Raw genomic sequence first — 72,089 nt, 5'->3', positions numbered from 1 at the left:
TCTGATCATATTCTATGTCCAAATTCAACTTCTTCAAAGTCCAAAAACAGCACACAGCAGCAACGAGAGGGTTCCCAGGAAAATCTGATTTCGTTTGTCTGTGCTTCACCTTTTATATCCAACAAATTACACCCCTGAACTTTAATGAAGTGCATTGAGGCTATCATTGAGCAAATCTTCCCTTTTTATTTATAAAAAAACATAATATTATTTTCTCATGTAACTTTTACAATACAATTGTTGTCCTTACATCCATCAATGTACAACACGTTTTAGCCTACATCAATGCATTCATACCCTGTTACACACAATTTAAAAATGTCCTTTGAAAGAAAATTGCTGTTCTGCTTGTGACGATTTGTATATCAGCCTACACTTCTGTGCTTAAAGTTAGTATACTAGCTTGGGGGGGGGGAGGGGGGGGAGGGGGGGCGGGGGCGGGGGGGGGCAGCAGTTACATTGGGGCCAGAGGTTCTGTTAGAGGGGCCAGTTACATTAAACATTTTTGTTGTCATATAGTTTTCTTCACTGCAGTGCAGGCAAAAACAGCTAAAGACAGAGGCACCCCCAGAAATGTTTTATAGGAGTGGCCAGATGGGGCCACTGAAATCCTGGGGTGGCTTTCCAAAATCACAAGCCATAACTGAATTTCAGGTATTGTATTATGCTGTTGTAGTATATAGGTTAGTTGAAAACAGCAGCCGACTGGGGAAGGGTGACAGGATATGAGTGTGGAGATACGTGGATTTATATGCCGGAATGTTTTATATACAGTACACAGTCATCTTTTGTGCAGGATACAGAGAGAATAGAGTATAGAGACGTGTTTAAACAATTGGAAAGCTTGAGAAGGTAAAGAAGTGAGTGGAGAAAAGAGAAGCAGAAAAGTGCAACACCCTCCCATTACCATTATCTCTAATTCACTCTCCGAGTCTCATCTGTGTTGTATGGACTTTGTCAGAGTCTGGGATCAGTTCACTCAGCCATGTCTCCGTAAAGCACAAAACGGAAGATGAATGAAAGTCTCTGTTTTTCCACACCAGTAGCTGAAGTTCATCCAGTTTGTTGCTCAGTGAACGCACGTTGGAGAGAAATATCCCCGGTAACGCTGTGCGTGCCCCACGCCGACGGAGTCGCACCAGAGCACCGGCTCGTTTGCCTCTCCTACGACGCTTCGCTGCTAGGACAAAGCCGAGGGTGGCTTTGACTATAATTCCCACTAATTCTGCCGCTGGAAGCAGAAAAGTGGGAAATAAATCCACAGGAGTTGTAGTCCTGATGTTTAGAAGTACTTCTCTTGTTAGAGAACCCCGGAAATCTTGGCAGAACACTGAATTAACAGACAAAACAAGACAAAAAAGAGCGCACCTAACGACCGAGGCAGCCATCATCGGCGCCATCTTGGATCTCGATCTCGATCTCTAGAGCTGAGGACAAAGCCGAATTGAGTGAAGTACTGTTGTCTGCTACCTATGACAAGGTATGTGAGGCCCAGAAAACGGATGACAGTCTGACTAAGTGCTTTAAAGCAGTGGTTTCCCCAGAGGAGGCTAAGGCCAAGAGAAATGCCTACTACTCAGAGAACGGGGTGCTCATGCGAAAATGGACAGCGCATGAGGCGGATGGTGATTGGGGAGTCGTTTCCCAGATTGTGGTGCCCACTTCGTTTCGGCAGCAGGTGCTGTGGCCCATGACCAGGCTTGGTCTGGCCACCTTGGCATAACTAAAACGTACAACCGCATTCTCTAGCACTTCTTTTGGCCAGGGCTAAAGTCGGATGTTGTGCAGTTTTGTAAGACATGTCATGTGTGTCAGGTAATGGGTAAAGCAAACCAGGTCATTCCTCGCGCTCCTCTGTGTCCGGTTCCAGTGATGGGGGAACCGTTTGAGCGGGTGATCATTGACTGCGTAGGTCCGTTACCCAAAACCAGATCAGGAAACCAGTTTCTCCTAACGATTATGTGTTGCGCTACTCGTTAACCAGAAGCAATACCGTTGCGCACCATCACCGCTAAGGCAGTGACAAAGGCACTTGTAAAGTTCTTTACCATGTTTGGCCTTCCAAGAGTCCTTCAGTCGGACCAGGGTAGTAACTTTATGTCCAAACTCTTTAGACACGTCTTGCGGAATCTGTCTATCGAACATCAGGTCTCCAGTCCGTACCACCCGGAAAGCCAAGGGGCGCTGGAACGGTGGCACCAGACGCTAAAGGTCTTGCAGGGACACCCAGGCTGACTGGGACGAGGGGGTGCCGTTCGTGTTGTTTGCCGTAAGAGAAATCGTGCAGGAGTCACTGGGTTTCAGCCCTGCTGACTTAGTTTTTGGTCACACCCCGCGGGGTCCGTTACAAGTAATGAAGGAGAATATCCTTTCAGCGGACACACCTACCGGTGTTCCAAAGAACGTGTTTGAGTATGTTCACCACATGCGTAACCGGCTTCATGACGCGTGTGCCATAGCACAGGGGTGTTGAGAAAGGAGGTAGCTTACCTCCTGGAGAACGGCAAAGCCAAAACCAGCAGCAGCGCCTGGAGTTCGCCGTGTATCCTCGTACCTAAACCCGACGGTACTTCTAGGTTTTGTACGGACTACTGGCATGTGAATTCTGTAACTGTGCCTGACTCTTTTCCTATGCCAAGGATCGATGACTGTGTGGACACCATTGGGTCTGCGGCCTTTGTGAGTAAGCTAGATCTGTTAACCCTCACGCTCTCCTCATTGTCTATGCAGCCTGAACTTATCCTTCGCGCTGTCTCCGGGTCATTGTGACCCACAGCGTTGTCTATTACGCCACCTTCGCGCTGTCTCGGGGGTCGTTGTGACCCACAGCGTTGCATATTATGCCACCTTCGCGCTGTCACGGGGGTCATTGTGACCCACAGCGTTGCATATTACGCCACCTTCGCGCTGTCTCGGGGGTCGTTGTGACCCACAGCGTTGTATATTACGCCCCCCCCCCCTTCGCGCTGTCTCGGGGGTCGTTGTGACCCACAGCGTTGCATATTATGCCACCTTCGCGCTGTCTCGGGGGTCATTGTGACCCACAGCGTTGCATATTACGCCACCTTCGCGCTGTCTCGGGGGTCGTTGTGACCCACAGCGTTGTATATTACGCCCCCCCCCCTTCGCGCTGTCTCGGGGGTCGTTGTGACCCACAGCGTTGCATATTATGCCACCTTCGCGCTGTCTCGGGGGTCATTGTGACCCACAGCGTTGCATATTACGCCACCTTCGCGCTGTCTCGGGGGTCGTTGTGACCCACAGCGTTGTATATTACGCCCCCCCCCCCCCCCTTCGCGCTGTCTCGGGGGTCGTTGTGACCCACAGCGTTGCATATTATGCCACCTTCGCGCTGTCTCGGGGGTCATTGTGACCCACAGCGTTGCATATTACGCCACCTTCGCGCTGTCTCGGGGGTCGTTGTGACCCACAGCGTTGTATATTACGCCACCTTCGCGCTGTCTCGGGGGTCATTGTGACCCACAGCGTTGCATATTACGCCACCTTCGCGCTGTCTCGGGGGTCGTTGTGACCCACAGCGTTGTATATTACGCCCCCCCCCCCCCCCCTTCGCGCTGTCTCGGGGGTCGTTGTGACCCACAGCGTTGCATATTATGCCACCTTCGCGCTGTCTCGGGGGTCATTGTGACCCACAGCGTTGCATATTACGCCACCTTCGCGCTGTCTCGGGGGTCGTTGTGACCCACAGCGTTGTATATTACGCCCCCCCCCCCCCCCCCTTCACGCTGTCTCGGGGGTCGTTGTGACCCACAGCGTTGCATATTATGCCACCTTCGCGCTGTCTCGGGGGTCATTGTGACCCACAGCGTTGCATATTACGCCACCTTCGCGCTGTCTCGGGGGTCGTTGTGACCCACAGCGTTGTATATTACGCCCCCCCCCCCCCCCCCCTTCGCGCTGTCTCGGGGGGTCGTTGTGACCCACAGCGTTGTATATTACGCAGAAGACCGCTGTGGGTCACAAGGAACCGGAGACAGTGCGGGGTCTCGTAATAGACAACACAGACGTTGCCGTGTCTAACAAAAAGGCAGAGACAGCGCAATAAACAAGTATCTCTCTGGTGGTCTAGTGGCAAGACTGTGGGGCTTTCAGCTCCGTGGCCTGGGTTCGCTTCACAGTCAGGGCAAATATGATTTCATTTTTATTTAGACGGATAATGTTTCACTTCACTATTTTTGTATTACAAAAGGTTGTCAGCACGAGGGTGGCGTAAAAGACTAGGTATGGTGAGTCACAGCGCAGACTAGGATACAGCGCGAGAGTGTACTAATAGGCTAGGCAGACAAGGCTAGAAATAAAAGGGTTCACTTTATTTTTATTTTTTTTTATTATGAAAAAGTTGTCACAACGTCAGTTTGCTTCACCACGACCCCGAAACGGCACGAGAGTGGCGTCATAGACTAGGAAGACAACGCGAGGAATAAAATCAAATGTTTCACTTTATTTTTGTATCATGAAAAGTTGTCACACCACGCATGACACCGTGCTTCACAACGACCCGCAGACAGCACTAGGGATAGAACCTCCAGCCCGCCGTCCTGATACATCATCTATACATCCCATGCATGTGTTGGTAGTAGCGTTAGCAGCGCTGTGGCTTGAGCAAAGCCCTCTTCTGCACTCGACTGAGTTGTTCAGTCTTCTGCACACACTCCCGCGGGTCGTCCAGGGTCAACGGGAACCTCTCCTTGGCCGAAGCCCAGCTCGGTGGGGCATGTGGGGCAGTATACATGCGAACAGGATTTGCAGACAGGCCTCTTACACCCGCGACAAACGGTGAACGTTTTACGGTCCTTCTTCACCGGGCAGACTTGACATCTCTTCCTCTTACTGGCAGGGACCGGCGACGTCGGTCCTGCCGATGAGGAGGCGGCGGTGGCGGCTGCTGCCGCTGCCGCTGCGCCATCCTCTCCGGGTCGCCGTTGAGGAGGCGGATCGCGACAGCTGGCCATCCGTAGATCTTTCACAACCGCGGCAGCAGCTCCAGTGCGGGGCAGACATCGTCTTCTTTCGATCAGCGGAGTCACGAGGGCCCTTCCGAGTTGCTCGAGGAAAAACCTTCTCTTGTTGCGCTTACGCGGCATCCAGTTGGGGTTGACCTCTCTCCATATCACAAAGGCGTTGTAGGAGGAGACGTCAACGATGTTGCTGAAGATGACGAGGGGCCAGCGGGCCGTCTTCCTTTTACAGCTGTAGGCCGTGATGACCTTATCCAGATTGTCGACTCCGCCTTTGTTCAAATTATAATCCAGGACGATGGTCGGTTTGCCGTCGTTTCTGTCACTGATTTCAGCGTCTGTGTGGCGTGTGCTCATGAGTAAAACGTTCTTATTTTTCTTCGCGAGGTAGGAAACCAGAGTGGTGGTTGGAGTGAAGGCGAACTGCGACGACAGCACCCGTCGCGTCTTCGTCGTCAGCAGCTCGGACGGCAGCTCGGCCCTGTTCTTTCGCACGGTGCCAACCACGGTCATGTTTCTCGTCGCCATGAGCTCTCGTCCGAGTTCGTAAGAGGTGAAGAAATTGTCACACGTCACATTGCGATCCTTCAGGCCCTCTGTCACGTCGAGCACGACGCGCATCCCCTGGTTCCTCTCCGGGACTCCGTCCATCTGCTTCCCGGTGTAGACTTGCATCTTCCAAGCGTAGCTTGATTTTGCATCGCACGCCACCCACGACTTGATGCCGTATTTCGCCGGTTTGCTTGGCATGTACTGCTTGAAAGGACACCGTCCTCTGAACGCGAGCAGTTGTTCGTCCACGGTCAATTCGGGCCCTGGGTCGTAGAGGCGTGGTAATCTCTCTACCCACATATCCCAGACCTCTCTTATCGCCGCCAACTTGTCCGTCGCGCGTCTCGCCGCTCGTGTCCCACGGTCGTCAAATCGTATCAACGTCGAATAGGTGTAGAAGAGTTTCAGCTGCATGGTAGCGCGGAAAATCACTCTGCCGCTTTGCGCGTCCCATAGACTGGCGGCCGCTTCGCCTCGGGACTTGTACACCCCTGCCAGGATTAGCAGCCCTATGTAGGCACGTAGGTCAGTGGCGTCCATGGCTTTCCACTCCTCTCCGCGTTTCAGATAACCTTCCCGATTTGTCACGTCCAAGATTACTCTTTCGATTTGTGGCGTGACAAAGAGTAAAAATGCGGAGACGATGTCGTGAGCGTGGGAAACGGCGTAAGCTGTGGGTCCTCTGGGGGTCCTCTCCGTACTGTCACGTTGCGACAGCAGCCTCGGATTCCTCCGATACGCAATCGAACGCCATTCAATTTGGCCGTTTTTCGACAAGAAAGTATCTCTGTCGATTTGAGGGGCTTGGTCGGCGGCGACGGCACCGTCGTCGTCGTGGTTGACTGCGTCATACTCTTGCCCGTCTTCCTCTTCCTCTTCTGACACATGCTCCGCGTACTCTTGCCCGTCTTCTTCTTCCTCCTCCTCTCTGCACACTCTTCCCCGTCATCTTCTGACACATCCTCGGCCTCCTCTTCAGACTCACTTTGCTCGATGTTGGCAAACATCTGCTGTAGAACTTGCAGCGCACTGAAATCCCGAGCCATAGCTGCGTTACCCTAGACAGAAGCTGTCCTGACCCCCACGGAATGTGTGTTAGTAGCACTTGTCTACAGCTTACGTGATTGCATGGACAAATTATTCTAAGGACGCCTCCCTAATTCGACCGCCAAAGAGCGATCAAGAATTGTCGAATCGTAAAAGGCGGCGCGCGCGCGCACGGTTGGACAAAAAGAAAAAAAAACAAAATTACAAAATAAAATTGAAATAAAATAATATAAAATAAAATACACAAATAAAGTGGACGAGACGAGGTCGGAGAGAGGCGTCGATTTCATCTGTCTCCCTTCGTTCCGACCTTATCAATTTAATCTAGGTCGACGTGGCCAGTCTGATTCCAAAGGGGGGCCGCAGCCGCACGGCCGCTCGGCAGACGGGTCCGACCGCGGTTACCATTTGTCTCCAGCCCTTCCGACCTTATCAATTTAATCTAGGTCGACGTGGCCAGTCTGATTCCAAAGGGGGGGCCGCAGACGCACGGCCGCTCGGCAGACGGGTCCGACCGCGGTTTCTCTGAAGCCAGACGTCACGTGGCCCGTCTGCTTGCAACTTGGCAGAAGGGTCCGACGGCGGTTTTCTCTGGTTCTCTGGTTGGACAAAAAAAAAATTAAAAAAATTTAAAAAAAAGTGGTGAGAGAGGTCCGGCCGCGGTTTTCTCTGGTTGGACCAAAAACAAAAAAATAAAAATAAAAAATAAAAACTAAGTGGTGAGAGAGGTCCGGCCGCGGTTTTCTCTGACGCCAGACGTCACGTCGCCCCGTCTGCTCGCCGAGGCCGTCCTACCTGCAAACTTGGCAGAAGGGTCCGACCGCGGTTTTCTCTGACGCCAGGCCAATTCTCCCGCCGAGAGGGATCGCCAATCGTCGAATCGTAAAGGCGTCATTAGACTCAGGGGAGATGTTGGAGGCGTGGATCAAACCTCGTCAAGTTGAGAGAGCCCAATGACGCCTACCTAATTCGACCGCCGTAATTGACAACGCAGACACTGCGGTGGGTCACAACGACCCGCGGACAGCTCCACCTAGTGTTAACTAGTGATATAACCTGATATATAAACTTCTGGGGCGGGCGGCGGGTTCACAATTGACAACGCAGACACGACGGTGGGTCACAATGACCCGAAGGTAGCTCCACCTAGTGTTAACTAGTGATATAACGTGATATACACACTTTGACAACGCAGACACTGCGGTGGGTCACAATGACCTGAGGGCAGCGCGAGTGTGCCTCCTAGTTTTAACTGTTGATATTATGTGATATACCCCTCCCCTACGTATCTATGTTTTTATATTAGGAAGAGTCGCACCGAGACGGCGGTGGCAGGGTTAATACAAAAATAATAATTATTTTATTTTATTTTTATAAGGTAAAGGTATCGCTACACGACGGTGGGTCACAATGACCCGAAGGTAGCACAAGGGGTAAGAATGGGCATCGCAACACAACGGTGGGTCACAATGACCCGAAGGTAGCACAAGGGGTAGGAATAGGCATCGCAACACGACGGTGGGTCACAATGACCCGAAGGTAGCACAAGGGGTAGGAATGGGCATCGCAACACGACGGTGGGTCACAATGACCCGAAGGTAGCACAAGGGGTAGGAATGGGCATCGCAACACGACGGTGGGTCACAATGACCCGAAGGTAGCACAAGGGGTAAGAATGGGCATCGCAACACGACGGTGGGTCACAATGACCCGAAGGTAGCACAAGGGGTAGGAATAGGCATCGCAACACGACGGTGGGTCACAATGACCCGAAGGTAGCACAAGGGGTAGGAATAGGCATCGCAACACGACGGTGGGTCACAATGACCCGAAGGTAGCTCCACCTAGTGTTAACTAGTGATATAACGTGATATACACACTTTGACAACGCAGACACTGCGGTGGGTCACAATGACCCGAAGGTAGCTCCACCTAGTGTTAACTAGTGATATAACGTGATATACACACTTTGACAACGCAGACACTGCGGTGGGTCACAATGACCCGAAGGTAGCACAAGGGGTAGGAATAGGCATCGCAACACGACGGTGGGTCACAATGACCCGAAGGTAGCACAAGGGGTAGGAATGTGCATCGCAACACGACGGTGGGTCACAATGACCCGAAGGTAGCACAAGGGGTAGGAATAGGTATCGCAACACGACGGTGGGTCACAATGACCCGAAGGTAGCACAAGGGGTAAGAATGGGCATCGCAACACGACGGTGGGTCACAATGACCCGAAGGTAGCACAAGGGGTAGGAATAGGCATCGCAACACGACGGTGGGTCACAATGACCCGAAGGTAGCACAAGGGGTAGGAATGGGTATCGCAACACGACGGTGGGTCACAATGACCCGAAGGTAGCACAAGGGGTAAGAATGGGCATCGCAACACGACGGTGGGTCACAATGACCCGAAGGTAGCTCCACCTAGTGTTAACTAGTGATATAACGTGATATACACACTTTGACAACGCAGACACTGCGGTGGGTCACAATGACCCGAAGGTAGCACAAGGGGTAGGAATAGGCATCGCAACACGACGGTGGGTCACAATGACCCGAAGGTAGCACAAGGGTTAAAGGGGTACTGGCAGGTCCCTCTTACATCTCGTGCCTCGGAGATATCGGCCTTTGTGACGCCTGACAGTTTTGCACAGTATACTGTCATGCCATTTGGAATGTGCAATGCGCCAGCTACTTTCCAAAGGCTCGTTAATATTGTATTCGCAGGAGTGGAGAACTGTACCGCGTACTTGGATGACGTAGTCATCCATTTGCCTACTTGGCATGACCACCTATCCACCTTGAGAACGGTGTTACAGCGGTTGGAGGAGGCATCTCTAACCCTCAACCTCGCTAAATGTGAGTTTGGCAAGGCAACTGTAATGTACCTTGGTAAACAGGTGGGACGGGGTCAGGTATGTCCCTTAGCTAGTAAGGTGGAGGCGATGCTTGTGTTCCCTGCTCCCACCACTCGCAGAGAGTTGCGTAGGTTCCTGGGTATGGTTGGGTACTATCGCACGTTTGCTAAGAACTTTTCCACCGTTGTGGCGCCACTCACGTCTCTGCTAAGCCCGAAAGTACCTTTTGTATGGTCCCCCGAGTGTAACGCTTCCTTTGAGGCAGCCAAAGCACTGCTCTGTAGTGCACCTGTTTTAGATGCCCCCGACTTCAGTAAACCCTTCAAGCTGGAGGTGCCCTATGGCAGGAGGACGTCGAGGGGGTAAATAGGCCTATCAGCTTCTTCTCCCGGAAGTTTAACCCCTGTCAGTCGAGGTATTCCACAATAGAGCAGGAAACCCTAGCTTTGTTGTGGGCACTACAACATTTCGAGGTTTACGTGGGTTGCAGCTCTCAGCCAGTACAGGTCTTTACTGACCACAACCCACTCATCTTCTTAAATAGGATGTACAATCAGAACCGCCGGCTTATGCGGTGGGCTCTGGTGGCACAGGAGTACAACCTAGATATACAGCACCTCAATGGATCTGCGAACGTGGTTGCGGATGCTTTGTCCCGAGCGTAACCCTGGGGTTCGTGATTCTCTTTTATTGAAGACTATTGTGTATGGTTATTGCGAATCGCAAACCGTGGTGGTTTTCTCGTTTTGTGGTGGGCGTGTTACGTCCCCCAGGTTACTATTACTGTTTGTTCTGCTTGTTGCTGTTTTGTGTTTTGTATGGGGGAGTCAGATGGCTGAGTGGTGAGGGAGTCGGGCTAGTAATCTGAAGGTTGCCAGTTCGATTTCCCGCCGTGCCAAAATTACGTTGTGTCCTTGGGCAAGGCACTTCACCCTACTTGCTTTGGGGGGAATGTCCCTGTACTTACTGTAAGTCGCTCTGGATAAGAGCGTCTGCTAAATGACTAAATGTAAATGTATGTCACCAAGCAGGAAGCATTCGGGTCGGAGAGGACGCCTTGATTCCAGCCAGTGTCTCCGATCTGGTGCTCGTCAAGCCCCACCCTCTCATCAGCGCGCTTCCAGCTGAGGCTGGTTTGGGACGATATAAAAGCCGTCCAATGTTCAGTTCGCGCTCTCTCTCATTTGGTGGGTCGAACATTTGTCAGTCTTGTTTTGGTGTCTAACTGTTTCTCTTTTTACTCCCGTAGGACAAACACTGTTAGACGCGTTAGGCGAGGTCTGGGCCGATCACCCTCTGTGTTTTGGACAGGGCGCCTTGATCGTGTGCCAGCTTAGGGCGGGTAGGCGGCAAGAGCGTCTTCTTTTCTGTTCTTTGATTGCTGTCGGTCCCCACCCTCCGGGGTGGCGTACGTAACACCTTACTTAAGTAGAAATGTTGGGTATGTCATCGTTAAAAAAAACACACACAAAAAAAACTATCCAGAAAAAACGCCATCCGGATAGATTGAATTTGATTGTGGTTGGATGAGAAGTATAAACATATACCATTCCGACACCCTATTTGTTTATAAGTGGTCCATCACCTGCACATTACACAAAATCACGTCAAACTCCAGCAAGGAAATAGTAGACTTATGTAGCCTACGAAGATGTCCGTGGCAGAGAATCAAGAGAACTCGAGCAAAATGTCCGAACCAAGCACCAGCGAGGAGGTTGGTAGCTAGGAAGATTAGCCAACCCTTCTACATCCCTGGCCGTACCTGGAAGAATTTTTCGACATGTTTGGATGCAAAAACAACTCCTTTCGAATGCGCTGCAAGCTCTGCGCACCCAGGTAGGCTACCACGAGCTAATGGCTTTCACAAACTCGTCGTCTAATTTGAATAAAGGCTATTGATAACATGCCTCTGAAGTTTGACTTCATGCAGCATTACAATACTTATAGGCAACTAGTCATCATATCTTCCGCTCCATGAAACACATGTTAATGCTTAATAGTAGGCTACACATATATGGTTCTTTAATGTATTTGCATTGTACTAAAATGCGTTCATTTTCAATGGGCATAAACTGGTGCAGCCCACATTTTTCAACATTAACATTTCAATATAACAAGTCATTATGGCCTTTGGAAAATGTTTTTTTGGGGGAGGTGGGATCGTGCATTATAGACCCCTGTGCCTAAGCTTTTGTCCTTAATGGCATTTTTTCCCCTTACTACTTTTACTTTTATACTTTAAGTAGTTTTGAAACCAGTACTTTTATACTTTTACTTGACTAAAAAGCTTGAATTGATACTTCAACTTCTACATAAGTATTTATAAACCCTAGTATCTATACTTCTGCTTGAGTAATGAATGTGAATACTTTTGACACCTCTGGTAGTAGGGCAGAATAGAGGAACTGGGCACAAGTTACTGGTTTGGTCCCTGGTTAGTCCCCAAAAACGTGGCAGAAACAGCAGAAAATATTAGATAGCATTGCATCAAGGCCCAATTGGAGCAGAAGATATTTACAATTGTAGTAGGCCAATAGATCTGTTTTAAAGGTTCAGGCAGGGGTGTAATTAGTTGGATATAAAAGGTGTAGCACAGACAAAGGAAATCATATTTTCCTGGGAACCCTCTCATTGCTGCTCCGTGCTGTTTTTGGACTTTGAAGAAGTTGAATTTGGACATAGAATATGATCAGAACTTTGAAAAAAGTATCCACAACAGTGCCTCTGTCAGTTGTGTTTCTATGTAAACTGCAAAGGTAGCCCACATGACCTCAACTTGCTCACGATGATTGCCTCAATGCACTTCATTAAAACGTACAACAGAGCTGAAAGCGGTAATTTAAGTGGGGGTAGGGGGAGGGTTGGGGAGTGTTTCTTGCACGGGTGCAGGGCTGGACTGACAATCTGGCATACCGGGCATTTGCCCGGTGGGCCGACGCATTTTTGGGCCAAATCGCCGATATACTTTTTTTTCATTTTTCAGGCCGGCCCATAAAGAACTGACAGCGGCCCATTGGTAAAAATTGTTTTGGTCGGGCCGGCCCATAGAGAACTGACAGCGGCCCATTGGTTAATTTTCTTTATTGACACTGGCCTGACCAAATCAAATCCAGGAACCCCCTTCCCCTGAATCATAATATCGCCTCCCGCAGGCCACACGAGCTGTTGGCTAATGCGTATGCTGGTTTAGCATCGTTGAAGTTTAGCATCGCTAAAATTGAGAAACAACCACCAAAGCGCAAGGGAGGCTCAGAAAATTTAAGGGAGAAAAAGATAAAAAATCTACAGGTGAATGCCACAAAATGTGCACAAATCCAAACATGTTTGGGGGGGCTTTTAGCTGCTTCAACATCAGCATTACCTGTAGAGGAAGGAGGAGAGGTGGCTGTCTCAGAGAGGCCGAAACATAGGCTATTGACAGGGAAGAAGCGAGTGAGGAAAAGATGGAAGAAAGAGTAGTTGACGACGTGGTAAGGAGTAGGCAAATGAACAGGGACTCATGAAGGGAGGGAGGCTGTGTGTGTGTTTCTGTATTGTATTTAGCAGACACTTTTGTCCAAAGCCACAAAATATGAATCTTACATTAATTTAAATTAACAGTAACAGTTTTAAAAGTTGCTAAGCCAATATTAAGCAAAATAGTAATAATCACAATACAATATCAAATATCAATATGTAGATATTTTTTTATACCATATACAAATTATAACTCTAAGAATTAATTAATTATTTAAGTGTAAGATCGACAGATAAGTCTTGAGACCCTCCTTGAAGGTTCAAAAACTATCACATGAACGCAGAACACTAGGCAAATCATATTATAGAATGCACCCATATTTTAAGGACTGTCTGCAGGGAATGTGTCTGACCAGTCACGGTGGGTGTGGGCCACCTGCGCCAAAAATGCCAGGGCTGATTTTTTGTCCCAGTCCAGCCCTGCCCTGTGTCTCCACTAATAAGCTAATACCAATCACCTGTGTAAGAGACTGAGTGGCGCATGTCTGTTTGGTTGCCACGGTGATGGTGCAGCTATGATTGCTAACAGTGCGTTCACACTGCAGCGACGCGATGCGAGCGACAATATGTTTTCCATTCATTTTCTATGGAGCCAGGCGAATCGCTTGCGTGGTGCATTGTGAGTAGCGACGCGACCGAGTTGAGATTTTCTCAACTTTATGTAAATGAAGAGCGATTTTCGCTAGCGATGGCCAATCGGAGTGTTTTCTTGTTTCTCGTAACATAGCAACCATGGTAAACATTTCTAGCTTTCTAGGTTTCAAGGTGGAGGAGAAACTAATAGTTTGTGTGGCTGCTTACCCAGTCCTGTACGATACATAGCTGTATTCGTACAGATGTTAATTTTTTTAAACGATGCATGGCGCAAGGTTGCCGAAGTTGTTGGTGCTTGTACTTTCAAATTCAGTCTAGTCACATTACGTAACTTCGTTCTGTGGTAACTAGCTAGCTAGCCCGGCTGGAACTCCCTACTGTATCGTATCGACAGATTAGCAGAGACTTCGAGTAATATAATAAAACGTTTTTTACACATGTCAACGTGTATGTCTATTAAACAGTTTTGTATTTTGTATACAAGTTGTATTTTGATCGATGTTGCGAGTACGTAAACCCAAGTCTGCACACTTGGCCATGACAACTACAACAGTGACTTTAGAGAACTACATTCTACATTAATCTGTTTGAACTACCCCGAGCGTGGTGAACTGTGGGAAGGCGAGCGATGGCAAGCGATTCGCGTCGCTGCAGTGTGAACGCACTGTAACGCGCTGAGGGCAGAGCGAATAACAGAAATGTAGCTAGAATCCACACCTCAAACAAGTTAACCTAGACGCAAAACTATACGTCCAATCCAAAAAATAAGGATATTTTCCGAGACCCAAGACTTTGCCGAAACCAGAGATATCCTTTATATGTGCGGTCAGAAATACGACTCTACCGGCAGTTTCAAAATATTGTTCTTTTTGCTTTCTCTGACGATTTTGTCACCAGATTTGCATTGGTCTCTATGGGGCGAGAGTTGGACTTTGTCTCGCTTTCGTGGGGCTCTGAACAAATGTGTACGTCTCTTGGATTCCACAGACAACTGTCTACGACCAGCACAAAATTAGCCATCTATTGATCCAAAAAGGAAGCATGAAGAGTGAAAATTGTGGCAATGTTGGCAAACTAGATATACTTTTTGAAACTGATTTCAAAGCTCCCCTCCACTCAAAGCGTTTCAGTCAGCACTCTAGGCTCTCACATACACACCCATGTAAATCTCAGAAACGGTTTGAAAAACTCATGAAACATAATCAGTGATATATAAGGGTTGAATATATATCAAAAAGCTGAATTAAAAAAAATAGTTTAGGGTTTTGTCAACATTTTAAAGTTTAAATGGTGGCTGTAGCTGAAGGATTGAGGAAGAAGAAGGATTTGAAAGTTAAAGAAGATTGAGAGGATTTGAAAAAAAACTCCATTGGAAAACCATGTTAAAAATATTATGAATATTGATTTATATTAATTCAAGCATAAGAGGTACAAAGCTGAAAAGATATAGCAGTCATAGCCTGAAACTGCTGAATTTTTTGATAGCTGAACGGTTTTAATAGCTGAAGATTTGAAGGCGCTGAAAGGTGTCGCGGAAGAAATAGAATAATAACTAGAAAGTGCATTTCCTGCAGAAAATGCGTTGGAATGCTGAAATATGAATTATTTGTTTTTAAATTGCAGAAAATACAGAACTGAGAAAATACCGCAAGCTGAAATGAATGTCAAATATGTGTGAGTCACACAAAAGAGGCAGTGTGGAAACTGAACTGCATCATCTAACAACGCTAAGAGCTGAAATACAATGCGGGAGAATCTGAAAGCTGAACTGTTAAACAGAAGAAGAAGTAGGCCTAGGCTAGCTAGTCATAAAAAGAATATTATAGTCTTAACAGCTGAAATTATAGTTGGGATAGTAATAGCAGTAGCAGATGTGTGCATTGAGTGCGTTTACTCGGCTTTCAATGTGTTGATTGAATAAAACATACAGCAGTAGGGCCGATATAGGAAGACACGGCGACACTTTGTTGCTGAAGGATGATGGTGGAAGTTTTGTCCGTGGAGCTTACAACGATTAATAAAAAGAATCATGTAGACGCGCTTATTGAGTAATCGCATAACTAATTACACATGTAAACGGAGTAGTCGTATGGCATAAACCGACAATTGCTAGTAATCGGGTTTCTCATGGTCAAGTAAACACACTCAGTGGCGTAGTAGAATAAAACAGTTCCATTAGCAATAGTAGTAAAAGAGATATTAGCAGCACCTGCAGAGTCACCTCTTGTAAATTGTATCAGGTTGAAATACTATCAAACTCTGTTTTGTGACTCCACTAATCAGCTAATACCAATCACCTGTGTGAGAGACTGAGTGGTGCGTGTCTGTCGTTGGCACGGTGATGGTGCACCTATGATTGCTAACACGCTGAGGGCAAAGAATAACAGAAATGTAGCTAGAATCCACACCTCAAACAAGTTAACCTAGACGCAAAACTATACGTCCAATCCAAAAAATAAGGATATTTTCCGAGACCCAAGACTCTGCCGAAACCAGAGATGTCCTTTATATTCCTGTGCGGTCAGAAATACGACTCTACCTGCAGTTTCAAAATCTTGTTCTTTTTGCTTTCTCTGACGATTTTGTCACCAGATTTGCATTGGTCTCTATGGGGCGAGAGTTGGACTTTGTCTCGCTTTCGTGGGGCTCTGAACAAATGTGAACGTCTGTTGGATTCAACAGACAACTGTCTACGACCAGCACAAAATTAGCTATCTATTGATCCAAAAATGAAGCATGAAGAGCGAAAATTGTGGCAATGCTGGCAAACTAGAAATATTTTTTCAACGACATCCGAAGCTGCCCTCCACTCTAAGCATTTCAGTCTGCACTCTAGGGTTTCACGTACACACATGTAAATCTCAGAAACGGTTTGAAAAAGTCATGAAACATAATCAGATATTGAAAAAAGTTGAATATATATCAAAAAGCTGAATTATTTAAAAATAGTTTAGGGTTTTGTCAACATTTTAACCCTCGTGCTGCCTTCGGGTCACATGACCCAAAGGTTCATAACGAACCATCGTTGTGTTTACCCAATTTTACCCAATACAAAAACAAATTAAAATAATTTTCTTTTAACCTTTGCAATGTGGGGGGTCTGAGACAGCCTAGCTGTTAAAAGAAAATGCTTCACTTTGTCTTTGTATGCGGTAAATTTGTAGCAATACGACGGTGGGTCACAATGACTGATGGGTCAGAATGACCCGAAGATAACACAAGGGTTAAAGTTTAAATGGTGGCTCTGAAAGATTGAGGAAGAAGAAGGATTTGGAAGTTGAAGAAGTTTAACCCTCGTGCTGCCTTCGGGTCACATGACCCAAAGGTTCATAACGAACCATCGTTGTGTTTACCCAATTTTACCCAATACAAAAACAAATAAAAATAATTTTCTTTTAACCTTTGCAATGTGGGGGGTCTGAGACAGCCCAACGGTTAAAAGAAAATGCTTCACTTTGTCTTTGTATGCGGTAAATCTGTCGCAATACGACGGTGGGTCACAATGACTGATGGGTCAGAATGACCCGAAGATAACACAAGGGTTAAAGAAGTTTGAGAGGATTTGAATGAAAACTCCATTGGAAACCCATGTTAAAAATATTATGAATATTGATTTATATTAATTCAAACATAAGAGGTACAAAGCTGAAAAGATATAGCAGTCATAGCCTGAAACGGCTGAAGAAGATTAATATGAAGAAGTTGAATAAAGAGTCAAAGAGCAATACTTTGAATGCTGAAGCAGCATTCCAACAATAATAATATTAATATGAAGAAGTTGAATAAAGATTCAAAGAACAATACTTTGAATGCTGAAGCAGCGTTCCAACAACAAGCCGTTAGCCCATCTTCGACTTACTAAAGTGACGATATTACGGGCTTATTTTGCGTTTGTCAACACGGGTTGCAAAATAGAAAAACCAATGGCCACAAGGTACACGGACCCCAATGCTCTGTTACAGATGAGAATACACACGTGATGTAAAATACAATACTCTAATTTAGAGGTTATATTAGGTCTACAGGCCTAGTCAATCTAATCAGGCTTCTCAGCTCCAAAGGTAGGAACCTTTGTATGAAATCGAAAGTAGTAGCACGAGCATATATGACAGAAAACCAACCAGCTAGGGTGCTAGCCAGAATGATTGGAGTCTTCCCGAAAACCCCACTAAAGAATATTATTGATAAAGTATCTTCTGCCACTGCTGTCGCCTGTTTGTTTTGGTTTTGGGACACTGCAGCTGCAGCCGATTCTTTCCATGTTCGTTATCAGTACCAAACCAAGTTTATTGAACATTTAATTAATGTATGCTAGCTAGCACTAAACGAGCGTTATATACTAGGAAGCACGCTGGCTATACTAGTTTAGTGTGCTAACAATCCAGCGTTGCTAACAAAGCGAGTGCTAGTTTTGTTAACTAGCAATTATTTGGGAACGTCGTTAGCTACAGAAGTGGCTAGCTAGCCGGACTAGCAAGGAATGGATTATTTCCAGGGAAAGGTAAGTTAGCTGCAAACATGTATTTGTAATATATTTAGAGCTAGGTATTTTATCACCAAAAACATTTTTATTTGAAAATGTTAAGGAGCTGGTTAGCTAGGTAAATTACCCAAACGTTACAGGATTAGGTCTTCTCATACCAGGTTAACACACTACTGTACACTACAGTAGGTATAAGACCAAGTGAGTTTGGAATCTCTTCGTTTTAAGGAATGCCGAGATTCTCCCTTAGATAGCTTTTAATACTATGCATGTGGTCATGGAAAGATATCTACCTAAAGGAAAATAATTGGCAGTAGTGCCATAATAATAATATTAAATAAAACACCCCTCTTGTCAATTTACTCAAGGTTAGTTAGCTACGTGTCAGCTAAATAGCATTCAATTAGTGTTTGATTCACTTCAACTTGACACTGTGGCTGACCACTTTCAAATATATTCTCTACATGCTCACCCCAACAGATTTTGTACATGGCTGAACCGAAGATGATGTTCTCGGTTTCCCACAAAACTGCATTTGTGGTTGACCACTGCCCCTACATGGCTGAATCCAGCCGTCAACAGGTAGAGTGTGACGTGCTTACCAAGAATCGTGCACAGGGGGTTATACCACTGGCTCCTGTATCCAAGTCCCTGTGGACCTGTGCCGTAGAGTGCTCCATGGAATACTGCCGCATCCTTTATGATGTATACCCCACAAACAAACTGGTGAGCTTTAGCTTTTGCCTCTTGCGCATCACTTCGTCCTCAAATTCTAATGAAATGAATATGGTTGTATGAAGGAATCAGATGTTTGTTTTCCAAATTGTTATTAAATAGTTGAATATCCAAACGACACTACTGCTGAAATATGTATTTCTCTTCCTGTAGTGTTCTATTCATGTAATGTTGTGACGATTGGTATCTTTCAGGTCAATTACATTGTCAGTGATTCAGAGTTTCATGTCCTGAACAGTTGGAGGCAAGGAGACCAGAGCACTCAAGAGGTAAATTATTTTCATGTCGCGTTATTGTCACCATTACACTATCAAGCAGTTCAAACACATGGACAGCCTATCACATTTAACAGTAATAAGGACATTGTTGATTTGCCATGGAAGGTGGGAGATGGCTTCATTTGTACTACAGCATTTTTCTTTAATACTCGGTAATCATGCAAAACATTTTAATATAGCACTGGGCTGATTAGAGAGCATGAATATAAACACCACATTCCCGTATTGGGTCCATTGATCTGTTAAAGTGCCCCAAGTCACCAAAAAGTTAAATATTTCTTAACTTTCACAAAACTCAAATTGCTTGCTCCATACTGCTCCGAGACGCTCCTCCCCCAACTACCCGTTTAATTGACAATGCATTGAAACTCGATGCCTTTACATGCCGCTGCCTGTATGAATGCCTCATAAGATAAGGCCTTACTCTGTTCATTTATTCTTCATTTACTAAAACCCCCTTTATTGTAATTTTTAGGATTCCTCCGTCAGGAGGAACCCTATTTTAATTGTTGGTATTATTATTAGGGGCCAACTGCTGTGGCACCTATTGGTTTTGTTAGTTTTATTAGAGGCCAAGCAGGTGGCACCTATTGTTTTTGTTAGTTTTATTATTATGCATAGCGATTGGTGCAAAGTTTAGAAATTTGGCACGCTGATTGGGAACGGTCTCCTGATTATTGTCACCAAGTTTCATGTCGATCCCTGAAGCACTATAGCGCCACCAAGGCGTCAAAGTTGGAGGTGTGTTTACGCCCATACCTTTTGAACCATGAGACCGTTTTTCTTAAAGGTGACATGACATGCTGTTTTTGGATGCATTTATATAGGCCTTAGTGGTCCCATAATACTGTATCAGAAGTCTCTTTCCCGAAATTCAGCCTTGGTGCAGAATTACAGCCACTACTAGCAGTCCCACAAGGAGCTTTCCTCAGAACAGTTTTGGTGTCTGTATCTTTAAATGCTAATGAGGAGCGGATGGGCGGCACCATGCGCTAATGTTTACAATGGATGTATCGCAATGGCTGTAGCCCCGTTGCTGTAAGATGCCTCGAATTTGCCCATTCTCGTCTGATAACCCTGGTTTGCAGAGGTACACACTCAGTCATTTCAATGAGGGCAAAGGCGGATATCGCGCGAGCCATAACACCAACAGCAGAACGGTTATCCAAATAACAAAGTGTACAACACTCACGTTACAGCATGTGTGTTCACACACATACTTGATGCTATCTATCTTTACATTAGCGACAGTAACTCAGCTGTTAGCTGCAGAGCTAATGTTACAGCCACATTCTAAGGGTAGCAAGCTAGGTAACCATATACAGTAAAGCTACAAAATGATATAGCGTTAGTTAACTTACTTGTCTGAGGTTAGTAGCTGGACGAAGGAGAGTTAGTACTGATCCAGAATTTAATTTCAGCAAGGCCAGTTTTGTATTAGCTCAAGTTGAGGAAACAGTCGTGGCTGAAGTGTTTGGCGCAGACATAGAAAACAAATGCGCCTACAACAGAAGTTATGTAGGCGCATTTCCAAAGAAAATAAAATTAAGACACTGGGTCTTCAGAGGCTCGGATGAAGGAACTGTAAAAAGATTTGTTTTCCTTTGTACATCCAAACTGAGCAAATATAATGCTTCGTTCGTTTGCAAGCCATGATGTCTCTCGAGGATAAAAACACTTGCACGGTCGTAGCTCAGTTTCTTATGGGCGTGCCAGATTCTCTGGGCGGGCAAAGCAGAGAGAGGGGAGGTAACCTTCCTCCTTGTGACGTCACAAAGAAGAGATTTATTTTTATCGTCGCTAAGTTTCATGTCGACCACTGAAGCACTATAGCCCCACCAAGGGGTCAAAGTTGGAAGTGTGTTTACGCCCATAACTTTTGAACCGTAAACCGTTTTTCTTAATTGAGGTATCATTGGATTCCTTAGATCCAGACGATTCGACCCTGTGACGTCATTGTCGTCATGATGGTTTTTCCGTCATTTGTATTGTACGAAAAGCCAACTTTTTCGAACTCTTCCTAGGCGGTTGCTCCGATTTTCATGAAAATCGGAACAGATCATCTTCGGATTATGCAGACAAAAAATCTTTAGAATTTTATTGATAGTCAAACCGTTCATGGGGGGGGGGCAAAACACCTGGGAATAAATACATTGATTAGAAAAAAAGAAGAAAAAAAAGAATATATATACATATATATATATTCTTTTTTTGTTTGGTTTTTTTGGAGCACCGAAGACCCATTTTGACCCAGGAAAAACCCTGCACTAGACAGGCATGGCTGATGTTTATCTATGGGAATATCCCTATTAAGTACAACGCTAAAGTATTAATTTGCTTGGACCATTTCACCGAGGAGAGTTTTGAAAACCTGGGACAATGTTAAGCAGGATTTGCTATGAAGCTGTTGCTGAAAAGAAGTGCTGTTCCGACCTTATGTTCATCACAACCGCAAGCTGTATGATGTTGTCGCTAACAGTTATTAGCAATGCTAACGTATAATGCCTGTATCTAGCATCGGTAGAATGTGTGATGATTTAGTTTATTGGCAATGGGGCTAATGTTATTTCTTGTTCGTGACTGTTTCATTCAAATAAATAACCTATGTTGTCATGTAAATCTACAATTCAAGATGCGTTTGTCCAGATCTATTTTTCAGCTAGATTGCTAGAGCTAACTGAAGCTGAGTTGAATCACGATAGTTTGTTTGCTAAGCTGTAGCTAGTTCTAAGGTTACCCACCTAAGTCGATCCTGTTTGCTTGCACAGGGATGTTCTACGCTAGAGCTACGGTATAGACAAACATCAGCCATGCCCATCGAGTCAATGTTAGCTAGTAGGGATGCTCCGATCTGATCAGCGCCGATCCATATCGGCCGATTTTCCCATTATTGGTTTGATCGGCGTTCTCAAAACGGCCGATCAAACATGGCCCATCAGATGACATAAAATCTGCGAGAACTACTATCAGATGTTTCAATAAAACGTTAGATAGGCATTTCAGGCCGCCAATGGTAAGAAATGATTCTTTAAACTTTAGATGCGTGAGTTCTAAATATTTCCGACGCTTCCACCAGTTTGTTTTCCAAAACGGAAGCTAGCTAGCTTTAGTTAGCTTCCGTTACCTAGCAACCTAGCATAATACTCGTAACAATGCTACTACCTGCTAGTGTTACTTGTTAGCCTCTAATTGTACATGTGCGACGTTACTCTGTTTTCGTTCGAATGCGGGTCTCACAGTCACGGACAGCCACTGCTTTTTGGAAGGCCAATAAAGACCTCTTCCCTGCTTTCGCACAAGCAGCACGAGTCTTCCTCCGCACCTTGTACAAGTGTGGATAGCGAGTGACATTTCAGCACAGCAGGACATATTTTAGATGAGGAGAGGAACAGGTTGACTCCTAAAAATGCTAGGCAAATCTTCCAGTGATGCTGCTTAATCAGAAGTAAGGTTTGAATACTCTAGTATGCCCCCTCTCCGAGTGAGTGAGTGCGTGCGTGAAGTGAGTGAAGTGAGAGAGTGAGTAAAGGATGTGTGAGTGAGTGAGTGAGTGAGTGAGACACTATACAGATAGATATACATGTTTTTTTTGTTGTTGTTTAATTGCTGACTTCCTGTGCACCTTTTTATCTTTATTCTGTCTTATCTCCTAAATGCAGACAAATTGACTTGAAACTGACTGACTTGAAACATATTGGATATTTGGCTATAGCCTGTTTATGTTGCAGTTAAGTTTGTATTATTTTTCCACAGGAAAGCTACTGTATAAGCTCCAAGTTCTCTTGAGAGCCTCTAGAGAGTGGAATGTTGCACATGTGATTCTATTGTTGTGATTTTTATTTAAAGATTTATATTTTTATTATTATTTTAATATTTATTATTATTTACACATTTTATAGTAAGCGAGAGAGGTTCTACACTGGAATGTTGCACGATGCATGTTTGTCCGGATCTTTGCTCACTGAAGCTGAGTTGAATCACGATATAGTTTGGTTGCTAAGCTGTAACGTTCTACCCACCTAAGTCGATCCAGTTTGCTTCGACAACAGAAGTGGAAACAACTAACGTAATCATTTCAAATGATATCAAGTCAATCTGTTGAAAACAGTTGTGTAGACACAATAGATTTATTTGTATGTTTTTATTTCAAGTCTTCACCTTCATTGTTTCAGTGAGTGTTGGCCGTGTTGCGTATTTGCTCCACAGCTTCACTCGTTGTAAACCAACCAATCAGTGCGCAGCTCATCTATATATTCATGAGCATACCATAAAAGGAGAAAACCTAGTGTTTTTTGCCGGGAAAATTTCAGGATGCATCAGGGGGCATAGAACGGACCCGGGCCATTTTCAGCCCAACCAATGTTACATACCCTATTCGGAGACCTTAAGGAACAGTGTGAAATACCCCAAAAACCCAGTCAATCACCCCTTTAAGACAGGGACAAACGCTAGTGGCTAGCCTACTATTAATAACGTGCTTTCAAATACGATCATGCAGGTACAAGCCAACCTTACCGGTTCCATCTAAATAGGCCTAATGAAACGTAATAATAAATAAATAAATGAATAATAACATTCATAGTTTACCCACCTCTAATTTTACCACTACACCACTTCTCATTGGGATAAGACGGGCTCCTTATAACACAAGGTCGTAGGCTCAAATCCAGCCACAGTCATCAAGCAAGTCATGATACTGGATTATCTGTTTAGTGAAACAGGAAACCAGGTACGCCACAATAGCTGTCTAGAAGTATAATCATAATGGTAACGATAATGTTTCATTCTGTGCTTTGTAGATATAATGCTGCTAAATCTAGCCAGCGCATCAGATTTCTTGCATCATAACTTCTGAACAGTTGGACCAAAAATCACGAGATTGGACTCTTCTGATTCTTTGAGACATACTAAGTCGTAAAATGTAACACTTTCCTACGTCAGCCATTTTGGGCGTCGGCCATTTAGATTTTTTTCCTAAAATGATATATTTACTGAACACATTGGCTTATCATTACAAAACTCGGTATACGTCTTTTGCACAATGCCATGAAGGTAATCAAAACATTTTTGGGTAGTACCACCGTGTGGCCAAAAGGTATAATGCATTTAAAAAAATCTCTTATTAGGATTCCTCCGTAAGGAGGGAACCTATTGTTATTGTTTTATTATTATTGGGTGTGCTCAAGCCTTCGGCGAGAGCACAACCTTTGTTCTCTCACATATATATTTATTATTATTTATTTTTGCCCCCCTAAGCCTCAGTCAATATTTGGACTACATAGACAACCTAGGTGTCAAAAGTTTCGTCTTGGTAGTGATTGAGTTGCTTGTATTTTTATTTACACTCCGTTGCACAGTTTAGGAGGTTACGTTTTTGTGGCAAAAAGTGTCTGTCAACGAAGGGTACCAGTGCTAGCCTACGTCACTACGTCAGCACACGTTAGCAACGACGCATGGATACAACATGATAGAGACGTTCTAGCACGCAAATTGGAGCTTGGATTATGAGTGAAAAATGCCAACCACCAAAATTACCAACCATTGGGTTTTGTTGAGAAAGCAATTTCGAGTGGAACTGCCATCTCAGATTTTTTATTTAGGTCGTGAAAGTCTTTGTAATTTGAGCGAGTGCGCGTCGCCCGTGAGACTGCCTAGGCGGCAGCCATGCAAGCGTCATAGTAGTTTAGTATTTTCGGAATTTTATAGTTCGGTCAATTCTACACCAAAAAACAGAAGGAGGGCAATGTTATGACGATATGACTATTGTGAAGACAGTCAGGTGGTGAGATTTTAATGTAGGTTGCTGTAAAAACTTTGGTTTGCTACGTGAGAGCCCCATCAGCCTCCGTTGACGATTGCGTCAGCTGTTGTCGATCTCTGATGAGTATTTTTTTAATTTCGTACCAGGGTCAATTCTACATCAAAAATCAGAAGGAGGGCAGTGTTTTAAAGATATGGCGATTGCGAAGATAGCCAGCGGGTCAGCATATTTTTGTGATTTGTGTAAAACTTGGAATTTGAGTGACACCGCGGCTTGTTTTGACATTAGCCTCAGTCAGACTCGGCTCGCCCACTGGCAGTGTGTCGTACTGTCTTCAAAGCCACAGCTAAACTTTGTCAAAAGAAACGTTCTCATTTCTGGTGCTTTCAAACAATCAGTGAAATGTGGAGCAACAGCAACTAGCTTGCCTCTAGCAAACTTATTTTGAATTAGCCATTTTCCCCCTACATTAATGTCAAACTTATTTACGTTTTGGGGGGCATATTTTCAGTTAACAGACGGTACTGTTTGAATCGTGATTCCACACTGCCAGTGACAACGTTGTTACAGTAGCTTGTTTCAAAGGGGGTTCGCAGCTGTTTCAAAGGGTGTTCTTAATGAAATATGCAATATGAGTAGGCTAAATGCTTGAAAATATCACTAGAAGGGAAAAACTTAGACGGACCCACCTCCAACCGACGCAAGCAAGCACACCCTACAATTTCCCCAGAAATTGTACCCTCTCTAGTTTTTATTCTTGTACCATTGGAGTCAATGGCAGCCCCTAGAACCCTTGCATAACTTTTCGTGAAATTTGGCACACTCTTTAAGGACAGTTCCTTCTATACCTACACCAAGTTTCATGTATCACATTAGACCACTCTAGCGCCACCAATGGTTCAAAGTTTGACTTGTGTTTACACACGCAACTTTTGAACCGTTTGACTGATTTTCAAAAATGAAGTACCATTGGATTCCCTGGATTAAGATGAGTTCAACGCACCATATGACGTCAATTTCCGGTTATATAGATTTTCCGCCATTTTCCGGTTTTATCAAAAACCTTTGAAAGCCTACTCCTCCTACAATTTTTTTCCAATCTTCCCCAGAATTGACACACATCATGGTCAGAGCAACCCTCACTCAGGTATTACTTTTCTATTTGATTTTCAAAACCGTTTGTCCGGTACAGCCAATCAAATTAGGCAACAAAGCAACCAAACAGGAATTTGGGTCAAATCTCAGCAAATCTTTGAGATATCAACACCAAAGTTGGTATATCGGTGGAATGCACTACAACATTTTCCCATGTGCAAAGGCAACTTCATACCTCCAAAAATTATTGATATAAAGCAAATCGAATGTATTGCTAACGCTAAAATAATGCTTTACACATCCGCCGGCCAAAAACTGATACTCTGATTCAATCACAAGTTCATATGAAGACTCTTGAGAATGTTGAGTACACAAATCTGAGAAAAAGTTGACTGTAACATGAAAAGTCGATTTTTTGTGAATATTTGAAACATGCATGCTTGGCTAATTGCTAACAAAATTTCCAATGAAATGTCTCCCCTGCTCCTCAGCGCGCGCGCTCCACATTCTCACACACTCAGCCTTTCCCTTGACACACACGCAAGCTTGGCGAGACGCATACACAACATTTCAGGCAATTGTGGGCTGACCAAGCCCCCACTCATTGCTTGGTCTTTAGCAAAGGCCCATGTGGATCTTGATGGTATTGCATTTCCGATTTTGTATGCAATGGTAAAAAGTTCTAAAAATCCTGAAACATTGATAGTATAGGCCAAGAGTAACTACCACACCACAAATGGCCCAATATCACCCATAGGTGACGCTACAGGCCACGCCCTGATACACAAAGATACAAGGCTTTCTGGAATGGGTAGGCTCACCAAGCCCCCTCCCTTCACTCTTTGGCTTGAAATAAAAGCCCTTGTGGATCTTGATGGTATTGCATTTCAGATTTGGTATCCCATTGGTAAGTCTACTAGCCTGACGTTGTCATACTCATAATTCTAGTCAGAATATGAGTCTGAGAACTCTCCGTTGGGCTGTGACTATGGGGCGTGTTTCAAACGAACCTGGAAAACAAATGCCTCTTCACTCAATTGGATAGATCTACAACCAATCAGAGCAACGTAGTATGTGACGTATGTTAAGCGCCGCATAGTTGTTGTCAACAGAACTGAACTGCAAGCAGACTTGAAGAAGTATGCTTGAAGAATGAATACAAACGATTTTTGCCGGTGTTGTAAAAATAATTTAAGGGTACGGGGAGTACTTGTTCACACGGTCAGCCTTTTTGAGAGAAACAATAAAGGGCAATGCATATAAAATAAGTACAATAAGTGAGAAGTAGTGTCATTTATTACTTTTTAATGACCGTACTGACTTATAAGGGGTACAGTGACTACCGGTATGGTGTGTGGGTACATACAAAGAGGAGAGTGGTTATTAGAACTGTTTAAAGTGGACTGTAACTACGTTCTTGTAACTATGCAACTGATTTCAATTAAAGTGGTGAATTACATAAAGTGTATAAAACATCGACTGATCATGCAAGAAGTCTATGGTTTTGTACATACTTACCAGCTTTAACTAGGGATCTTAGTTCTCCCAACTGGTCGAAGCTCTCGCGAAATGCCGTCTGCCCTTTTGCACCCTGACCCCTGATAGAAATAAAAGCGCACATTAAAATGTTTGAACTGTTAACCCTTTGAGGAGTACGATCACACCTGTGTGATCAGTTCTGGGTGGGCCCTGGGGAGTACGATCACACAGGTGTGATTTCGAACGCGTCCTTAGAATGTCCAGTTTGGCTTATTACGTAACAATAAAGCCTTCAGCAGTAGCCTACGTGTATATTATAAACATAAGTCTCAATGTACTGTATATTTTGCAAAAGTATACATTTATTATCCATATGTAAACGTTGAGACAATTTAGTTAGCTAATGTTAGCTAACAGCTAACCAAAAATAACTCACGCTTTACTCACGTCACCTAGTAAACCATAATATTATCTGTATTCCTTGACTTGGCTATCACTTTCAACATATTTGACTATTGTACAACCAACCATAGATCGAAAATAATAGATATACATTCACAAGTATGCATCTAAAACATCCGACATTCGTCTGTCTTTCGTCTCGTATTTACTTGCGGCCATCTTGGATTTTTTTGTGTTCCGGCAACAAAGATGAACTTTGATGATGTACCACTTTACCCCGTACACCTCATTATTTTCTCGTGAGAAGAGTAGGTTATCTCGTTGACCCTTTGACACCCACAATGCATTGAGTACTGATCAAAACAAAAAACATGGCAGCCTATATTATCGGTAATAGCCAAGTTAGCTTGTCGACAGCTACAAACGATCCTATACCATATCCGATCACTGTGGATTCACTTATATGAATATTTCAAATTCGGAACAGTAATGACAGTAAAGTTATACCCCTAATTCGCAACAACCTATAAAAAACCCACACAAACACGTTTCTTAATTTTTACCACAGCATCCTTGAATTCGTTTCAGGTACATGTCCAGGAAAGGGTACAATCACGTCACTCTCACGTTACATATCAATGAATATCATTAGCACAAACATTGAGCCATAAAACATATCACAACTCAAACATGTACAGCATGTTTGAGTTGTGTGATGTACTGGCTATATTTAGGACCTTTACACAGGATCCACTATGGACATCCAGGATCATGATGGGCTTGGCATATCTGGGTCTGTTGTCTTGACATGTCAACTGGCATTTATTCATACACTTACATTACACAATGAAACGAAACAACATTCTTCCAGGACCTAGACATAACCTAAACAACTACAACAACTAAGTAGAATTAGGTAAATAAAATTGGTCCAACAAGACGATATGAAATTTGTGACAAATTCCCCAAGACGCAAAGAGGATGGGATACTTCAAGTTCAAGTGTTTTATTGTCAGGTGCACAGAACACCACAAGGTCAGACTGGGCACTGAAATTGGGCACTGAAGACAAGACAACGCAAGACAACCTGGCATAACATATAAGTACACAGAACATAGATTACATCTATGATAAGCTAAAATATAGGGAACCTCCTAAATATACAGATAATATACAATATGTGAATGTAAACATAATATACTAATACCATACGTGAACATTAGTTATTGAGGTAGCATCCATATGCAAAAATATTGATGATGTACAGGTGCATGTGGGGTGCATGGGTTTGTCCACAATGCGTGTGGGTTTGCGGATGCACCGTTAGGTATGTTTGTGAGGGAGGGAAGAGAGACCCCGACTATCTTCTTGGCTGTCCTGACTATCCTCTGCATAATTGCGGTTCGAAGCGGTGCAGTTCCCAAACCAGGCCGTGATGCAGCTCCTCGGGACGCTGTCTATAGTCCCTCTATGCAATGTGGTGAAGATGTGGGATGGGAGATGGGCTTTTAGCCACTGCTGGTACACCAAGGAATTAGGTGCTCAACGGTTTAGTTGATGTTCAGCAGGGATGGGTTGCTTTGTGCCTTGTACCTTACTTGCTCTGCACACCTGAGAGATGGCAATGTAGTACTATACATGGACAATTTGTACAGCAGTGCAACCCTCTTTCAACATTTTCTGTCTCTTGGAACGGGGCCTGTGTGGGCCAACATTCACATTCACCTGTAAAATTAGAAAGGGAGATGTTCAATATAGAAAACGGTCAACAGCAGGCAGTCAAGTGGTATGACAAGAGGTGTGTTCATAACCCTATGAAACATTACAGTCATACATTACTGTCTTGTCATTTCAATAAGTTGTTATTTTGAATAAGCATAAAGTCTGGTTTATTCTATGTCTTCCTTCAAGTAGCTCTAGCCTAGATTTTCCAAACAAATTACACTTGCCTCATTTTTGCAATACTTGAACTGTGGACTGACAATAAATGAGGAATAATAAATGTTCCATCAACACGGAAATGAATGGCAGTAGATGGTAGCAAGAGATCACAAAACCTAGCCATCAATTTAGAATGGATGTCTGCATTATTGTGTTTGCTCTAATTAGACTAAACATAGCAAGTTACGAGCTAGCTAGCAAAAACATCAGATCGTGGAAAACAACAAGTCATGCTTTCATGTCAATATCATGCCACAGGTATGTGTATGTAATTTGTGGTTATAAATAATCTACTCACCAGAAAGGTTTTCCCAGAAAAGTAGAAGCCAACCAAAAAGGTTTGAAGGTATCCAAGCTGCATGAGCTTGCTTGATCGCCTTTCGTCAAGGGGTCTGGGAGTCATTCTCCAGTCTCGCCTATGGCTCACATGGTTGACAATCAGACAATCTGCTAATTTACTAGGCTATGTTACGTTGTTTGTGTGGTCGGATTATAATGAGTACAAAATAATGCACGTGCATCCAGTCAGACTAATGTGCTATGATTGTAATGCATCGTTTAATTTTTGTTTTGCTGGTTTCCAGTAACTTATTTTGAGAACATGGTCTGGTTGCCAACTCCGTAGGTTTACGAGATGGAAGAGAGAACACAACGATGTATAGCAATCAAGTTAGACTGACTGGGTGTATCTGAATTATGTTGTATTCGTTATAATCCGACCACACAAACAACGTAACATAGCCTAGGAAATTAGCAACAGCTAATTTGTTGATTGACACTTTACTACACTACGAGCTAGCTAGTTTGGCAAAAACATCACCTTGTGAAATACAACAGTTGCTTTCATCTCTGTATCGTGCAAAATATATGGGTAGTATAATTAGAATTATACAAGTACTTCTGGCATCAGAATCATAGCCAAAACTTTGAAGGTCTCGCCAATCCCCTGAAGCGGAAGAAATACATAACGAGAAGGTCGGATAAACAAAATAACCAATGTAGTCGTCACTAATACGGGGTGCAAACTAGGTCACTTTCAAATGCGAATCGAGAAATGGTGAAATTGTATAGAAATTCGATTTTGGTGCGTCATAATCAATTCCTGGAACGTTGACTCACGCGCAAAAAGAACTCACTCTGGGGGGACAGTCGAGAAATTTAGAACGTACTCCTCAAAGGGTTGTTATTTAGCTACAATGAGACTAACGTTATGATTGTACTAAGTCTGAGTTAGCGAACGTACATTGACACCTATGGTACTATGTTTACAACATTTGATTCACATTCACTCAGACTATCTCTTACCATTTGTAAGTTAGATGAACTTCATCCACGACGATACCCATTACGTTGGCTTGAAAAACATCGGAGCCTAGCATGTCCCTCCACTTCTTGTTCAGCAGCCAGGATTCCGGCCTTCCGAAAAGGAGCTGGCAACGACCACTGGTAATATCCACCTCGTCGTGCACGCCGAGTTGCATCGCCGTGATTCCCAATTCGGTCGCCTCTTTCACTTGGTCCTCCATGAGAGCAACCAAAGGAGAAACCACAATGGCCACTGGGTTTTCATTGTGTCCCATCTTCTTCGCGACCATCGGGGCCAGCTGATAAATTAAACTTTTACCGAATCCCGTAGGAAGGACGGCAAAAACATCTTTTCCATCGACAAATGCCTTGATTGCATTTCTCTGTTCCTCTTTCAAAATTAATGCGCTGTCGATGTCTTCTAAAACAGACTCGATGGCAGAATCATAACATCCCAGATCTCCAGCGGTAGCCATGTTTGTTCAAAACAAATTCAACTTAAGCGCTCTTTTGTGACGTGGGTGATTACGTTACTGTTGATCATCTGTCCATCATCGTATAAAGCCCGCCCTGGCAATTTCATTGGTCCGCCCAGATTCTGGTTTTCTGTAGTTGTCCCCAATACGAGACCCTCCAGACCCAACTTCCCGACCAAATTTTTTTGTGGGCGGGACGAAGTTGGGCTGGCAGCCAGGCTATAAGTCTACAGCATGGATGTTTCTATACAGTGACAATTTGTGAAGAATATACATTATTCAATGGTTCGCAGTGTTAGGAGGAATCCGCCATTGCTGCTTGCAGCTATATTTTTAGTATTAGTTTTGCTTTGCTTCTTCAGCTACTTAATTTCCCTCTTTTCTGCTGCTTGGCCTCTTAATTGCTGCTTGCAGCTATATTTAATAATGTAATTCTAATTCAACATAGTTATAAAGGGGGTCAGATGGCTGAGCGGTTAGGGAGTCGGGCTATTAATCAGAAGGTTGTTGGTTTGATTCCTGGCCGTGACAAATGACGTTGTGTCCTTGGGCAAGGCACTTCACCCTACTTGCCTCGGGGAGAATGTCCCTGTACTTACTGTAAGTCGCTCTGGATAAGAGTGTCTGCTAAATGACTAAATGTAAATAAAAAGGAAAACATCATGTCCCTCACCCCCATGGGGCCCAAATAACCACCAGGAGAACCGTCTCTGTCCGGCTTTGAATCCATATCGGTGGTGGTGGTTCAACATGGTATTTCAAATTTAGAAACCAGATGGCTTATTAGGAACAGCTTTAAATTATAGATACTGGTTGTCGGTTGCTGATATCAGATGGATCCAAACTTGGGTAGTGAGGATGGGATCCAGAAGGTATGTTGTTTTGCGGTGGGCTATTAATAGTCTGTTTACTTTAGTCCTCAAGTGTCCCGAAGGGGACTAACTGGTTACTGTACTCTCTTTGGGTGGTGGAGGATGTTGCCAGAGGGGACTGCTTCAGAAGGAGATAGGATGCTGGCCACCAAAATGCTATTTAAGTTATTCTGCACATACCAAACCAACACTTTTAGGCACATCTAGCTAAATGTGCCTAAAGCACACAGAACACTGGGTCACTCCTCTCCACTTGCAGTTTGCTTTGGCCAACGACTGGAATGAGCTTCAGAAAATAAACACTTAAGATGAGTTTCATCTCCATCCATAGATTTTGCAACTTGTATTTTAGGGATGCACGATATTGAATTTTAGTCGATAAATACAGACTGAGTTTTGGCAATGATTAAATAAAATAAATTAAATTAATCAATGTACAGCCTGTTAGTTTAATAGCCGTATAAGTTAAGGCGTTAAGCCTACCTGTGACGCGATTTCGGTTTTGGCTTGCCCTTCAAACACCATGTTCTCCTCCAGAATTTTGTCATATACATCCAGCAGCGATCCTGTTCGGGTCTTCTTCTCTGGAGGATTCCGCGTACCGCCATCTCCACTGCTATCCATGTCGTTCAAGACTTTCAGAAGCAGGTCGCAAACACTGCTCTTCTCCTCCAAATCGAAGTAGCGATCTTTGTAACGAGCGTCAAGCATTGTTGCAACCGAATAAAGTGCCTCACGTAGCACACCGTTAAAGCGCTTACTGAAAGCTTCCAACAGGGTACGTTTGGCTGTCTGTACGCCCCCGTCTGTGTCACTGGGCCGGCTAAGTAGTCCTGTAAGGGCCACAACAGCGGGGATCACACCAGCAGCAGAGGCCTCTGCAGAACGTATCTCTCTGGTCAGGTGCTCAAAGGGAGCGAGAAGTGTGATCATGTTTTCAAGAATTCCCCACTGATTTGCCGTCCAAGTTGCAGGGAGCTCGAAATCTAAGGATATGCACCCAATGCCCTCTCTGGTCTACTAGGCTCTGCATCATGTAGTATGTCGAATTCCATCTAGTCACGACATCCTGTTGAAATCGTTTTATTGGCATTCCGAGCTCCCTCTGCACATCTTCTAAGCGACTGTATGCAACCTGAGTGTGCTTGAAATGCCCCACTATTCTCCATCCCACGGCCACAACATCCGCAATGCTACGCTGAGAAAGGACACCTTCATGCACAACCAATTGCAGCGTGTGAGCCATGCATGGGAGACTTGGCACACCATAGTCCACCATTGCTTTTGCCATGTTGCGCGCATTGTCACGTAGCACTACATGCACAGTCTCTTTAGCTATTTTCCATTTCCCAAACATGCCGTCAAAAGCGGATGCTATTGCAGCTGCTGTGTGAGAACCTGAGCACTCCTGAGATTGTAGTACAGCCTTTTTAAGTATGAAGTCTTGATCGAACCATTGAGCTGTGAGACTCAACATGCTGACAGGGCTCACACTAGATGTCCAGATGGCTGTAGTAAAACTAATATGGGTGGCATCAGTGAGGAGCTTCTCTATGTAATTGGAGACCGCACTTTGGAGTTCGGGTAAGGCCACATCAGAAAAATAACGACGGCTAGGCATAGCGTAACGTGGCTCTAAGTGCATCAATAGCCTGCTGAAGCCAACATCTTCCACCACACTGAACGGTTGATTGTCAAGAGCAGGGGTGTTCAATCCTGGTCCTCGAGAGCCCCTGTCCTGCATGTTTTAGATGTTTCCCTGCTCCAGCACACCTGATTCAAATGAATGGTCATTACCCGGCTTCCACAGAGCTTGATAACAACCCATTCATTTGAATCAGGTGTGCTGGAGCAGGAAAACATCTAAAACATGCAGGACAGGGGCTCTCGAGGGCCAGGATTGAACACCCCTGGTCAAGAGCAATAAACTCAATAATTTTTTTGTTCAGAGCTTTCACCGTTGGGTGGTCGTTGCTAAATTTCTTAGCTTTGTCAAATGACTGAAGTAGAGGCTGCTGGCAGGTCTTAGCTGGTGCCGGTTTTTCTGGCTTAGCTTTCAGAAAAGCTTTGTGTAGGTCAGCATGATGGGCTTTGAAATGTGAAATTAAGTTGGTAGTGTTAAACGAGTGTCGTCTCGCCCCTCCTCGCATCACTGACACTTTACAAACTCCGCAAATAGCCATTTTGACATCATCCTTTGATACTGTGAAGTACTGCCACACAGCCGACATGTTGAATTACGTTGTTGGCGCTCATAGTAACTTAAACATTTGCTCCGCTTGCGCATAATTTGCACGTCACCTTATCGGCCAGGTACATCGGCAGAAAGTTTAACATCTGCAGATGCCGATAATTAAGTTTTGAAGCTTTTATCTGCCGATACCGATGTTGTGCAGATATTATCGTGCATCCCTATTATATTTGCTTGTGACAACAGAGATGTGCTGTATCATCCTATGTAGGTCTATCTAAATGTAGTTGTGTTTCCTATCATGTTGTGTTGGTGCCTCTTGTTCTGTCTTAGGTTTTTTTTTTGTAAATGATCTATTTCTTAATCCTTTACCAAACTAGTGGCCTTTTGTCTCTTGCCAGACTGCTCTTGTAAAAATCATTATGTTCTAGACTTTCCTGGTGAAATACAAAAAACTGTATGAATGAAGTGCATGAGCTAAGATAGACCTACTTCCTAAAGTGGCAATTTACCACCCTATATTGAGAAAAAAAGCATAGGATGCAGGGTTCGACATAAGTGTAAGGCTGGGTGTCAAACTTGCCCCCACCTCTCATATGCTAAAGTCTGGAGTTTCTAGACGGTCTCAACTTGATGGCCCTCACACCCCATTCAAGATTTTGTCTGATTGGTTGGTCTTGTGTATAAAGGGAATTGTAATGCATAGTTCTGTGGATTCTTCATCTCCTGAGACTTCTCAGTTCTCCCTTGTCCTACTGTCCTACTCCTTGCTCCTCTTTTGCTTTCTCTCTGATTTACAATGATCATGGTAGAGTAGGTAAGATTTAAAGCTTTCATATTGTAACATGTTTGCCTTGTAATTGATTTCATTCATTTGCAATGTTATTAAATGCGTATTTCATTTAACCGTACTTTAACCATTCTTGCTCTGATTTCACCCATAGAGTCAAATACCTGGAATTCTATTGGTATTGGCATGATTTGGTTCATGCTAATACATAATTCAGTTTCCCATCTTCCTTTAAACCATAGGGGAATTTGTTTTGGTTGTTTGGCCAATATTTAACCCCCTACATAAGCAATGGCCCGGGGCCAGTAAAAAGTAACGTCGGGACAGTTAAACTAGCAACTCACTGGCCCGATCGGGCTTCTGCAAATTATTGATTGAAAAAAAAATAATTGCATCGTAAAAGTTAACATCCTTCATATGTTTTGGTATCTGCTAAACGCATAAATAACTTTGCAGCTCGTGGGGCGCACATTTGGCAAATCAAGAGTTGAGTAGTGAGTGACGAGTGATTGTCAAATTGTAATTCTCTAATCTCAATACATTTTTTAACAACTGGCGCGAGACGAAGATGGCAGCAAAGTAGAGCTACGAGCTCAAACGGAAGCAACTTTTTTTATGGAACTAAGATGCACTGTGTCGTCTGTCGTATGTTTCCGTCTAAAGCAGACAAAAGTGTATCTTTTTACACAGGCACCGACAATGTTCGAAAACAATCCCTGACCAGCCATGCTAGCAGACAGCACGTGGTTTGCGTGACAGTTAAGCGGATGGTTGACAATCCATCTTCCAGGCCGTTGACGCTGGTCAGGAATTTAAATGCAGATGCCCATCGTGTTATTGCACAACTTGGCATATCACGTAAAGACGGGCCAGCCGTTCGCCTTGTTCTCCCGGGCTATTGAACTGCAGCAGAATAATGGTGTCGACTTGGGTACTTAGTATCATACTGATGAAATGCAATGGAAGCTTTTATAAATTAGCATTGAGGGACCAGAGGTTTCAGTTTCAACAAGACAGTCGTGCAGAGATGGCTGTCAGCAGGGAAGAGAGCACGTCATGTTTGAGGTTAAAAATCAATTGTTTTGCTGACTATTACCTTATTATTTTTTATCACTAGAGATATGTGAGATGTGATTTCATTTTAATTATTTTTATATCCAAGATGTGTTTAATAAATGGTTAAACATGTTAACAGAATAACATAACTTCTAAGTCTTTGGTTTTGTTGTAACAATGATAAATTACAACTTTTGGAGGGGGGACCAGTAAAAATGGCCTTGGGGCCAGTAAGTTTCAAACCCACTGGCCCAAGGGGCCAGTCGCAAAAAATGTTATTGTTGAGCCCTGTAGGATGTATTAGCACTGGCATCTCATTGTGCGTTGCATAACACAATCTATTCCTACATTTAAATTCTACACACTTAAGGATCAATTTTGTTTGTAGCAGGGACAGGTCACTTTACTGTGGGTAAAATAGGGGGGTCAGATGGCTGATCGGTTAGGGCAGAGGTCTTCAACCCTGGTCCTCAGGGACCCCCTGTCCTGCACGTTTTAGATGTTTCCCTGCTCCAACACACCTGATTCAAATGAATGGGTCGTTATCTAGTTATGCAGAAGCCTGTTAACGACCATTCATTTGAATCAGGTGTGTTGGAGCAGGGAAACATCTAAAACGTGCAGGACAGGGGGTCCCTGAGGACCAGGGTTGAAGACCTCTGGGTTAGGGAGTTGGGCTATTAATCAGAAGGTTGTTGGTTCGATTCCCGACTGTGCCAAATGACATGTCCTTGGGCAAGGCACTTCACCCTACTTGCCTTGGGTAGAATGTCCCTGTACTCATTGTAAGTTGCTCTGGATAAGAGCGTCTGCTAAATGTAAATTCTAAAGAGCAAGAAACATTGTTTGAAACATTTCGTTTTACTTTTACCTTATTTTGGTGACCTTCCCCATTCCTTTATCCTTGTGTTAGCTCATGTCCGCCCTGGCGGCTGTAGGGCCACCTAATCCCCGGGAAGACCCAGAGTGCTGCAGCGTCCTGCATGGGCTGGTGGCGGCAGTGGAGTCATTGTGCAAGATTACAGAGTTACAACACGAGACGCGCACCACTCTTATGGACACTGCCGAGAGGGTTGCCAACAGAGGGCGCATTATTTGTCTCACCAATGCAAAGAGGTATGTGTGTGAGAAACCTTGCTCAACCAAAAACATATGTACTGCTGTTTTTATGCATCTGCAGGACATGTTTTCGGATTGTCTATCCGTCCATCCCATTCTTGTATGTGTCATTTTCAAGAATTCCTTGAGAGAATTTATTCAAATTTGGACAGACGGATGGAAACTGACACTTGACTGGCAGAGGCACAAAAAACAGCAAGGCGGTTATTTCTAATTGAAGCCTGAAGTGTTAAGCCTGGGTGTAATACTGATTTAATTAAGACTTAATAACTTAAGCATTTCATTCCTTTCAAACGTATATTTTCCCTTTTGTCCGTTTTGCAGTGATACTCATGTACGGATGCTAGAGGATTACGTCCAAGAAACGATCCTAGAGCAAAACAAACTGGCAGCTGGCTCAGATAGGTGTGTTTGCATGTGTACTTGTCTACATTTGTTAGTCTCCTCCTCCTCCTCCTCAATATCTAAAAATGTCCCTGGTTATAAATGTTCTAATTTGGCACATTGATACTACATGCAAGTGGGTACCCCCACACCAAATATAGGCCACATCAGACCATAGGGGGCGCCACAGGGAACGTCCAAAAGATTTTCAAAGTGATGGCATTTCCATCCCATTGCTCCAATTCTTCTGAAACTTGGTGTACATGCCTCATTTGTCATGAGGAACAAAAAAGCCTCAAGGACCCATAAGGTCTGCCATGATGGATTTTCCTGTACAGTGATAATTTGGGAAAACCTTCAAAATCGATCTCCTCTTAAACAAAAGTACAAATTGACTTGAAATTTTGTACAGATATGTATCATTGATGTATTTAAAAACGTTACTTAAGACAGTTGAATCAAATACAAAATGGCTGAAAGGGGTGTATTAATGTAACTGTCCACATTGCCTCAATATGTTTGTGTCACTAAATCAAATGTCATTTTGAATGATGGTTTTTCAAACCTAATAGGCTTTAAGGTGACACCCCCCTGAAATAGTCTGCAAAGTTTAACCTTGGTATGTGAAAATATGACAATTACAGCTGTTTGTGCTTGGACCAAATCTGACAATGCTTGCCATAGGAGAAACAGCTTACTTGTACATGTTTATAATAATTTGCCATTTTGCGGAGGAACCTGCATTGCTGCTTGCAGCTATATTTAATTTGTTTTTACATACAATGATTTATTATTTGAGGGTCATTGCTACAAAATGTTTTTGACTGCATTTCAGACTAATGGCAATCCAACAGTGTGAGCTGGTTCTAGTACACATTTACCCCCAGGGCGAAGACACCTTGGTCTCTGATCGGACAAAAAAAGAGGTGGGTGACAATTAATGAACCTTAAGGTCTATTCTTTTTAATGTGTGTGTATATACTTGTTCATGAATCAGAACAAATGTGCACAGCTTTTTTAGTAGCCTTTGAATCTGGCCAGTATGTTATTCCTTGATGGCCCCCACAACACCCACTTCATATGTAATTACAGTGTTGTTAATATTACTTGATGGTAACGGGGAAGTCAGTGTTAAAAATGAATGACAGCATTCCTCCCCGTTCAATAGGTGTCCCATCTGCTGACTAGTGAGGTCCACAGTGTACGGGCAGGGAGGCATCTGGCCTCTAAACTGAACGTTCTGGTTCAGCAACACTTTGACTTGGCATCTACAACCATCACAAACATACCCATGAAGGTAGTGTTGTGTATTTCTGCAGGTTGTACCTTACTAATTCACCTCAGTTACACCCACTTCCCTCAAACCCACTCCATTTCAAAGGGGTTAAACCAATTCACCTGGGTTAATCAGTTTGAAAATATGAGCTTGCTTTCAAACCGCAGTCATAAGTATTGTCACTGCTCAGAATTATTTTATTCTTCCCATCTGTCCAGGGCTTGAAATTAACTTTTTTACTTGGTGGCACTGGCGCTCCCAACTTAAAAGATGTAGGAGAACCCGCAAAAATGTAGGAGCACCCATCGAACATTAAGGAGCACAACAAAATGTTTTATGTTATAGATTTATTTTGTGCGCTAGTTAGCTCTGTGTCACGTGACAACGGAGCGCAGTGACAAGGAGAGACTGATGGCTAATATCAACAAATCTCAAATCTGCACAAAAGTTTAGAATGTAAAGATTACGTTTAATTAAGGGCTCTTAGGGCCGAATCCTAATACGACCCCTTACCCCTAGCCCTTAGTTTACCCTTGGCCCTCGAAACTGAGGGGTAATGGCTACGTATCCCTAAGAAATGGGACGCCACTTGGTTATGGGTACCTCATCTAGCAAGTATCGATATCTCCAAAGCAAGTAGTGTGATGCACTGATATCAAACGAAATTCGCTGCTAATGGAGTTAACTTAAAACTGTAGACATGCTAGTGAGAGAAATGCAGGACTGTTGTGCAAATCAGCACTGTAACATTAGCGTAGCAAACTAGCGATTTTTAGAAACGTTTCAATCAGAAAAATGGTTGCAAATATATATGTACAGGACTGTGTATAGCACAAAACAAGTCTGTTTTGTGCTATACTGTCATTTTTTTAATCAATTATTTAAGCCATCAATTTATCAATTAAGTAAGGGCAAGGGCTAGGGGTAAGCCCTTACCCCTAGCCCTTAGTTTTGTGCGTTCCCGTGAGAGTAAGTGGTGTCCCAATACTCTTTTTGATCAAGGGGTAGGGCTAGACTGAAAATCTGCGGAATTTTGATAGCCTTCCTGTTCTTGTGTTGGAGCGACCGAAGTTGTTCCACAACAGTTTGACGCCGAATATGGTCGACTGAATGTTGACAGACTTTGCCGAAAAGTATTGATCCATCCTCATAAAGATCGCCTGAAAACTCCCTGGCCCTGCTAATATCCCACTGCAAGTGAATGCAGCACTAGACGACTCCAACCACCCTCCCCACTGCGCCGAGACCTAGGTGAAATCAGTTTTATATTTGAGATTCAACAAACATTCATATTCGTACCTCCGTTCAGGCTTCGTGTCATATTTAGGGACCGGGGTAAAAGAGTAGAGAGCCTGAATGCCAAAAAACCTAGCAGACATTTGAATACACACCATTTTAAGTGTTTATTCAATATCTTTGTCAAAATCGACCATTCAAACTTGTTGCACATTCTTCTACTACTAGCTGGCCAAGTTGTCCAACCTTCGGTTTGGTGATAGGCTACAGTTTATTGTTGAATAAGCAATAGCCAATAAATCAATGAAAACACTTTTTTTTTTTTATCAGTGTTTCCTCAATATCTTTGATTTAAGGCTTTAATAATGTGCCATAATAATGTAGCCTAATGTTTTTGAGTTATAAAAAATGTCTTAATTTGGGGGCATTCCAAATAAACATTGATTCCAAATAAACATTGATTAATATGACTGCAATTAAATCAGCATATATACTTCTGCCACCCTCTCTGCCACCCCATGAATATTTTTCTAGATCCGCCCCTGCTAAGGGTATTTGAATACTGTGCTACCTGCAACAATGGCGGACAGATCATCCAGAGTCCCAAAAATGTAGGATATTTTCGGCTTAAATAAATGATTCCAAAATTACGACTGTCTTGTTTTGTGCTATACACAGTCCTGTACATATGTGTTTGCAACCATGTTCTTAATTGAAATGTTTTAAAAAATCGCTAGTTTGCTATGCTAACGTTACATTGCTGATTTGCACAACAGTCCCGCATTTCTATGATGAGCCTTGAATGTACTCCATGCATGTCTACAGTTTTAAATAAACTCCATTAGCAGCGAATTTCAAACGAATTTTGTTTGATATCAGTGCATAACACTACTTTCTTTGGAGACATCGGTATACGTAACCGTAACCAAGTGGTGTCTCATTTCATAGGGCTATGTAGCCCTTACCCCTCAGTTTCGAGACACAAGGGCTAGGGGTAAACTAAGGGCTAGGGGTAGGGGTAAGACAGAGTATTGGGATTCAGCCTAAGTTTCACGCATTTCAAACATTTCACACGCTCTCACGCAGTAAGGAATAACTTGTCCCGCTATATTAACGATTCAGCAAGTGTTTTGTAAATAAATTAAAACAGATCGCACCAAAACGATTAATTGCACTTGCACAAATGCTCCCAATTATATTTTGAGGTCACGCAGACACAATTTCGGGAGCATATGTGAACAAAATGGTTGCAATTTGAAGCCCTGCTTGAAAGCTTAGGCTTTAACAGCCTAAATGGTTTCTGGGTTGCCTATTACAGTCATTTATGTGCTAGGGTGCAATTACCTGTAATTCTCAGTAAAGACAGGTGTATGTTTAAAATGCTTTTATTTAGTAGGGATTTGACTGCTAGATGAGAGTATTTATGTATGTTTTAAAATGTATTTCTCCATATTGCTGCTTTTGCTGTCTCTGTGCTTCCCCAATCCAGTTTCATGCACATTCTTCTTTTAACCATACAAAGCAAATTACTCTAGAAAACTGAATTAGCTAAGGTAAGCATTTAGAAGTTGCTATTGAAGGCATTGCAACGAGGTCCACTGTTTTCTCTCTCCTGTTTTTGTAGTTCATATGAAGAATATATTAAGTTCTCTCAGACGACAAGCAGTTAACTACCAAATCAAAGCCTTTCTGATGTGTTTCCTGTTTGCATTCAGGATACATTTTTGTTTTGATATTTGACTAATTATAGAGCATCTGACATGTGGATAAGTCTCCAAACGTCTCCTCACAAATCACCTTAAATTATAATATATCAACCCCAAAAAACAGACCACTGCTTGACCATTCCAGTTGATCACTTACATCCTGATGCTGTTTCTGTCACCATATTAAATACATACCATTAAATGTTAATCATACTGCACACATCATGGCCCATTTCATCAGGCCTTAAGCCTAACTTTTTAACTTGCCTTTTTTGTGTTGAATCCATCACATCACAATGTTGATATTACTCTCTAGGAACAGCTGCTGTTTTCATTCTGTATTTTCTGTTTTGCTAGCCCACATTAAATGTTTGCGACCAGGTCAGTACTCTCACACACACCCAAGGGACCGCAGAATGCTCAATACTCCTTCACTACTTTGATTGGCCCTGACTGTATATCCCAGAAAGGCCGAGGACAGGACAGGCAGCTCTGGTCCTGGATCTGCCCCAACGTTGAATGTAGGCTTTTGATTTCAGCCCAACTCCAACACACACACCTAATTGATGACATTTAAGAACCACATTGACCATCAATATACATAATTTTGGTGCTGGGCTAGAACAAAAGTACACAACTAGGACTGGAGCTGCCCATCCCCGGTCTAAATCAACATTAAATGTTTTTGGGCAGGAATGAATGCATCCTGTAGTTGTCCAAACTTTTTCCTTCATATCCCAACCATATGCTGATTACGTTTTGACAATAAGATCTCCATTGAGATACAATTGGTCGCTGCCCCATCCTTCTCCCCCACCCTTTGTAGTGTCTTGCTGTGGTCCTCTGTGCTGTGTTGAGTAGTAGATGTTGATTTTTAGAGCTACTGTAATTGTTAACCTTTCATCACTTACTATCTCATGCTCTCTATCATTTGAGTTGTGAAAATGTCCATGGCTGTGGCAGGCAGGTAGCTGCCTTTTCCCCTTACTTGGTAACAAATTTCTCTGCGTTCCACATGGACCTATGTTATGTATCTGTTGTAATGTTTTCTACTGAGTCACGTACACTTCTGGATGGAGAAGAGTGAGGTTGCATCTTGCTCTGTCACTCACTTCGGATCCTTATGAACATGAAAGCAGGTGTGTGTGTGTGTGTGTGTGCGCACGCACGCACGCATGCATGCACGCCAGAGACTGCACTGATGGCTGAAAATTATATCTTGCTGATCTTTTATTTCCTGTTGCATTATGGACATGAAGGAGGAGCAGCATGCCAACACATCAGCTAATTATGATGTGGAACTTCTCCATCACAAAGACGCCCACCTGGAGTTCTTCAAAAGTGGTATGTACTAGTTGGCGGGCCAAGTAACGAAGCTGAAAAGCCACCTATTGGGGTTCTACCTTTTGTTATTGGGGGCGAAGCCACCTATTGGGGTTCTACCTTTTGTTATTGGGTGAATATAGGCGCAACCTATATATTCTCTCATATATATTTAGGATTCTTCCATCAGGATTGTTGTTATTGCGTTTGTTATAAGCTGCGAAGCCACCTTAAGTGTTTTTACCTCGCTTTCGGCAAGGGCACAACCGTTGTTCTCTCTCATATATGTTTATTAGGGTTCCTCCGGTAGGAGGGAACCTATTGTTTTTGTTAGTATTCTTATTTATTTATTTTTTCTCCTTGCGCCCCAATATCTCAAGTCCCTCATAAATGTTCTAATTTGGCACATTGATACTACATGCAAGTGGGTACCCCCACACCAAATATAGGCCACATCAGACCATAGGGGGCGCCACAGGGAACGTCCAAAAGATTTTCAAAGTGATGGCATTTCCACCCCATTGCTCCAATTCTTCTGAAACTTGGTGTACATGTCTCATTTGTCATGAGGAACAAAAAAGCCTCAAGGACCCATAAGGTCCGCTATGATGGATTTTCCTGTACAGTGATAATTTGGGAAAACCTTCAAAATCGATCTCCTCTTAAACAAAAGGTGAAATTTTGTACAGATATGTATCATTTATGTATTTAAAAACGTTACTTAAGACAGTAGAATCAAATACAAAATGGCTGAAAGGGGTGTATTTATGTAACTGTCCACATTGCCTCAATATGTCTGTGTCACTACATCAAATGTCATTTTGAATGATGGTTTTTCAAACCTAATAGGCTTTAAGGTGACACCCCCCTGAAATAGCCTGCAAAGTTTAACCTTGGTATGTGAAAATATGACAATTACAGCTGTTTGTGCTTGGACCAAATCTGACAATGCTTGCCTTAGGAGAAACGTCTTATTTTATTATCCAGTTACTGAACATAGTAAAGTCCAGGGGCCTCATGTATAAGGATTGCGCAGCTTTTATACCAGAAGATGGCGTACGGCCAAAACTCAAAAAGTACCTACGCACAGAAATATTCACATGTATAAAACCGGTCATACGCCAGGTCCTGCGCACCTTTCCTTTATAAATCACATTCAATGTGAGCCACACGTGAACGAGCCACTGACCCCGCCTTTCCTCCTCCCATAAATGAATATGCAGATGGCCTATAAATGCGCTCCTGAGGTAATTTCTTTGTCTGAATTACCGTATTTCTTCTAATAAACGCCGCCCTCAAATAAACGGCGCACCAAAAATGAACGTTATTTAATAAACGCCGTGGCGTTTATTCGAATAAATACGGTGACTGAGATCGAGGTTCTGACAACAGAGGTAGAGGCGAGAAAATGTGTCCTGTTTGTCGGCCTGTCATCAGGTATTAGGGAGTCAGGTGGCTGAGCGGTGAGGCAGTCGGGCTAGTAATCTGAAGGTTACAGGTTCGATTCCCGGCTGCGCAAAATGACGTTGTGTCCTTGGGCAAGGCACTTCACCCTACTTGCCTCGGGGGGGAATGTCCCTGTACTTACTGTAAGTCACTCTGGATAAGAGCGTCTGCTAAATGTAAATGTAAATGTATTAGCGACAAAAGAAAATTGGCGGAGTGGAAAACTGTCACTATTTGCGCCCTTTCATGTTTTTAACCTGTAGCACTTTGAGGTTTAGCTAAATGTGAAGTGCATTACAAATAAAATCACTATTATTATTATAGGGCCATAAATGATGTGGGTTCAGAGAACCGGACCATGGCAGAAATTAAAAAGAAATGGTCCGATGTAAAACTTTAAATGAAGAAACGAGTGGTGGCACATCGTAACAGCATGGCAGCTATAGGGTTAGCGTGACATGCATTTCCTGAGTGATTTTATCGTTTGTTTGACACCCTCAAGTCTAACAGAAGTTATTAAGTGGTGGCGGATTAAACAGAAGGCTATATAGCATTTCCCGTTTTGGGTTTTGGCATTTTGATGTGATCATCCACATTAATGATCAAACTTTTATTTTTATGTTTTTTGAATAGTCAACGTCATAAACGTAGTAGTGGAAACTTTATTTTCTAATGTTTGTTTCGGCACTTTTCAGTTAGAATTCGCTATGTTACAGAGCCAGACAAGACTTTGCGGACGGTCCGCACATTCTCACGTCTGCTCAAAACTTTCCGTCACGGCCCGTGCATTCTCACGTCAAGTAAATCTTTATGCATCACAAAGTGTGCGTGAAAACCAGCATACGCAAGCTTTTTGTGCGTACGCAACGTTTATACACGAGGCCCCCAGGTTGTAGGTTCAAAACCAGTCTGAGACATTTTTTCTTTTTTTCTTCTGACAACGGTTTCTAGTCTTCCGGTCAATCCGGTTGTAAAACATAGCAATGCGTTTTTATTTGAGCCCATCACAACACTCCGATCATCTGTTTAGCGAGACTGTGTAAACCACTGTAAAACAAGCCAGGTTCACCACAGTAGCTAGCTACTTGTATTAGGGATGCACCGATCCGACTTTTTCAGTACCGATACCGATGCCTGGGCTTTGTGTATCTGTCGATACCCGATACCGATCCGATACCGTTGTTGAATTAATAATAAACTGTATACCTCCCACCTTGTACCTTATACCTCTTCCATCATGTGGAAGAGACTAAAGGCACCAGACTTTCCTAACTAAACATTACTTTCCTAACTAAGACAAAATAACAGATGTAATGTACTGAATTCTTATTTATTTGTCATTTAAAAAACACTTGGGCATTCAAAATTCTAAAATAGAATGTAATCAAACGTATTAAAATAAATTAAATGTAGCAGTAGAAAAACAAAATAGTGTATTGGTCAAACATACAATAGTAATCAAACATTGTTAACATGTAAAAATAAATAAAAATAAAATGAATTCTTATTTATTTGTTGTCGCTGGTGTGTGAACCATGGAAGTTTTTAGCTTGAAGCATTGCACCGTGCGGTGTAAAGTTTGTGTCCAACCAGTGGACACTTAAACTTAAAAGTAACATGGAGCAAGCCAAAGAGTCGGCTGTGTGGAGATATTTCACGCTTGCCACGCCAACTAGTTCGTCGGGTGTTTGCAATGTCTGCAAAGTAGAGCTAAATGTTTTGAGGGGTGGTGTACAATACTACCAATTTAATCAAGCACATCCAAAAGCACAATGCTAGGAGCACGCCGAATTCCTGCAGCTCAACAACTCTACTATACTCGTACATATGTGATCGTTCAAATGCGGGTCTCAAAGCGTAACGTCGCATATGCAATTTCGAAAATTCAAACTGAATATTGTCCGATAGACAAAAACTGTGCGACAAACGCTGTATGGCTTCAATATGTACTAATGAGAAGGCTAACAGGTATCACTAGCATGCTAGTGCTACGAGTATTATGCTTGCTGTGGGGACCGTCGGAAATATTTAGAACTCACGCATCTAAAGGTTTGGTTAACTCATGCTGCTGAAAAATGACATGTGCTGCGAGAAAAAAAAATTGATGGATCGGCCAGTGGATCTGTTCATTTTTCCGATCCTCGATCCAGCTATTTTGTCAATATCGGGGCCGATATCCGATCTTAATATCGGATCGGTGCACCCCTAGTACCATATGTGTTTTGTCATATTCACTTTAGACATTAGCATTGTGAAAATATTTGATTGAATTTTGTTTTGTTTTTTATGTGCAGGTGACCTCCACATGGCAGGCAGTACCAGTCGAGACAGCGGGCTTAAAGAGACAGTTACACTTAAGTGGTGCACTCCTCGCACGAACAGCATAGGTGAGAAATGTAAACCCTGAACAATTCTGAATGATTTGGGGGTTTATCATGTTGATTGTGAGACATGTTTTACTTGTATGATTGTATTGTGCAGTAAACTACTATGCAAAGGAGTGACAAATGTATACATTTTGTTAAAATGTTTTTATTTTGGGGTATCCGTTCTCGTTAAAATATAGTTAACATAATGGATACATGTGCCAATTTCTGAAGTTACGGTAGTACCATGCAGTCGGACGCTGACAAGCACAGTGTTGCCGAAAAAATCTCACCAGAAGTCGCTAGTGGCTCTCTATAAAGTGACAAAGCGACAGTCGTTAAATTGGCAACACTGGACAAGCAGCTAATGCTGCAGGGGCTCCACTAAAAGTTGTCAACAAGAAAAGTGGAGAGCCACATATGGAAATACTTTGGATGGGAGGCAGATGACAATGAGAACATCGTCGATCACCAGAAACCAATTTGCAAACACCACCGTTCATGTCCTTTATGGTTTGCAGCATACTGCAAATGCAATACCTAATACTGGAGCATACGAAAGGAGAGGGCACAACAGGGTTAACACATTTTTACAGAGGCTTTTAGATTATATAGTTGCCGAAATTTGTGTTTGAGTTTGAGATGTATATTTAAGTTTTGTGCTCATTGCCCAAACAAAATTTAAAGGGCCCCACGAAGCATGTTGAATCCACTCTTGCTACTTATAAATTATGTTCAAGTCAAGATATATATATTTTTGCTCTACAAATGATCTCCAAGTCATCTGAGTTCGCTTAATGTCTCCACTCAGTCCACACAAATATTTTGCCTCTAGACCTACATGCATTGTGATTGTACTAATGTATTGTTGTTGTCATAAGTAGGCTACAGCCATAGATATTGTAGGTTACTGTCAACAAATGAGTTGTTCACTAACCTATTTTTGTTTTTTGCTTTGGTATCGGAAATGAAATTTCACTGGTATTAGTGCCGACTACTGACATTTTGGTACCGTGACAGCACTAGCACAGTTTGAGCATTGATATAGGTGCTTGTGGTGAAAAGGCAAAATATTTAATGAAGGAAATAATTTGATCATGCAATAAGACTTTAAAACCATGTCCTGTAGCTTATCTGTATCATCTGTCTTCCATTGGTGCATATCAGAACTGCACTACTGCACCGGAGCCTATCGCATCTCTCCTACAGATGTCAACAGCCGTCCCTCTTCATGTTTGACCAACTTCCTTCTTAATGGTGAGTCTAGCATATAAAGTACATTTCAGGAGTTTGTCCTGGAGATCTGGAGCCATTTGTTACTTCAAAACAATATTAAATTCAAAGAATCTTATTATAATCTACACAGTAGGGATGGGTGTGGTTAATTGAATATCCAAATATCCTGAAGTAAGTTAGTATTCAAATACTTATGAGAGTACTTAATTATAAACTCTTTGAAAAATAAAATAAAATTGGTTATACAAATAAGCCCTCCATTTGACATGAATTGTAATAGCCTAGTTTCGATGTTTAAAATGGCAAAAGAAATTACAAACAGGTACGATATTTTACACGGTCTGATGTGAGTCTCCTTTTTGACGCTCAAAAAAGCGGTGTGGAGGTATTTTGATCAAATTGATTACCAAAATAATGTTACCACAAGTCCACCAGCTCAATGCAAAACCGCATGTGGTTAAACCATAAAGAAACTGCGGGATTGCTGCTGCGGGATTGCTCGTCAAATAAATACAGCCCCTCACCACCTCCTTTTCAATCTTGAAGTGCAGCCGACGCAATCCCGCAGAAAGTATTTTCTACTGCCACCCTGCTCATTAATCGCCTCCGTACTCGACTCTCCCCTGAACATATAGAATGATCATTTTCCTGAATAAGAATGTGTAGGGCTTAATGTGGTTATGGTTAGACACTGTTTAAAAAGTAGGATTCCAGTTCCAATGATCACTCTTTTCAAGTTTGTATGCAATATTTCTCCATGTGTGTCTTTTGTTTATACCAAGGATAGCCTACTTACAGTAAATTCGTCCAATGTATCTTTTAACTGTTTATTTAACAAAATAATAGGCTTAGCATTAGGGCTGTTATAGAGTATTCTACCGAAAATTCCATAGATTAATCGAGTAATCGGATAAAATGTAATTTTGCTTAAAGATCCTGTAACGTGGACCTGGAAACGAGTTTTAAGTTCGCCACACCACAGAATAATGTGTTATTAACTACCCATCCAAATTCAAATGAAAAAATAACACCGACAAGTATGTTAAATTAGGCTTTGAAATCGTGATAAAATCAGCAGTCTTCTCTGCTTGAGACTGGGGGGGCTCCGCCCCCCAGTCTCCGGACTGGGGGGGCTCCGCCCCTCGCTGCCTAGTGCCTACCTCCGACCCAGATACTGGACGCTATGTCAAGCCGAACAAAACCGTATAGATTTAGTATTTATTTGTTCAATGAGTGAAACATAAAGATGCATATAAATGAAATGTTCCCCTGAGCTGTAACAGTAAAAATGGACACCAGAGACAGCAGACAGTGAGCTCTCCAACTAGGCTACTTCTAACACATTAGCTACCATATCACCAAAATACCATCATTCTACACCGAGTAGCCTAATATCAATTTAGCGGTTTGCACTAACTCATAGCAGAGATACCTCTGGAAAAGTTATCTAGTATAATTATAACAAGCACACATAACTGAGTGATGAACTGCTGGCGGCGGTGGATGGTCCAGGTGCGACCGGAGGATGAACGGCCGGAGGGGCGATGCTCGGTACGGCTCCGCTCTGCAAGAGAAGCCGTGTGTTGGTGAACCCCGTCTGTCTCTGGTCCATGTTAAAACTGTCCGCCGTGAAATGGTCCGTGCAGAGGCGGCTGTTGGAGTTTATCCGAAGCTTTCCATGAGCGTGGCTCTTCACAAAATCTATACACCCATTTTTCCTTTCATTATCAATAGGGAACTTAAATGGCGTTGCAGCGCAGCTGGATTTCTTGCATCCAGGGAAGATGCAGTTGTGGGTGGTGGGAGACATCCTGAAGCTAGCTAGCTAGCTGATGTAGGCTACAATAACAGTACAGCTGGAGGAGCCATTCAGTGATCTGGCGTAGATAGGGCGAAATGACGTAGATAGGGCATTTTTTGGCTCCGCCCATTAAAACCTGATCTGAAAACGGAAGAGAAACTGTTTTTCGGTTTAACTCCACATTTCAGTGTGACAAAGTCTTAGCGCTTTGCACATGCTTTCAGGAACTCATTTCACACGTATATAATGTACTTAGAAGCAAAACATGGAATTTACTTTACAGGATCTTTAACAGGGTATATGTCAAACGTCACATGACTAAACCGGAAAACAGGTCTCACCACTTCCGCTGCTGTGCTGACCCAACGCAAAGAACTAATGTTCTTCTATTCTCTTAGCCCAACAGCAAACCCAGCTAGTTCACACAATCAACAATAATATTATTATTATTCTCAGGATTTTAAATTATTTAACTGTGAAGACCATGTATTTATCCATACTGGTTATGTACCAGATGCGGGAAATCCGAACAGTGATTTTTACTGCGTACCTCAGTGTGAAATGACCTGATGGAGACCCATGCAAAATCACTCAAAACACTGGTTCGATTCCAGGCTCTGGCAAGAGTATTTAGCTCTAAACTGGTCAATATACACATTTGGCCAAGGACCACCGCGACATTTGCCTGTAAACAGTGATTCTGACTGTCAGAGACATTTAAATAGCCTGAAACTGGCAAAACTAGCCTGACTAACGGAGGTCGCTTTCTCAGCCAGGCACGTGACGAATGAAACGGGCTCGCTTTCAGAAATCAGACTATCTTTAGATATCAGACTGGCTATCTTTAGCAGGCTCGTATCTACAATAAGCAGTCCTCCCTGATGTTTTAGTGTAGAATGGAGTGAAATACAACATTGTGAACACACTGCCAGTGAGCGACCAGAATCTGACTGAGGTTAACATCAAAACAATGTAACAAGTCTAGTACCAGGGGACGGAGTCTCACTCAGATTCAAGTTTTACACAAATCACACCAAAAATCATACCGCTTGGCTAAATGCAGAATACCCATATCTCTTGAAAGCTGCCCTCCACAACCTTTTTGCTGAAAAATTGACCGACAAAATTATTTACTCTGTGACATGACGCGAACGAGACGTGGCTGCCGCCTACAGTAAGACTATGCGGCGTACCGGGTGAGCCGTTCTCTAAAGACTATCACGACCCAAAAATACCGCTAACTCCTTGCGTCTCCTTACGCTTTGTGGGTGACGTAAGCGCGTTGTGCCACACTAAAAATAATCATTGCGAAAGAACGTGACGTGATCTTTAAAAATAATTTAAAGAAGCTTCGAGGCAGAGGAATTTTCCTCGATCATTTTTTGTAATCGAGTTACTCGAGGAATCGTTGCAGCCCTACTTAGCATTATTGCTCTTGGTTTACGTCTGAAGATATTCGTTTTGTTTTTTGTCTTTGTCATGTTCAATAAATTGATCAGTTTTTTTCTTTATTTAGGCCTAACTGTTATTTATTCTAATAGCTTGACAGTCACAATTCTTGCTAGAATTTCTAGTGGTTCATGTGTTTACTGTATGAATTGCGTCATGTCAGGCTAATTCAGGGCTTGAAATTAACTTTTTTACATGGTTGCCGTAACAGAGGGGCTCTGTCACTAGCCAGGCTAGCAAATAGACAGTCGTTAGTTAAATCTCCGTGGGTGCAAAGTTCAGCTAGCCTTACCAGTGCATACACGCTAACATACATGCCATCTACATTTCCATTCTAGCGGTCTACCAGGTTACAAGTACTCACACACACAGTAGGGTTACACTTGAAGTTTATTTACGTAATGTCTGTACTGTTGTAGTGTTTTGTGTTGTGTGCTGTCCCTGTTCAGTTTGTGTTACCGTGTCGTCCGCTGACTTCTGACTTCCGGGTATGGCACACGAGGAAGGCCAACTAGAATGATAGTCAAGGGGGTGAATAAATGGTGTTGGTGCCTCGCTGCACAGGTGCAGTGCGAGTGGTGGAAGGTACCATTTATGAAATTGACGAACGGACACAGAGTTGTCGGTGATGGAATAATGTTTTGTATGTGTCTGTACACTGTCAACAGCATAAGTAGTTATTGTGCAGTTGGTATGGTGGGCGGGGCTACCGGTATAGTTTAAGTTCAAGTCTTTTATTGTCAGATGCACAGAACAACACAGGGTCAGACTGGGCACTGAAATTCTTAGGACAAAACAACGCAAAGCAACCTGGCATAACATAACGTACCAACTGCACTGTTATGCCATAACTGTTGTCCAGTCTGCGTGTGCGAGACCGAATGCTCCGTTATCGCCTGCCAGAAGACAACGGGGTAAAAAGACTGAAGGATGCGGGGTAAGTCTCTTAGAATCCTGCCAGCTTTCTTGAGGCAATGTGTGTGGTGGGTGTCCTTTAGGGCTGGGAGCTTCCTGCTGATGATTAAATCAGCAGACCGGACCACACTACGTAGGGCTTTGTGGTCCATGTCTGTGTAGCTCCCATAGCACACAGTGATGCAACCAGTCAGTACAGTGTTTCCGCTAGGATTTTTTTTCGCAGTGGTTGCAGGCCTCTCCCCCCCCTCCCCCCCCACACCAACAAATGTTTTACGTATGAAACGGAACTGTCTGCTTAATTTGATCTTAACATATAGGCTAAGCATTCTGTAGCAAATACTAACAATACACCCACTATTAATTACATTATCTTAATGCAGTGTAACTACTTCAGCATAATAAGGCACCTAAAATACAAACGTGAGCAAGGGCAAGGGCGTTCAGCAATCAGTATCGAATCAACAGCCAAGTGCAATTTAGCTAGCAGGTGAAGAATACAAACAACAAAAATCACCAGTTAACTTCATTTACATTGCAAGAACTATAGACTAATACAATAACAGGCTTAAATGAACTGACAACATAAGTTATACGACTTAAAGTTCTCAAGGACGCCCACACGCAATCTCAACTGGCTAGTTATCCTCCGGACAGCGGAAGTCTCTTTTTTCTTTCTCTCCCTTTAACGCCGAGTGGCGCACGTGCCCCCTCGCGGTGTTAAGCGCGTGTCCGTGCTATTCTCCGACATGCACTCTGCTGATAGACGGCCTTTTGTATGGCCGTATTTCTGATACCGTGGCGGCAGAAATTTTGCCGTGGCGGTCTATCAACATAGCGGAAACACTGCAGTATGCTCTCTGTAGTGCATCTGTAAAAGTTAGTAAGGATGACTGAGTCCATGCCAAACTTCTTCACCCAGAGGAAACATTTTTTGCTCAAAGGTTGCTATTCTACAGCTCATGAGACAAAACTGTGACTCTCAGTTCAGCCTCGTTTTAATTTCAATTTTGTCTGAACCATTTCTCAAGTGTTGCTCCTAAAATTCACTAGGAGCAATAGGTGAGACAGAGCAACATTAGCAGGAGTCATAGTTGAGACTTGATGGAGATAACTTGCTCAGTCTCATTAATGGCTCATTTTGTTCTCATTAGTAAAGAAAATGAGCAGTACCAGAGCTAATATTGACCAATATATGAGTCATATATCCATTTCTCATATGTTGCTCCTAAAATTCACTAGGAGCAATAGGTGAGACAGAGCAACATTAGCAGGAGTCATAGTTGAGACTTGATGGAGATAACTTGCTCAGTCTCATTAATGGCTCACTTTGTTCTCATTAGGAAAGAAAATGAGCAGTACCAGAGCTAATATTGAGCAATATATGAGTCATATATATTTATATATTAATGAAAAAAATCAAGGAAACTTTCAACAAATGCATGCAAATGGACCCTTTATTTAATGTTAAACAAAAATGATCACTTTGACAGAAAGGGCCATATCTGTAGGGATCCTTATATAGATATATACAGTATATCTGAGCAAAAACAAAACTTTTAGTGGACGCTGAACATTAGCAGAAGAAAAATCTGAACTTAACATATAAAGAATGTATATCTATTAGGGGTGGAACGGTACACTGAAGTCACGGTTCGGTTCATACCGCGGTTCAGACATCACGGTTCGGTACGAGTTCGGTAAAACGGAGGGAAAAGCAAAACAAACCAGGTTCCTCTATGAGTGAATACGGGCGCATTGAAGATGACATGTCAATTCCGATTGTGTCACTGATTTTTTTGGCCCTATTTGTGTGTATCTAATGGCTGGTTAAGCACTGTAGGGAGAAGTAGGACTGTTTTTTTTGTCTCGTTCCAGTGATTGGCACACCTGGGTGATGGCGTCGGATATTTTTAATCCTTTAGCACACGCCAGATGTGTTATATGCGTTATCATGTTAGATGTATTTCCACTCACATACCCCACAATCAGTGACGTGTGGTGATGTCAGTCTGTGATATCGGCAGACACCGCTGCTGTCATTTTGACTTGAATTTTGCAGGGATTACGCTTACAATGTAGCTGGTGTAATGACGTTAGCTGCGCAAATGTCCAGTAATATCTCAATTTTAATTGGTCCATGTTGGATACGTAACAGGTGATTACTGGCATAACATATTTACGTGCAAAGGCACAGCAGAGTTGTGCTTTTCAACGTACATGTTGAAGAATACAGGATGGAAGTGCGCAAGTGAGTTTTTCGCTTGTCATCTGCAGTGAACGGACAGTAAAAGCACTGCTTATTCTACATTTTTTTTTGTATTTGATTATGCCTAACTGCTACATTTGTCATCGTAACGTCTAAACAATTGGAATAACACACATATTATATATATAAATCACAAGTAGGCAGTGCCTACCTTGCCTACCCAGACTGCACGTCACTGCCCACAACTGCTGAACAACGCCGACACACAGTGCTCGTCTTATCCACCACTCTCTCGCCTGTACTACTGTAACTGAATGGGAAACCAAAGTTTTCCCAAACTTTAACTTAAAGAGGCCGGCGGGTCCTCTATCTCTCGTGGGTCGCCACCACTCGCCATACTCGTCCTTAGTGCTGCTAGCTATCTCTGACTCATGGCGGCGCCAATCAGAGCTTCAGAGCTACATATTAGATGTCCCTAAAGAACACGAGTATCTAACAGTAGTTCCGTATTACATTAATTAAGTTTAAATTAAGTTGTATTCATTTTTATACCATGTATTCTCCGTGTAATTTCATGCACCGAACCATGATGCCCATACCGTACGGTTTAATACGAATACATGCATCGTTCCACTCCTAATATCTGTGTATTTTCGACCCTCAGACGGCATTTGTTGATGAAGGCTTTTTTGACCCTGGCCTTCTCCACAGGTGTCCATCCGCCGAGAGTTCCACAGCGCATGATGTAGGCTGCAAGAATAAAAGAAAGCACAAATTTAAGATAAATTCCCCTTGCATACTGTAACCATGGTGTGGAAAATCCTGACTTAATTGTTACCAGGGAAATAGTCAATGTCCAGTTTTTGCCCTGATCACACACAAAACACCCCCCCCCCCCCCCCCCCCCCCTTTAGGGCTCAACAACTAATCGCATTTGCAATAATATTGCGATATGTTAAAACATGGCAACGGCTGCGATTTGATCATGTGACTCGCGAGAGCAAAGCAGTCTGCACTCCGCAGAGAAGGCATCAACTTGGCATGCTAACGCTACGCTGTACCTTGACCTGTTGTACAATGGCCTCAGTCCCAAAAAGGAAGCTGTGTAGGACTTTTTTTGGTTTAATCACCCCCAGACAAAACCGTTGCAGGGCGGAAGGTAATGTTTTCTCTCCCATGTGTGTGTTTGAATGTCGGTCTGTATGTGTGTGAACAGGATTACGCAAAAACTACCAGCTCGATTTGTATGAAACTTGGTGAAGGGGTTAAGCATGGGCCTACATAATTCTGACCATAATTCGTCATTAGGCTCCTTGACGATCACTGCAAAAGAGCTGCAGTTCCTGTGCAGAGACAGGAGAACCTAGCAGAACAACCATCTCTCCAGCTCTCCATTGTAGCCAAAGCCCACCTGAGAGGTCACGACAGCTAGTCAGACTCGTTAGATCAGAGAGGTATATTAACATTGCATTGTTTGAGTATCGTAAAAGTCGAGACTTCAGGACCCCGGGTTCTGGACTGGATGGAGTGCTACAGAGAAGGTGTTCTGTCAGAGTCTCCCATGCATGCACAGGAACACTGAAGCTATGTAAAAGTGTCTCTTTTTAGTACAGGTTTACTGTGCAACACTAGTTAACTCCAATCTTAAAACTTTGCTATAAAAATACCACTCCAAGAACCAAAATAGTCAAAATAACAGACAGAATACACCATCGTAATTATGAACTCATGATTACCAGGATCAGATGTTTTTCACAGCAGTAGGTTTTGTGTTTTTGAAATACATGCAAGTGAATGTCTGAGACCGAAAGAACCTCCATCAACGGTCTTGACATAAACAGTCCATACAACAATAATGGCAATTGCAACTTCATGTAATACTCACCACAAAAACTTGAGCCCACGGTTACAGAGCTGACGCCAGGTGACAATGTAGTGAGAAAATGTAAATCTGCTGCAACAGAAAAACACTTGTATCATGCATGCAATTAATACATTGTGTAGCCTAAGTTCTAGAGCAGGGTTTCTCATAAATATATTTCGTGGAACGACGTTAGTCTCCAACCACTCTGAGGCGGCAACGTCACACAAAAACGTAAATGTAATAACAGAAAGCGTTTGGTAATAATAATGTACTTTCATTTGTAGCATTTTGTTATGTCGGTTTAAAACGTGGTTGCTAACTTTGACTATAGCACTGCAATTCCCCCCTCAACTGGGGTGCATGAGTGTTCGACCATCTAATTGATTTTACAGTAGATCGAATTCTTATCATCATATCCGGCATCGCCTAGCAATAATTTCAAGCTTGCCGCTCAAATTGCTAATGTTGCTGATTTGAGGTCGTTTTTATACAACTAAATAAGCACATGAAAGCTGAAAATTTGGATTTAGACTGTCTTTGGTATGTATTTGTAGGAAAGTCACATCGCGTGGTCGGAGAGTTATGTGGGCTCCACATGGTCGGAGACCCATGCCATGCACATACGCTCAGTTGGCCCGCCAGTTTCATGTGGGCACCCCCACATAGCTAAGTTAAGGGGGCTAACACACAAAAGTATTACACAAGTTCAGACAAACCTACTCGGTTCCCAGGTTTGACACAATATAGTGTCACTAGCATGTAAATTATAGCAAGCTAGTCTCATGCTGTGTCGGCTATCTAAGATGGTGGACGAAGGTTCGTAGCTAGTTGCCTTGCATGTGATAGCCAAAGGTAATCCTAATGCTAACATTAACTTATTTATTTAGAAAATTGTGAAAGTCAAACCCCAAATCACCAGGTAGCTATTGTTAGCCATGCATACTTACATAGTTGAGATGAGTGATGGCTGGAAACACATGGATAGATAAACGACAAATTTCTTCCACTGAGTTGAGCCATGGAGTGAGTGATGACTGAACCGTTGAGTGAGTGATTTGCGCGCAATGCGCGATTGCACGGCTATCGCGAGACAATTTGAAAGCTGATAGGTTACTTGATTGATTCACTTTATCACAAAATGACCTAAATAATTTCATGTAGGCCTACACTTTCTGCATTCTACACAATGCGATCACATTTTGCTAAAGAAAATGAAACAATTGTGTAAAATACACAAAAGATGCTTAGTTTAATCCAATCCAGGCCAGTCTAATTGTTTTCAGTGTATATTTAACCAGCATTTTTTGTGCTGGCGTAAAATTGCTATTACACACATGTTCTTGTTGAGCATATCATTGTGATGTATTGTGAAAAAACAAAAGGGTAAAAACAGTTCTAACCGCATGCATCTGTAGTAGGCTAAACACAGTGATTTACCATTTTGGGTTTTTGTGTAGGCCTACTTTACCGTTGTTTTCACGGTAAAACAGTTGTAGTTTTTACAAAGCAATAATGCAAAAGTTAGCAAACTTTCTTGTATTTACATTAACAGTACTTATCTGTTAATTCAACAGTTATTTCATGTTTTATAATTAACAGTTTTTTTTACTGTTGCTACTTTACTACCTTTCACTGTTAAAATTACGGATTTTCTTTACAGTGTGGTTATCCTCTCTACTGTTCCTATTCCTATTCCTGTTTTCTATTTGTCCTATTCAAGTACAAGTAATATTGATAGATTATTGATTTTGAAATATCCAGTGAAAACATATTGTTAAATTTGCTTTTGTCTGCATTGTTAACCCCAATTTTCGCCATGTAAATATCAAAACATCTGTTTAAAATGTCATGGGAATTTGTTTTTCGGCATGGACAAGCATATAAACGACATTACAATGGGCAAGTTGAGTTAATTTTTAAAGAAAACAATAAATCTGGATGAGAATTCAGAGAGTGCTTGTGGAGAGCTCTTTGGTTGTTGTGTCTGAGCTCAGCATGAGATGCATGAATGAGACTAGGATGTGAATAGATTGAGATTATAAAGAGAGCTCCCTGATATCTCTGCCTGAGATCAAAAAGAGGCACACAACTTGAGAAAATCTGAGACTTATTTCAGAGCTTGATGAGATCTATTATGAAACCCAAAAGGAGACTAATTTGAGATTTTGTGAGGCTTTTTCTCAGGAGAAAAACATGAGAAACAGGAGAAATAAGCCATGATCTCGTTTTGGTTTCATACATACCTCATTCTTGTCTACGAGAAATGCATGAGACATTTTTGAGAGCTCTTTGCTAGTTTTATTTTCCTCTGGGCAGTCTCCTCAAGAAGATGAAGAGGTGTTTCCGGGCCGCTTTGACGACCTTGTCTGTGTGAGCAGACCAGGTGAGATCATTGCTGATGTTCACCCCTGAAGCAGCTGACCACCTCCACTTCGGATCCGTTGATGTGTAGGGGTGCATGATCCTCTTCCTGCAGCCTCCTATAGTCCACAATCTCCTTAGTCTTGCTGATGTTGAGAGAGAGGTTATTGTCCTGACACCATGATGTCAGGGTATCAACCTCCTCTCTGTAGGCTGACTCGTCACTGTCAGAGATGAGGCCCACGATGGTTGTGTCGTCAGCAGATTTAACAAGGAGGTTGGAGCTGTGCGTTGCTGCACAGTCGTGAGTGAACAAGGAGAACAGGAGAGGGCTGTGTTGGTGATCAGTACGGATGAGGTGTGGTCACCGATTCTCACCACCTGGGGCCTCCCCGTCAGGAAGTGGAAGATCCACTTGCATAGGGAGGTGCTTGGAGACAAGTCTCGAGGGGGTGATGGTGTTGAATGCTGAGCTGTAGTCAATGAACAGCATCCTCACATACGTATTCCTTTGTCCAGGTGGGAGAGAGCTGTGTGCATGGTCAGGGCGATGGTATCGTCTGTAGACCTGTTGGACCGGAATGCAAACTGCATAGGGTGCAGGGTGTGAGGCAGCAAGGAGCAGATGAATGATTTGACTAGCCACTCGAAGCACTTCATGATGACAGAGATCAGTGCTATCGGGCGATAGTCATTCATGCAGGTGACCTTGGTGTTCTTGGGCACAGGGACAATGGTGGTCCTCTTGAAGCAGGTCGGGAGTACAGACAGGCTGAGGGAGAGGTTGAAGATGTCACTGAAGACCCCTGCTAGCTGGTCAGCGCAGCCCCTGAGGGCCCTACCTGATATGCCGTCTGGGCCAGGTGCCTTGCGAGGGTTGATCTTTTTAAGCAATGCCTCACCTCAGCTACAGTTAGTGTAGGCACACCACTGGCTAGGCCTTCAGGTAGCTCCACTACAGGGGGGTCACTGTCCCTCTCAAAGCGAGCGTAGAAGGCCTTCAACTCGTCTGGCAGTAGGACAGAGGACTGGGTCTCACTGTAGCCTCTTCCTTTGTAGTCTGTAACTCCACTCCACATGTGCTTGGGGTCAGAGCCATGGTAGCTGGACTCCACCATGGTCCTGTAAGCCCTTTTCGCTGCTTTGATGGCCTTTAAGAAGGTCGTATCTGGCCTTTTTGTACCGATCAGGGTCCCCAGAGTTAAAGGCGACAGACCGGGCTCTCAGGTTGGCCTGGACAGCGGCATCAACCCAGGGCTTCAGGGCTCTACAGTGCGAGTATTTCACTCACATTTGCGCCTAGAAATAGGTATGTGCGAACTTGAAAAATTATTTACGAGCACAGTGCGCGAGTGACGGGTTTTTGTCAATACACAGAACAACAGCGCGATGAAGTGAAGCATACCATTGATTTCACATGGAAAGCAAGTCACAGAGTCGCGATTGCACGATGTGAACATAGCATAATGACGCGCGAGTGACGATTCGCAACCAATAGGCCAGAGCCATATAAAAAGTTACAACACTCTTTGATCTCGCCGACACGTTATCACTTGGTTCAAGTAGCTCGCAAAAAAAACACTGCTGGCAACCTGTTTGAATGGTTTCAACGGGACAGACAGTAGCAGCATCTCGATTTACTAACATTTTCGGTATATTAACACGTCAATTGGTTACTGGTGTGTTGTATTATGTATATGTCTGATACTTTATTAACATTTATGTATTACATTAACGTATAACACTAGGCAGCAATTGTGAAGCAGAGCTAGAAATGGCTATGCTAGGTACCATATTGTAGCTCACACCAGCTCAATTTAAGACAAGAAAGGAGTTTGGTAAATAGAACAGAATATACAAGGCAACCAATTGCATTCAATAAAACATTTTATTATGCAATATGTCCAGTGAGAGGGTCAAGTTTGTTTTTAGTGAGTGGACCTGAAATTCCTGCCGAGCGTCAACAGCTAGCTGGACGATTGGGGACCCTTCAATCTGCAATTCATTGTTGCTAGCTCTAATCAGATGTGCATTTAGAATCTAACAAGTTATATCTTACAATAAACTTTAAGTAAAGCTGGCTATATACGCTAAAATTTGGGTGACCAGACGTCTTCTTTTCGAGACCTAAAAAATGCGTCCGGCAGGGATTCCAAAATTGTCCGGGATTTTGCCTCGTCGGATATTTGTGTTTCTCTGGGTCTTTCACAAACTTTTACGCCATTCATGTACAGTGTGATGAAGCAAGTTAGCTGGTAAATTGATCAAATTACTGCATTATTTTCAAAATAGCTAACTTGATTCGTAACACTGAACATGAATGGGGTTGAACGTTGCAAAATACAATGTTTGGGACTATGTCGCAAATGACGCTTTACTTCTGCCTTCGATTACAATGGAAGTCTATGGAAGTGTCCCAACTCTCTTTTTATATGGCTCTGGGTCTACCTAGCTTTGACTACCAAGCCTTTTAATCCGTGGCGTGCTTACATAGTCTATAATGTCCCAGTATTTTAAGAAAATATTAACTATAACTATATACATGTTTCTTAAACTATTTGTTCTAGTTCTATCAGAGTGAAAGTTGCTAGTTGACTAGCATTAACTGTTAAGTCAGTGGCGTTGTTAGACATAAAACTGTACTGGGGCACAGGCCCCTATTCATATCCCTTCTTCCAAGCGTGTTGCGCACAATGCACTATTAAGCTATAGAAACTCCCCTCGCTTAACCCACTATATAACAGTTCAGGGACGCAAGTTTGATATCAGCTTTGGCAGGGACATCTATAGTTAATGCAAGCTTTGTGTTTTCGGTTAAACTGCTTTGATTTTACATGCGTTGATTGGGATATTGCGTTTATTTTTTTCGGGATTATCAACCTTAATTAATGCACTGACTAATAAAGTAAATTGTTAAAACTTGTTCGTTAAAAACAAATACAAAAACAACGAATACAAAAAACACTGTGCTCCTGAATTTCTTTGTTTGCTCCAAAAAAAATTCATTTAGGAGCACATGTACTCCTTGGTGAAAACATTAGCGTAGAGCCCTGGGCTTCTGACTGGATCGCCTTCTTGGGGACAATGTCATCGATGCAGTGTTGAATGTTGCTGGAAACGGTGTCCGTGTATTCATTAATGTCCCCATCTGCTGCCTCTCTAAACATCAGCCAGTCAGTGGTGTCAAAGCAGTCCTGGAGGGTCGCCACACTCGCGTTACTCCATAGGTGAACTGACCTCGCAACCGGTCTGACCTCTTTTAGCTTTTGTTTATATGCGGGGAGGAGAAGAATGGAGGTGTGATCAGCCTTCCCAATAGCAGGACATCCAAAGCAGCGGCCTTATCTGCCTGGGGGGAATGTAGACTGCACTCATGACGACCGCAGTGAACTCCTGAGGCAGATAGAAGGGTCTGATTTTACAGTTAGCAGCTCAAGGACCGGAGAGCAGTGAGATGCTAGTACCGCTACATCCGTGGCCCATAGAAAGTTAACCATAACACAGACCCCTCCGCCCCTGCACTTGCCTGAATCAGCTGTCCTGTCCTGGCGGTATATGTTCTCCGGAGACAGCCAAGTCTCGACGAACGCCAGTACACAGCAGTTCCTGATGTCCCGTTGGAATTTGACACAAGCTTTAAGTTCATCCATTTTGTTGTTGATGGACTTAACGTTAGCATGTAGGATGGTTGGAAAAGCAGGTTTGAAGCACCGTTTCCAGGGCTCTAGAGTGCGACGTACGGGTGCGACTAAAATTTGTCCTAGGTCGCACCGGTGCACCTAACCTCCTCGCATCCGCTGCCTCTCCACGAACAAAGCGTTTGTTCTCCTTTGAAGGAACTCACACTCATGGTTGGATCATATCGTGGTCTAAATCAATCAGAGACAATGATGGGGTGGGTCTTTGCCTCTGATTGGCTGTGGTCCAGATATTCCTGTAGGCCTACAATGCTCTGTGCTGTGTGAATAGGTGCGTTCGACATGGACTGACTTCATGCAGCCACCTGCAGGCGGCTGACTTGAAACTGTGAATTCTGGTTAGTCTTTTTGTCCGACTTGAGACGCCGCCGAGGCTAGGTCACTGTGACGTAACCATCAAAGTACCGTGAGATTGATTCGAGAACTGCCGGCTTTGTAGCCGAGCGCATTTTCTCAAGAGCAACTGCACGGATTCTAATGACGACACAGCTATTTCATGATTGGCCAGACTCACACACAACAACTTTGACGCGTGTTTTTGTATTTATTCTGATACCTTCAGTTTCGCCAATGCTCAAATCCAGACCAAACTGTTTAATTAATTAAATATTTGTTGAAGAAAGGGTTTTAGTCTGCCTCTTCACTAACGGAAAGACTACGTTTAATTGAGTTGATGCGATTGAGTTATGGCGACGTCAACACAGCAAACCACGAGAAGCAGGAATGTCCGACTTTAAGGAGGCGTTTTTTAACTCCTCCCCGACTGCAAGCGGCAACTCTTGACGGTCGTTTCTTGCAGTCGATGTCGAAAGCACCTATTGAAATTACAACCTAAGCACCAGAGAATCAGTTATGGCAGACCTGGGCATTGTACAGCCTGCGGGCCACAACCGGCCCACGGGCTGTCCCATCTGGCCCGCGTTAGGTAAATCAAAAACATTTAATAAATAAATGTGTTTAGCGGTAGTAAATATGTAGTCCTGAAAGACTACAGTGATCAGGCTATTTACATATGTGTGCTTGCGCAACCTCACCGACAGGAGAGTTAGCTTAGCCCTCGAAAATGAAAAACGAAAGGTTGATACAGAATGTAGAGTTTTTATAACAATGGACTTCTAAGTATCTGTTTACTGAGGTCAAAGTCATAGCTGTGTTCTTAGTTTGTGGAGAACAGGTCGCTGTGTTGAAGGATTACAATTTGTATCGGCACTAAGGGACTAAAGAAAAAAACTAACGCGGACATAATAAGAACTTGACTGATTCAGTGGGAGCGGGCCACTGATGGTTTGCTGGTTAAGCTGCAGACCCTGATCATCACCTGTCAGCTGTCCTTCGCATATCCACCTCAGACATTCATCCAGATTTCGATGCACTTGTTCAAGCCCACTGGATTTCTCTCACAGAACAAAATGAACTGAAAAAAAGTATTGCTTTTTTATAAAGTTGATCAATTGCATACTGCAAAACAACTTTTCAGTGTTTGTGAAAATTAACTAGTTACAAATAAAAAAACACTGATGTAATGATTGTTTTTGTTTGTTACTTCTATAGTCTTTTCCTATTTGACCTACACTAACATTTAAAATATTTATATTAATATTTACAGAATATCCTTATTCTTCTGATGGGCAAGAAGGCCAAATTACAGGTGTTGGCCATCTGAAGGGCATGCGACAGCAAGGGGGGACTCGCTATAAGACTTTGAGCCATGAAATGTTTGGTCTCAGTTCAGGGAAGCACTTTTAAACAGTAGCACTTTATATTTTGCTTAAAATGTTTTAGTTTGCCAGCTCAGTGAAGCACTTAAAAGATAATTTTTATATACAGTATAATTGTGCTTAATCCGCTACATCCGTGGCCCATAGAAATGTGTTTACCTACACCTTATTCTTGTTTAAGATCATTTACATAATATATATGAATGTATATGGAGCTTGATAAAAAGGTTACCTTGAAATTGTGGCGACGCAAGGAAAAATGAGTGTGCACCTAAATTTTGTGCTGGTGCACCTAAATAAAAAAGTTAGGCGCACCAAGGCAAAAAGTTAGTCTGGAGCCCTGGTTTCCGAGTTCGGACGAGGACTCCAGCACGTCGGCCTCGTTTCTTCTTCCTCCGCCTTGCAGGTAAGCACAGCGGCGGAACAACAAACAGCCTGCTGCAGTCCAAGCTCGTACTCGGGAAAGTGGAATAAAAGTTTGTAAAATAATCCTTGCCAAGTGACAACCTGATGTCATACTGTCATACTGAATGAGCGACAATGTAACATGTACCAAACAAATTACGAACGCTAACATAACAGACAAAATGCTAGGTACTCGCGGAGCTCTCCTCAGTGCGGCCATCCTGCAGGCGCACCGGAAACTGTGTACAAGAGGAGCCCCAGACCATGGTCCAAGAGACCAGTGGTGGCCTTAGGGAGCATTAGGCCATGCTCTGTCAGGTTTATTCAGTTTGCTTGGACTATGTTTACCTTTGCTGTTGTCATTGTATTATGACATATATATGTCTGTCCACTGTAAATATTGTGCACCTTCATCTGGGAATGAAGGCAACTATTGCATTTCCATGCTGTGCGGCTGAGCCATCATTTCATTTAACCCTTGTGTTCTCTTCGGGTCATTCTGACCCATCAGTCATTGTGACCCACCGTTGTATTGCGCCAACTTTACTGCATACAAAAACAAAGTGAAGCATTTTCTTTTAACCGTCGGGCTGTCTCAGACCCTCCACATTGCAAAGGTTAAAAGATAATTATTTTTATTTGTTTTTGTATTGGGTAAAATTGGGTAAACACAACGATGGTTCGTTATGAACCTTTGGGTCATGTGACCCGAAGGCAGCACGAGGGTTAAGCAAAGAACCAGGGAGCACTTCCCAACCATGGACTTGAACTCCAAACTTTGAAAAGTTATTTGCACCAGCAAAAATTTTGGAGCACCCACCGAATATTAAGGAGCATCACAACTTCAACTTCAATTTTTATGTTGTAGATTTACAGGGCTTTCCAGTTTTATCTCAAGTTTGGCGTGAGATTACCATACCTGTCAATGTTTGGAGGGGGGAGGGGTTGTTGTTTCTGATTGGGTGTAGGCCTATAACTTGAGACAGCTCTCAACTCGGCAGAAATATTATCTCTGTATGCCTGTGCCTCGTTCATAAATGTTTGTGGGACAAGTTATCCCTTCTCAGCATGAGAATTACAAGTTCAGTCAAGACACTCACGTATTAGATTTGACCATTTATTGATAACCATAGACATGGAAATAGGTTTGACTTTGGTGGACTGGATGATCTAAGGGAAGCACTCCCTGCCTCCTCGATGCGACACGTACATACATGAAATATGAGGCAGGGAGCAATAGAGATATAATCCCCCTGATGGATAGAACATACAGACAGCATGGGGGAGAAGAAGGGTATGGTGGAGGGCGGCAGCAGCACAGATCATATAGCAACCGGGGGTGAGTGTGTGCGTATCCGTGCTGCCTTTTAATGCCGTCTTATTGGATGTGGCCCAATGGGCTTGTGCTGGCTAACACAGGTGTAGTTAATGAGCGGATGACCCGCGTTGCCCGAGTGCCATGCCTGAACTAGCTTCGCTCATGTTGCATGAGAAATGGTGCGTGACTCTCACTGCGAATGCATGAGACTTGAGAGCCCTGGATTGGTGAACAGTGGACCGGTCACTGTATCAGCTTACAGCCAGGCACATACTGTGTCGTAGGCTAATTGGCAAGCATTTTGTAAATAAATTAAAATGGGTCGCACCATAATGATTAATTGCAATTATTCAAATAGTGACATGTCAAATGCTCATCCCTAGTATACAGTATTTGTCTGTCCATGAATACAGTCTTTACAATAGAATAGTTGTGAGCCTATGTAGTTACTTGTTTATCTTTTTTCCCCAACAGGACGTTCAGTTCTTCTGGAACAACCCCGGAAGTCAGGGTCAAAAGTCATCAGCCACATGCTGAGCAGTCATGGGGGCGAAATATTCTTGCATGTCCTCAATAGTACCCGCTCCACCCTGGAGGACCCTCCATCTATTAGCGAGGGATGCGGGGGGCGGGTCACAGACTACCGCATAACAGTAAGGCCATCATTTCCTTGTACAAAACATCAATAAAGATAAAAATAACACAAAATATGGCTGATCCATTTTTGTAAAGCAACTTGCCTGTAGGTATAAAGTCTGTAGTGGGCCCAATAGCTAAAAGAATAGTGGCAACTGTCTTAGGTGAACGTTCATGAAAAGTTTAAGAAATATCACGCAGGCATTGTTGCACCAAACCAGACTTAAATAACGGACCTTGCTTAGTTTTTTGGAGGATTTGTTGTGCCACACATTTTTGCCATATTTATATGACCTCACAATGTTTGAGTAGTTGGAGAGTTTTGTTTGACAATTGTCACGTGAACTGGCATACATACAGCAGGTTCCAAAGTCTGAGACAACTAGTTAAGTCATTTGTTTTGAAAAATGCAAATTTCAGAAAATCTTAGTGTTTGGTATGTCCTGTCCCCCCCCCCCCATTTAAACTGCACAAGTTTGTGCAAAACCTGATGACTGATATTATTCCAGCATGATTTGACAAAGACTGCGTTTATATGACCATGAGATGCACAATTTGGAATTGTCTGTTTATGCCAATAATACGATTATTCCGTACATGTGTTATTAGTAATGCAATTACTCAATACTTGCATCGACATGATTCTTTACATTAATCATTGAATGGTCCACAGACAACTTGCACCATTATGCTTCTGCAACAAAGTGTCGCCGTGTGTGTGTTCCTGTACAGGCCCCACTGCAGCTGTAGCTACGTAAAAAGTTCCAAGAAGGCTGCTGGGACTTCATTATTCTGTCAGCCATAGTTGAATTTAACTGATGCTGAATTAACGGTGCTGGCTGTAGGCTGCTGGTTACAAAATTACAAACCTCTTCCAGGCTTGTCTAACTGCTACAGTAACAACTTTGTAGAGCAGGCTAGCCCTTCGAAAAAAGCAGAAGGCTTGAATTTATGCAGGTGTTTATTTTTGTAAATAGTTTAGTCACGCTATAAAATCAAAACAAGTGCCAGACAGATAGTTTCCAAAAACTTCTAGAAAGCAGACTAACCCCTTATTTACACCGGGTGCATTACGGCTCTGATGCGGCCACTCTCATCAATGCTTGTGTTTACACCAAACACGCTGTAGCGCGTCCCAGAAGTGGCTCTCCGCTCTGCTTTGTTAAAGATGGGTAGCTTGTCTAACAGTTCCGACTGAGACAAAAATTTCATAAATGTATTACATAAACATTAGATTAAATAAAATTTGGCTAATCTAGGACAATCTCAGGGTGCATTTAATTCTGTGATTTTGGCCACAAGAGGCACTAATGAGCCAAAAACACATCGGGCTGTAGTTGGTCACGCCAAAGAAGCTGTCCTTTTGTGAGTCCTCTTGTGCATTTGTGAGTCATCCTCAACATGGCAACCTGTGTAATATTTGTCAAAACAATCTAAATTTAAAATCCTAGCAACTCGAGCATGTCATATGATCCACAAATACAGATTTGCCAGTTCACAAGCACAGCTTTTTATTTGTAAATGTTAACATTGAAAACATATCAGATATTCGTTTTTTAATTTGTGAATATAATTTTTGCATTCATTCATATAATCTACAAAACACAATTTGAGAGCGGTTTGCTTTGTGGATGGCAAAAGCATGTTCCTGGATTGGTGTGTGTTTGTGTTAATTTTTATGGAAAATACATTATTGCCATGATCGGGTTATGATCGGCGTATTAGTGTGCCTGTAAACGCACTCATTCCAAAGAGCTTCTTGTGATGTCATATAATGCTTTGAATTTTCAGTCTTCAATTCCCCCATTAAATGTTCAGTGTGGTCTCAGACTCATGGACCCTGCTTTATATAAATGGAACATAAAAATTCTTACATGCAAAAAGGCTCTCAGCGATGACTAACAGAAATTAAAATGCACATGATCATAATCTTTCATATTAATATCATAATAACTTCATGTGCATATAAATTGTTATTCATGTTTCCACTGGTTGCATCTGCAGGACTTTGGGGAGTTTATGAGGGAAAACCGTCTCACTCCTGTCCCAGAATCCCAATTTGCTGATCTCTCAGAAAAGTCGCCTGTGGAGAGGGCAAAAGCCCAGCTGGAGCGCTACACTCGCTACTGGCCAATGATAATCTCCCAGACTACCATCTTCAACATGCAGGCGGTGAGAAACACACACTTTCTACTTCACTGCTGCAGTCCAACAGAGCCCATTTGACCAGACATGGGGCTCGTCAACATGGAAAGAATTGGATTGTTATCAAAAAGATTCTGAGATGATAAAACTCCTACCCACTCCAGCTTTTTATATAAAAGTTTCTGCCCCCAAGGGAGAGCAGACAATATTTCATATCTTGTTATATTCCAGGTGGTTCCACTTGCTAATCTCATAGTGAAGGAAAATCTAAGTGAAGAAGATGTGCTAACCTGTCAGAAAACTGTCTATAATCTTGTGGAAATGGAAAGGAAGAACGACCCTCTGCCCATCTCCACTGTTGGTTCCAGGGGCAAAGGCCCCAAAAGGTTAAGTGCAGCATTAATTGTGGAACACTGTACCATGTATTCTAATGTTAATATCCTTGTTCTTGTTGTGACCTCCCTTCACTGAGGAAACTTTCCTTTTGGTTTTAGGGACGAGCAGTACCGCATCATGTGGAATGAACTGGAAACTCTAGTGAAAACCCATGTAGGAGGAAGTGAAAAACACCAACGAGTTCTGGACTGTATCAGTGCCTGCCGCAAGCCTCCCGAGGAAGAGGACAGAAAGAAAAGAGGAAGGAAGAGGGAAGACAAGGAAGACCGGTTGGAGAAGAATGGCAACAAAGAGGCAGATGACAAGAGCTGGCAAGAATCTGAAAGGTTAGTAAGCATCTTGCTACAAAAAAAATTACAGATATTTTTTTAATTAAATGTTTAACACTATTGCATTTTATTTTATAATTCTGCCTGGTTAATTGATTGAGCTTTTCCTACCACTAGGCTAAAAGGGTCAATAGAGCGAGAGAAGGAAGAGCAGGAGTCCGAAGTGATAAAGGATTCCCCTGACTCGCCTGAGCCTCTTAACAAGAAGCCCCGAATAACTTCAGAGGACATTCAGCCTCCTGAAAAACCCAAAGGTTGGCATACAAATGCAATTTTCATCTATGGATAATTCAAGATGTTTTCGTTTAGACTGATCTGTATAAGAGGCAGGACAATGTTGGTATTGTTTATTTGACAAATAAAAATACTGAAATCTATTTTACTCCTGATTTATTTTTTAATACTTTTTAAGATTCGAGCATATTATCAAATGCTTTTTAGACTTCAAATGCAAATGTATAATTTAAATGAATAGTATGTTTTTGAAACCATTATAATACTACATAATTTTGTTTATTTTCTTTGTTTATTATGATGTAGGCCCAGTCTCACTTCTCACGATGTGGACCAATAGAATTACTGCAGCCAACTCTAGGAAGCACCAAGAGTTTGCTGGAAGGATAAGCTCAGTCAACAACAAGGCGGAGTTATACCAACACCTGAACGAAGAGAATGGGTTTGATTTGACTTTGGTCATATTTGTATGGGAGTCCATGTGCACATCCATTATTTTGTCTTTTAACGGGAATTTAATATATGAATAACTTGTTATATTGATTCACTCATTTATCTGTTTACAGGATGGATCTTCACGAGAATGGGAAATCCACCAGATAATCTATACAAGACTCCAGTCCTTCCTGTATCATTGTTTTTTAATAAGATTTTGTATGGATTGGCCACTCATGAGACAAAATAATAAAAAGTCTGTTTTTTCAGTTTGGTGTTTTCACTTTGCTAAAAAGATGTGATTCTTCTGATATTGTAATTTGTGACATAATATTAAACACAACAATGGTTTTTGAATGTTGAACTAGTTACCTACAGTTTTTACCTTGCTATGTTCACACTGCAGGCAAAAGTGGATTCCTGTTTTTGTGAACAGCACACATAACATGCTTTTAAATTCTGATTTAAACTTTCAGCGGAGGACAGGCTCCTGCTGTCCTTCTTAAGGCAGGATATCTTAAATCAATTTAATGTACTTTGGGTTATCATGCTAATCTGTCATTTGCCAAAACACATAAAATGATGTTCAAAGAGAGGACGTCTTCCAATACCAATCAAACCACAATACAATATTGATATTACGTTGGTCCAATGACAATTTCCAAATGTCATCTTCCAATTCTCTTTCACTGTATTGTATGTGAGTGTGACAAGCTGTTGGTAATGCAACGGATTCATACAGTAGAATATTGTAAAATAAATAATGTGCAAATTGCAAACTACTTTTAAACATCACAAAAAATATATATTTTAACTTGAACTTTGCCTTGTCCATAGAGGTAGAAGAGGTTGTCCAAATTCCTTTTGTTGCCGTTTCCAGGACACCAACTTATCCTAGTGAGCGATTCTCAGTGCTGCAAATCACAGTTCAGTTACTGAGTAAAAATATAACCAGTTTTCCCTGTGGCAAGCGGTTGTCCGATTTGGCCCAAGTTTAAACAGCTGTAATTCAGTCATATTTTGACATGTCAAGGTGATTGTGGTCTGAAGATAATCTGTCCCAAATTTGGTGAATATTTGATACATTTTGTAGGAGGAGTAGGACAAAAACGTTTTATTAATTCAAAATGGCGGCATCAATTCGGCTGGTATCACAAGTTAACATGTGTCAGACATGGGATCGCCCCCCTACAGGTTAGAGGACACATATCTACAAAGCACAATAAATCTGACTCTTCTTGAGTATAGATCCCCTGAGAATGAAACATGATCATTACCATTATACTGTTAGACAGCTACTGTGGCATACCTGGCTTCACTAAACAGATAAACCAGTATCATGACATGCTTGATGACTGTGGCTGGGTTCGAACCTATGACCTTGCACTTCAGAGGTTCTCCGTCTTATCCCAGGGAGCTATTCTCACTGCAGGGAAATGCTGTGTTCAGTTACTGTATAAAAAAGTAAGCAGTTTCTCCTGTGGGAAGCGTTGTCAGATTTGACCCAAGTATAAAAGGCTGTAATTCAGTCCTATTTTGACATGTCATGGTGATTGTGGTCTGAAAATGATTTGATTACATGTCCATGAAAATAGGAGCAACGGCAAACGAGGAGTTTGTTTTTATGAAAATTCCAAATGGCCGACGCCCAAAATGGTGGACACG

General features: G+C 42.8%; 2 protein-coding genes and 1 long non-coding RNA gene across 7 annotated transcripts; 1 reads left to right on the top strand and 2 right to left on the bottom strand.

Moving 5' to 3' along the window:
• Positions 1–4,603: 4,603 nt before the first annotated feature.
• LOC134038117 (piggyBac transposable element-derived protein 4-like) lies at positions 4,604–6,577 on the bottom strand. The gene is made up of 3 exons (XM_062483736.1): positions 6,489–6,577; positions 4,870–6,417; positions 4,604–4,724 (listed from the first exon to the last, which is right to left on the bottom strand). The coding sequence occupies exons 1-3, from the start codon at positions 6,575–6,577 to the stop codon at positions 4,604–4,606; spliced, it is 1,758 nt and encodes a 585-aa protein (XP_062339720.1).
• A 10,956-nt stretch (positions 6,578–17,533) lies between these two features.
• On the top strand, positions 17,534–70,693 carry ints13 (integrator complex subunit 13). Of its 4 annotated transcripts, XM_062482861.1 has the most exons (18): positions 17,536–18,056; positions 18,519–18,764; positions 18,968–19,042; positions 37,333–37,535; positions 37,863–37,943; positions 38,758–38,848; positions 39,091–39,219; positions 42,498–42,521; positions 43,400–43,484; positions 47,204–47,296; positions 48,443–48,532; positions 66,724–66,902; positions 68,890–69,057; positions 69,262–69,416; positions 69,525–69,752; positions 69,873–70,009; positions 70,296–70,431; positions 70,556–70,693. In XM_062482861.1, the coding sequence occupies exons 1-18, from the start codon at positions 18,036–18,038 to the stop codon at positions 70,590–70,592; spliced, it is 2,178 nt and encodes a 725-aa protein (XP_062338845.1). In that variant the 5' UTR covers positions 17,536–18,035; the 3' UTR covers positions 70,593–70,693. The 4 variants fall into 4 exon arrangements, with proteins under 4 accessions (XP_062338843.1, XP_062338845.1, XP_062338844.1 ...); XM_062482859.1 differs by having other exon boundaries at positions 17,534–18,056; positions 70,296–70,693; XM_062482862.1 differs by lacking the exon at positions 42,498–42,521 and having other exon boundaries at positions 17,540–18,056.
• LOC134037808 (uncharacterized) lies at positions 29,012–30,677 on the bottom strand. 2 transcript variants are annotated; one of them, XR_009932586.1, is made up of 3 exons: positions 30,628–30,677; positions 30,028–30,145; positions 29,012–29,513 (listed from the first exon to the last, which is right to left on the bottom strand). It is a non-coding gene; the product is annotated as an uncharacterized LOC134037808 (long non-coding RNA). The 2 variants fall into 2 exon arrangements; XR_009932585.1 differs by lacking the exon at positions 30,628–30,677 and adding an exon at positions 30,550–30,579.
• Positions 70,694–72,089: the final 1,396 nt, after the last annotated feature.

Source organism: Osmerus eperlanus, chromosome 17 (assembly GCF_963692335.1).
Source record: "Osmerus eperlanus chromosome 17, fOsmEpe2.1, whole genome shotgun sequence".
Taxonomy (NCBI): Eukaryota; Metazoa; Chordata; class Actinopteri; order Osmeriformes; family Osmeridae; genus Osmerus; species Osmerus eperlanus.
The sequence above is the reverse complement of the archived record's forward strand: the minus strand, read 5'-3'. Positions and strand labels throughout refer to the sequence as shown.

Bases quoted from the DNA above. Each gene is read 5' to 3' on its own strand.
- LOC134038117 (XM_062483736.1), bottom strand. From the start codon at position 6,577: ATGGCTCGGGATTTCAGTGCGCTGCAAGTTCTACAGCAGATGTTTGCC. The intron at 6,418-6,488 runs GTCAGAAGATGA...GTACGCGGAGCA, and splicing joins GAAGAGGAGGCCGAGGATGT to TGTGTCAGAAGAGGAAGAGG. The intron at 4,725-4,869 runs GTCGCCGGTCCC...TGCCCCACCGAG, and splicing joins TCCTCATCGGCAGGACCGAC to CTGGGCTTCGGCCAAGGAGA.
- ints13 (XM_062482859.1), top strand. From the start codon at position 18,036: ATGGATTATTTCCAGGGAAAG. The intron at 43,485-47,203 runs GTATGTACTAGT...TTTTATGTGCAG, and splicing joins CCTGGAGTTCTTCAAAAGTG to GTGACCTCCACATGGCAGGC. The intron at 70,010-70,295 runs GTTGGCATACAA...ATTATGATGTAG, and splicing joins GCCTCCTGAAAAACCCAAAG to GCCCAGTCTCACTTCTCACG.